Consider the following 70,760-nt stretch of genomic DNA (forward strand, 5'->3'; position numbering starts at 1 on the left):
AGGTGACACAGGAATATATCCAGGTGGGTTTGGAATGCCCACCCTCCCTGGGCAGCTGTTCCAGGGCTCTGCCACCTCCATGGGAAGAAGTTCTTCCTCATGTTGAGGTGGAACTTCTTGTGTTTTAGTTTATGTTCATTAGTCCTTGTCACTGAAAAGAGTCTGGCACCATCCTTGGAGATATTTGTGTGGATTGATGGGATCTCCTCTCACTCTTTTCTTCTCCAGACTAACCAGGCCCAGCTCCTGCAGTCTCTCCTCATCATAGAGATGCTCCAGATCCCTCACCACCTTTGTGGCCTCCACTGGGCCTTCTCTAGTAGCTCCTTCTAATTTATCCCTCGACAATGACATATCTTGCTTGGGTTTTGGCAGCCTAGAAACGGGGTGGTAGGAGGAGCTGCCCCAAAGCACAGCCTTTCTCTGCACCAGGGCATGGCTATGTGGGACATTCCTGCCTGGAGCACCTCATTACTCATTTCCATTAGAAACCAGGGCCAGGTGTGTTTGTCCTCCAGCAGCGTGGCAGGAGGGCAGGGATACACTCTGGAGGATGAGCCTCCTCTTGTCCTCCTTGATTTTGTCCCCTAGTCAAGACATCAGACCCCAGCTAAGGGCCAAGAGCTGTTTCTGCTTCCAACTCCACTTTGGACTTGCCAGGGAGTGTCACCAGGTCCCTCTGCCGTGCCTGGGGCTGCTGGGATGTGGAACAGGAGCTCAGCCAACAGGCTGGGAGGTGGAATAAATTGTGTCCTTAAACCAAGGCCAAGGGGAGGTGTGAACCTGCTCTGCCCCGAGCTCTTGGAGCTGGTGTCAGAGCCAGGTCAGGCTGTCCCAGTCCGTGCTTGCTCCCCATGGGGAGGGGGGCTGGACTGGCAATGCTGGGCTTCCCAGAGCAGCCCAACAACCCCCCCCACACAGAGAACAGAACAACAAATATGCTGGTGCTTCAGCACGTTTCCAGTTGTGGATTTTTGCAAGGTGTGACCTGGCAAAAGGGACCCAGAGGACATGCAAGGATCAGCACCCAGTGTGCAGGCACGACTTGGATGGTTGAAAATCTTCTTGACTGTCAGGGAAGATCCTTTGCCTCTTCTCTAGTACTGTTACCTGATGATGGTTCATAAAGGCAGGTCATAATTTCACTTCAAAAAATCTGTTTATCCCTGTTCAGTCTGAAGGGGAACATGTGAATACTTGTCCATCTTGAAAACCCAGTTCAGGATGGACTGGTCCTGGAGAGCAGGCACGAGTGAAACAGAGAACCCCTGCATGACATGTGCTGATTAGCCTCAAATAGCATCTCTAATCACTAGTGTTAGATTTCACTGTTAAAATAAAACATATCCTTCAGAAATGATGTTAGTAGGATGACCTGCATAAATCTATTGAGTGGTTCATAGCAGTCTTTATTTAGCAGGTTTCTTAGTTTATTTAGGAGATAGAACGAGCTTCGAGGTTATCTTGGCATCAAAGTCCCTCCCTGCACCCCTAAGTAGATGCCAAGTGAGTAAATAACATCCTGTGAGAATCACCTCTACCCCACGCTTGACAACCATGTGTCCTCTTCATCCCCTCTCTTGGTGTCTGCCCCTGGCACCACAGGATCTCTGGGCCTTTGGAATGGGGTGACATGGAGGATGAGTCCCACAGGTCAGATCTGCTCCCAGCAAGTGTCCCCAGTGTGGTGCAGAATGACAGTCCATGGCACCCCGGGGCCCTTCCTGATGGAAGTCTGGAGCCACTCACTTGGTCTTGGGAGTAACTTGGGAGTCTGTCTGTGTTTTCTTCTCAATCATCTTCTCCTCCCTGTCCAGGGCCCCTCAAGGATTGCAGGTGGGACACCACAGCCCTGAGTGTAGGTGGAGGAGGGTCTCCCTCATCATGACTCAGTGCATCTCACTCCAGGGCAGAATCAGGTGCTGTACAGGCATCAGAGCCTTCCCAAATGCAGGACAGCAAGGAGGGTGGAGAGGAAAAGTCCCCCAGCAGCTGCTTTTCCAAAGGGATGAGTATGGCCTCAGTGTGACTTTTCAAGCCCACAGCTCCCAGTGGGCACCGGTGCCCCATGGGGTTAACGGTGGAGGACACTGGGCTCGGGGTCAGTGCAACCTTTTCATCTGGAGAGGACTCACCTACACTGGCAGTTGCAGACAAATCCTCCTGGAATTAGAGCAGGCAAGAGGCCAGGCCTGGAGGACAGGTAGTGAGATGGCATCACCAGTAATTCCAGTGCTCGGGCTGGGGATCAGTGCTCTCATCCTCCCCACGAGAGGACAACCATGCCAATGGCAAACAGTGTCTTTGTGCTTAAGCTGAGATCAAACTGACAGGATTCCCTGTGTGGGGAGAAATAAAACCCTCTCATAGAATCACAGAATCCCAGGATATGCTGAATTTGAAGGGACTCACAAGGATCATTGAGTCCAGCTCCTGGCCCTGCACAAGACCATCCCCAAAAATCACACCCCGTGCCCCAGAGGATCATCCAAACCCTCCTGGAGCTCTGGCAGCCTTGGTGCTGTGACCATTGCCCTGGGGAGTCTGTTCAGTGCTCAAACACCCTCTGGGGGAAGAACCTTTTCCTGAGATCCAACCTGACCCTGCCCTGACACAACTCCAGGCCATTCTCTGGAGTCCTGTCCCTGGTCCCCCCAGAGCAGAGCTCAGTCCCTGCCCCTCCTCTGCCCCTCCTGAGGAAGTTGTACCTGCACTGAGGTCTCCCCTCAGTCTCCTCCAGCTGAACACACCAAGTGCCCTCAGTGTCCTCACACGGCTTCAAATCAAGGCCCCACACCATCTTCGCTGCCTCCTTTGGACACTCTCTAATGGCTTTAGATCTTCCTTATCTTGCAGTGCCCCAAACTGCCCCAATGTTGCAGGTGAGGCTGCCCCAGGTCAGAGCAGAGCGTGACAATCCCTCCAATGCCTGGCTGGTGATGCTGGGCCTGATGCCCCCCGGGACAGGGTTGTCCCTCTCCCAAAGCCCTGCACTGGAACAACGCTCTGCAGGGGAGGGAAGAGTCAGCACTGATGCCAGGAGTGCCTGCACCTCCCTGCAGAGCACGTGGTGCTGCCAAGGTGTGGTGTGGGCACGTGGGCACACACAACCTGGTGTCTGACATGACAGGGGGCCTGGGCCACGGTCACAGCCCGTGTTCCCCATCTGGCCCAGGGGACTGTGGTGTGATCACCTCCCCCTCCCTGCTCCCCTCACCAGGGGCTGCTGTGACAAGTTGGGTCACGCTGGAACATGTTGCTAAATCATTACATAAGTTGGTCTGTGAGGTTTCCTCCCCCACCAGCCATGCAGGGATTTCACAACACCGTGGAATCGAGGGCGTCCTCGCACCATTTACACACTTACTCCCTTCCTAAACTTTGTCCTATCACCTCTGCACCTTTCACAGAGGGAACAAACTCTCCCTTCACTAAAGTATTTGTGATCTGGTCCAGGTTGTGACAGCCTCAGGGAGGCCAAGACTTCAGGTGCCATCCTGGTACACTTCCCCTGGGTCCCCACCTGTGGGAGACCATTCACACCTCTTTGGTTCCAAACACCTATCTGGATTCTGTCTTGACCTGCAGTGGCCATGGGCACAAGTCCTTTCCTTGACTTTTTGTGCCATGCACTGATAACGCTCCTGGGCCTGGCAGCATCACCTCTGGGGATGGTGCCCCACAGCCCTGCCCTCCCTCCAACCCCTCCTGGAAGCAGCAGATGCCCCTGGCAGGACCTGACTTGACTGCATTTGCAGGGCACCACCCAAGAAATGCTCATGCACCCCACAGGGGCCTTCAGAGCACACTTAGCTTATCTAAGGGTTTTTCATGGGAGTGTGGGCTCTTCTTCCCTGTCTGAGAGTGGTTATTCCAACCACAGCCATCCTCAGGGAGATGAAATGAGAGAGAAAATGGAGGTCTGTCAGGTCTTCCAGGCACAGTCAAGCAGGATTCACTGTCACTTGGAGCCTGTCATGAGAACACAACCTTGCTGAGGGGCTGGTTCATCCTCACAGGCAGCCAGGAGACCCCAGAGGGGGACTCAGCACAGGGCTGGACATGGTGGGCAGCACCACGACCTGGACACAGCCCAGGCCCCCTGCTGACCTCACCAGCACTGCCCACTTTCAAGGGAAGCCTCTTGCAGCATCACCACGTAATTGGTCCCTGAGAACAGGCTGCATCACCAAAGTTAAGTGCCATGAGCACAAGGAGTTCCTCATTGCACCCATCCCCTCCCACGTGTCCCCTCCTGAGGATGTCACAACCTGCCACTGAGGTGCACCAGCACCAGGGAAGTCCCTGGGACAGGGCCAGCCCCAGAGATCCTGAGCTGGGATCTTCTGCAGCCTCCTGGGACTACAGAGGGGTTTGTTCCCAGATTCACTCAAACACCATCACAAACTTTGCCCTTGGGCTGCTGGGCCAGGTCTGTAGCAAGGAGGGGCTTGGCCAGCAGGGTCCCCATGGTGAGTCTGGGTGTGCATCCCCCTCACAGAGTGGGGTGAAGAGACAGCTGCAGGCTGAGCTCACCCTGTCCTGGGCATTGCCCTGGCAGAGAGTCCTGGGGAGAGATGGGAGGAGAACAGCAGCTCCTCCATCCATTCAAGATCCTCAAGTGAAACAGGGAAACAAGGAGATGAAAACTGGGTGGATTGGCCAACTGGATGGCCTTCTTCTGGAGGGGAAGCAGAGATCCTTCCTTCTCCATCACCATCCTCCCCTCCCAGGGCACCTCCCTGGTGCCTGCCCTACCCTGGCAGCTGCATGACCACTCCTGGGGCCTGTTTCCAGAGTGACCTGCTGACCACGTCCCTTTTTCTCTGCTGACAACCCTGTTCAGCCCTGGGAGCTGTCAGCAGTTCAGAGCTGTGATGTTGTTGCTCATCAGAGGTGGGACCCGGGATGTGACTGTTTGGCAGGGGATGTCCAAGCACAGGGAGGGGCAGCAGGGACGATCTCAGCCTTGATAGTGCTGAGTCTGGGCCTGCTGTCAGGCACCTGCAGGCTCCTGCCCAGAGCTGTAAGGGGGGTCTCCAGCCCACAGCCCACCCTGTCCTGCTCCGTGCCCCCTTGAGTGGGTTACATGTGCCACCTACCACAAATGGGCAGTAAAGGCAGGGAATGAGGAGTGTGACCCTGTGGAGGTCCAGTGGACAAGGACAAGGGCTTGGCTTCCCCTTCAGCCCCAAGATGGTCAGGAGGGGAGCACAGGACTCACAAGAAAAGGCTGGGAGACCTGGATTTGTTCAGATTGAAGAAGGGAAGGTTTGGAGGGATCTCACAGCTCTCTGGAGCTGATGAACAAGAGCAGGTAGAGAGGATGGAGCGAGTTCAGAGGAGGCCACGGAGATGCTCTGAGGGCTGGAGCCCCTCTGCTCTGGAGCCAGGCTGGGAGAGCTGGGGGGTTCAACTGGAGAAGAGAAGGGTCCAGGGAGACCTTGGAGCCCCTTCCAGTGCTAAAGGGGCTCCAGGAGAGCCAGAGAGGGACTTGGGACAAGGGCCTGGAGGGACAGACAAGTCAGAATGGCTTTCCACTGCCAGAGGGCAGGGCTAGATGGGATATTGGGAAGAAATTTCTCCCTGGGAGGGTGGTGAAGGGCTGGGATGGATTTCTCAGAGAAGCTGTGGCTGCCCCATCCCTGGAAATGTCCAATGCCAGGTTGGACAGGGCTTGGAGCAACATGTGATAGTGGAAGGTGCCCCTGCCCATGGCAGGGGAATAGAACGAGGTGAGCTTTGAGGCCCCTTCCAACCCAATCAATCCATTTTGTGATTCAATGGAGATGGAGTCACACCTTCTGGGGTGCATGGGGAGAGCAGAAGAGGCAACTGGAACAAGCTGGGACAGGGGAAATTCCTCTTAGATACATGGAAAAAAATTCACCATGAGGATAGTCAAATATTGGGAGAGAGGCCTGAGAGGCTTTGGGATCTCCACTGGACAAGGTCTGGAACAATTGTGTCCTGACCCAGTTCAACAAAGCTGACCCTGCTTTGAGCAGAGGGGCGGCTGCTTCCTATCCCAATCAATTCCATGTTTCTGTTAGGGAGCACCTCAATGATGTTCCCAGGTGCTTTATCTCCATGACACAAGGCTGCATGGAGCCTCTTGGCTGCTCTGCACAACTTCTCCATTTCATGGAGAAATCAGGGATTTCCTTACTTTCCCCCCTTAAGCTCCCATGCCCACTGGAAGATCTCTGGGCCTTGGTGAAGTTCCTGCTTTGCCAAGGGCCAGCCCATGACCTCCCTGGTGCTGTCATCTTCTCACCCTCCCACAGCACCACCCCAAAAACATCTCAGTGCCACACGTGTGCAAGGAGTGGAGGGAAGGTTTTTGCTCAAGAACAACCTGCCCACATGTCCCAACAGGCTCCTGAGTGGCTTTCCTCAACGTGGCAGCTCCACGTTGTCTTTCAGCTGGATCCTGGTTGCCCTGTTGGATCTGAGCTCTCCATCTCTCCTGTTCCTGTGGTGCTTTCTGGCCCCACAGAAGAAAGAGAGAAATTCAAGGCAGGCAGAGCAAAACTAAGGTTTGCAAATCCAGGTTTCCTCCTGGAGAAACCTTGCCAGGCTCTGCAAAGTCTCAGATGTGCCAGGGTGAGGCTGAGTCACTTGTCAGAAAATGGCATTATCCCGGGAAATACAAGAAATTCCCAGCACCTTTACCTCTGCCCCTCCTGCGACCACCAGCCCTGAGGAAGAATCAACCCTCGGTGCTAAAACAACCCCCAGATCTGGACTCCCTGACACCACTTTTAGGGGGCAATTCTCCTCCTCCACAGACACTTCCAGCTCAGGAGCACCCGACAAGTTGGAACAGCGAACCCGCAGCGCTCCGGGAGCAGAGTTGGGCCAGCGAGCCCTTTGATTGGGATCAGCCAGCTGGCAGGAATCCCAGGAACTCGCGCAAAAATGCTTTGAAGAGGCCAGATGCACAAGGCGTGTCCCGGTGTGGGGTGCGGCGCCGTGAGTCACGGCATAGCCATGGGATGCTCGGGGTGTTGCACACGCGGCCCCGGGACCGCCGCGAATCCCCCTCGCCCTCAGATTACCGCCCGCTCGGGCATTTCAACTGGATTTTCAAACCCTCCGATCCTTTTGCCTATCGCGCTCCGAATTCTGTGCGGGTTTGGTTTCCCTTTCAGCCTTCCCCGCTTTGCCCGTGAGCTCCAGACAGACTGGCAGACAGGGAATTTGCTCCGGGCGCTGGTGGATCCAGGCTTTGCTGCTGCGCCGGGGCTGCGCTGGGCTCGCTGGGGATGACACTCCCCGTGCCCTGCTCGGGGACCATCTCCAGCCCCGACACCCAGCAGAACAGCAGTTTGCATAAAGCTGCAATAAACTCCTTTGTTTAAACACCCTTTGCTCTTCCAGATCCAGGTCTGGAGTCTGTTGCAGAAACCTGGGAGATTCCCTCCCTTGGGCTAGACCGCGCAAACTCGCCCCAAGAAACCATTGTTTCTTGAAAGCCTCTCTTAAGCTCCCTGTCCGCAGCTCCGCAGCCCAGCTCAGCATTTCGGGCGAGTTATGAAACAGGGCAGATGCCAGAGCCAAATGACGGGCTGTGATAAACACTCGGCTCTCCCGCACGGGGACAGGGTGAGGGCTGTTCCTTGCCCGGGGGGAAATGACATTACAGGTTTGTTAGAGCTGGGCACTTTGTTGTGCAGGAGCCATCTGACGCTGACAGCCTGTCATTGATTTGCGAAAACATCGCTTGGCATCGATAACAAGCTTTCAGGAGAAACAAGTAGGACAGAGGAAAACAACACCCAGGTATTGCTTTGCTGTTCCCTACCTGGACTGGAAGTGCATGGACTTATCCCCAGTCTGTGAAACGCTCAGGAGCAGCAGAAAAGGAGGGCATCCACTCCACCCACTCTGTCTCACTGGGCATCAGCCACCAGGTCTTGGGCAGCACTCAGCTCTCCTCCTGGCAGGACTTGCTTGGGCATGGTTTAAAAGTCTGGGCAGGTTGGGTGATGGCCCAGAGTGAAGCCTCTGCATCCCTTGGATGAGGTGTCAGGAAACGAGGGGAGAAGAGACCAAAGGCAAATACCCTCCAGTTGCTCTAGTCCTGTGTCTCATCGACCAAACCTGGCTTTCTGCTCTTGGGTTTCATGGGAGGAGCATTGTGGAGCATCAGAAGAGGACACTGCACAACACTCATCTTCCTGGGGAGCCTGCCCTCTGCTTTCTGAGACTGCTCTTGTTGGTACAAAATGTGGTGGACACAAACCACCAGGGGAAACATGAAACCTGATGGATGGGAATGAAATAAAGCATCTGTGAGCTAAAAGCACCAGATCTGCAGACAGCCAAGCCCTGGGTGCCGATGATTCTCACTGGAGAGAAACCACACAAGTCCTTTCTACTACCCTTCTGCCTTTCTAGCACCCTCCATCTGGCAGCACAGAGGGCTCTGCTCCTCCCAACCCTTCTCCAGTCTGTGTGCTGGCACAAACACCCAGGACCTGGTCCTGGGGGACCCAAGAATCCTCTGCCCTGGGCACCCTCCCCTCGGCCTCCCTCCTGATGAGGTTTCTGCCTCTTCTCCCATATCAGCCTCTTGTGGCTTGGCAGGAGCTTTGTCAGCGCTTGCTGTGACCTGAAACTGGTCACACCAGCACCAAGGGGTTCAGTTCTCTGCAAACGAGTTGCTGCAGTGTGGCTTGGCAGAGAGAAAATTCTCTGCTCACATTCATAACCTGGCATGTCATTTCTTGCACAGCCATTTTATCTTCTACTCTGCTTGCTAAATGTCCTGGTTTTCTCCCTGCTACTCCGAACTGCTTGCAAAGATTGCCCCAACTCTGCCTGGCAGGTTTGTCCATAGGCCTGTCCCTGCAGCAACTGGGACACCCTCTGGGGAGAGGTCTCACCCCCATGGGCAGCACCGTGACTCTCCTGAGGACCTCAGGACCCTCCCTGACCCCTGTGCTGGGTGTTCTGCAGGGATTCTGCATTCCTGGGTTTAGAGGCACGGATTTGCAACCTGTGCAGGCAGAGGAAGGTTTCTGCAGATTGGGAGCTGCACACATTGAGCCAGGAGCACCTTGGCAGGCCGGAGGTTGGACCCCAGGCAGAAATGGGCACTGTGGGCAGCACTGCCCCTCTGACCCAAGGCCTGTGCAATGCTGCCTCCCACTAGTAGGGGCGTCCCCAGACTTTTGGCACTGAGAAACCATTTTGATCCAGTTTAGACTGAGGGAAATACCAGAACTCAAGACGTGCAGGCTGCGTGGGAGATTCTCCAGCCCTCCGGCTGCCCGAGAGCACCGTTTCCTCCCCAGACCCACAAAGCCTCACCCAGGAGCCCTTGGCGGCGACAGGCACGGCCACGTCCATCCCCAGCCCTCGCACCTCCCAGCCTTGCCCCCTCCCCGTTGGCACCCACACGTCCCCCTCGCCCCGCTGTGCTCTGGCAGGGTCTGGGGGAGGCGGTTGTGGGGTGAGGGCCGCGGGGAGCCGCGTGCCCTGCAGCGAGGGGGCCGTGAGGAGCCGCGGCGGGAGCGCGTGGGTGTGTGCGAGCAGGGCTGTATATCCAGTCTGGCAGAGGGTGTGCCTGCTCACACGCCGGGGAGCCGAGCTGGGAGCAGGAGCCCTGAGACACTCTCGGCCAGGGGACGTATGGCAAGGAGGGGCTCGGCAGATTAACCCCAGTCCGAGCCCGTTCGCCGTCGCCCCGTGTCGTGCACGCTCAGGTGAAGTGCAGCCCCCTGTCCCCCCGAGCCCCACGGTCTGATCGCAGCCATGCTTCACTCTCCACTGAAAACAGCTCTGGCATATGAATGCTTCCAAGACCAGGCCAGTTCCACGCTGGCTCTGCCCTCAGACCACAAGCTGAAGACCAAGGGCACAGGAAAGCAGCGGGTCCAGGAGCAGGTGATGATGACGGTGAAGCGGCAGAAGCAGAAGTCGTCCGTGTCATCGAGCGTGGGCCACTCAAACAGAGGTAAAACCCTGGACAGTGAGGGGGTCCCCTCTGGGGACAGGGCTGATGCTTTGGGGAGCTGTTGTGGGGTTTTGTTTGTGGGGGACAGACTGGTTTGTGTCTCTCATGGTCACCCCAAGCAGGGGATGCCGAGGTCTCTTGCACTGGATGGAAGAGTTAGGACAAGACTTGGAGCTGGATACCTCGACTGTCTCCCCGGTGGAGCTGATCCCCCGGGAGTGCTGCACTGCTCCACATCCCTGAGGCTCTTGGACATTTTGGTGTGGTGCTATTAACCAATTTTCCCCTGGGTCTAAAGCTGGAGTAGCTTCCTAATTTTGCAAATCCTTCCTCTGCAAGTGCTTCCGTGGTTGGAATTCTCCACCATCCCCTCCCGTGGATGGGCAAAGCTAACAGAGCTGCTCCTGCACGGTGCCATGGGGCTGGAACTGGCCACACTGCGGGGCTCACTGCCTCCTGAGCGTTGGGCAGGTGAAGAGCAGGCAGCTGTGCCCACTCACAGGGCACAAACCTCGACTTGGATTCGCCTCTGGAGCTCCCAACACGTCTGCCATTTGCAGGCTCAGAAGTGTGGGAGTCTCTGGGTCACCCTGGTGTGAGTGGCAGGAAGGAGCTGAATTCAGAGAAGTGTCCCTGGCCTTGGTTTGGTGGGGGTGTTTCAAAGCCCCCTCCATTGTGCAGAGGAGTAAAAAGGGGTGTTGGGGTCTGGGTGGCCGTTCCAGTTCCATGCACTGAGACTGTGCCACAGAAAACAAGCAGTCAGCTGAGTCCTGGAGCCAGGTTTCCTGCTGGAATACCTTCCTCTGTCACTCAAGGCTTGGCAAATCGTTTTCTTTGCCATCCTTGTGCCTGGAGAAAGCTGGTGTGGAGGTAAAGCTGGAAGCTGCAAACTCAGAGCGTTGAGACAGCTCAGTGCAAAATATCATGAACTTGGAGGTGCTTTGGCAGCAAGAGAGAGCTCTGGCCTGTCTGAGTCCTCCAGGGAGAGGAAAGCTTGAGGCTTTGGGGGTGGACAGGTGTGCTGAGGCTAAGACTGAATGTTCAGCTGTGTTTGGAATGAGCAGAGTGTAGAGGGAGTTTGCTGGAAAGCTGGGAGAGCTGTGCCAGGCTCTGGTACTTTTCTGGGGGAACTATGCCTTGCCTGGCAGCTTTTCCAAGCTAGATTGTGAGGCCAAATCCAGCACTGGTGAGGTGTTGTGCTCCAGACACACGTTTTGGGCTGGTTTGCCATGAGAAGCCGGATGGCACAAGGCTGCTGGGTGAAGTGTGGAGGTGGTGCTCCTATGGGAGCCATCCCGGCTCTAGGCATTGGAATTGCTGGGATGGGGGCAACAGAGCAGGCTCATGGTGGAGGGCATGTGTGCCATGTTGTGTGGTGGTAGGAATGTGCCCCATGTTGGGGCACTCCAAAGGGGTGAGGGGGGAGCTGGGGCAGGGAGAGCTTTCTTCTGCCACCAAAGTGGGAGATGCAAATCTCCTTCCACCTCCAGAGGGCTTATTACTTTTGTCAGGTGCCAGACCTGACAAAATAAAATACAAGCCAGGATGAGATGAGGGGCTCTGGATGAGCATCAGGGCACTGCCAGCCTCCCTTTCCAGTGGAGGGGCATTTCAAGGGGAAGTGGGCAGAGGAATATCTCCCACTGCTGCCCATAGGCAGGATGGAAGGGAGGCAGCATGGGATTATTCTGTTTGGAGAGGAGCCCAAGTGAAACCTATGGGACAGGGTAAAAAGAAAAACAGCACATTCCCAAGCTGCCCGTCTCTGCTTGACAAGCTAAACCCCTCCTCCAGCCACTTTTGGGAATGCCTGGGAATGGGAATTGCATGGAGATGTGCAGCTCTGGTTTCTGTGTCCCAGGGAAGCTGAGTCTCATCCCGCTCCCAGGAGCTGCCTCCACACACAAGGGCAAGGCTGTCCCACTCCCACCACGGGGGGATGGCCAGCATGAAGGTCCTGGTGGCTGATTCACTCCAGCAGTTGCTCTGTCAGTGAATTTCTGGATGGAATCCCAGAAGGGTGAGAAGTTGCCATTTATTCTCAGGTTTTTCTCCTGATTGGTGCCTGAGCTGGTCAAACTAAATTTTCAGGTATTGGCTTTTACTGCTGTTGGCCAAAGATTAGCTGGGCAGGCCCGAGAAGGAAAATTAATACTTCCTGCAAACAGGCTACATGGGTCTGCCAGACATGGATCCTGCCTGCCCAAATGCTCCTCCAACACCAGCTACCTGGGATTTCTCAGAGATGCTCCTCAAAGGCAGCCCAAGCCAAGGTATTCCCAAAGCCCCTTGCTTAATGTCCACATGCTTTGTTCCCCCTGCACCCAGACAGTTCCCTGTGTGTGTCTGGGCAGGTGTTGGTCCAGGTCCAGGTGTCTGTTGCTGCATTTTGATCTGTGTTTTGAGCCAGAGCTGAAGCACAGCCCAGAGCTTCCCCCAGCTTCAGGAACCAAGCATGGACATGGAACCCTCCTGCATGTAGCAGGGATGAGTGGTGGTGTATCCCATAACTAGAGCTCCTTAGGAAGGTCAGTACACCCTCCCTCAATATCCTACTGATTGATGGATACAATAAAATGAGTTGGTTATTTGGAGTCCAGCAGGTCACAGCGTTGTGGGTTCTCTCTGAAGATCTGGTGTCACCTGGTAGGTGGCACAAGTCACAGAAGGGCAAGGTGATCAATCTGGGCTCAAAATGGTGTGCACTGGGGTAGGACAGTGAGCAGAAACCAGTTGCCTGCCCCCACAATGGGTCTTGTCTCAGCACAGCAGCTACAGGTGTTCCAAAGGATGACTGCATAGTCTGGGGTTTGGGGGGGTCTCTTGGTTCTTTGGGGTCTGCCCTCCTTGGGTTTTGGATCAGTGGGGTGTGTTCTCCTCAGGTTTTGGGTCTGTGGTATCTGCCCTGGGGTGTATCTGTCCTTCTCCCCATGGGAATACCTGACTGGATGGCTCCCACTGAATTTGTGAGTAATGCAAATCTCCAGGGAAAATGAATTTCACTGGCACAGCAGCAGAAAAGGCCAGGCCAAGCTGAGCCAGTTCCTCGTAGCCAACAGTGCTGGTCTGCAGAGTCCTCTGGCTAAAGAAAAGTTCTGCCTGTGACTTGTCACAAGGAGTGTCATATCCAACTGCCTCATGGCTGAGCTGGGATTGAGAGGATTCCTGTGCTGGCTGTGGCTGAGAGGGGAGAAATCCCACTGAGCTCTGATGGGATCCCACCTAGTTTCAATGGGGGTCATCACACTGATGTGAAGGGAGGAGGAAATTTTGGGAGTAGCAAGTCTTTTGAAGACTTCTGTACCCTTCCCCCAGCATGATTCAGCGAAAGCCTCCCACTCTTCCACAAACCTCAGATTGTTGGGTCAGAAAAAAGTACCAAATCTCTTTATCTCATAGGCCAGAAGCATAAACGAAGTTTGGTCATTCCTGCAAGAATCTCAGCGTCTGGGATTTCACTACCACCTCTCTCCTAGAAGGCACCCAGGCTTTGCTTTGTGCCTCCCACAGACTCTCTTCTCTTACTGTGTTTTTCCTATGTTTAATCATCCTTATTGTTTGAAAGCCGTGCATAGTTTATGATTTAACTCGTCTAGCCTGCACTGCGAGTGCCAGGTTCTTGTCTTGCCTTTCCCTGCCACAGATTAATATTTATTAACATGCATCCTTTTCCACAATGCTCCACGTTGGCTTTGTGTGTCCAGTTGAAGCCTTTGCTGGCACTTTGAACCCAATTCTTCCCCTTGCCATCAGCTCTCAGCTTTGAGAGGAAAGCTGCCTTTGAAGAAAGCAAAGAACTCATCAAGAATAGGCATATTGGGTTAGGCAGAAGTCTCAGTTTGCTCTGCAATGATCCATAATAGGGACACAGAGGAGGATAAGGGCAAGGGGAGAATGTAGTGGGGGCCCACAGGGGTGCAAAGTGCAAGATATTGCAATTCTTACCCATTTTAATTAGATTTTACCCTCATGGATTCTCCCAGTGAAGGTCAATGAGATTTTAAATTGACCAGGTTTTGAAGGAAATGTCTTGGGGGAATGATAACCTGGGAGGGGGAGAGCCTGAGCAGCCCTCAGGGGGATTTCCTGTCCACAGTGTGGTCACTGGGAGGCTGAGCTTCATCTGAGGGATTTGAACCATGTCTTTTCTGCCTCTGTTCCATCTGTTGAGTGGTCCTTTGTTATGAGGAGCAGCTGAGGGAGCTGGGGGGGCTCAGCCTGGAGAAAAGGAGGCTCAGGGGGGACCTTCTGGCTCTCTCCAACTCCTTCACAGGAGGGTGGAGCCCGGTGGGCATCGGGCTCTGCTCCCAGGGAACAAGGGACAGGACAAGAGGGAACAGCCACAAGTTGTGCCAGGGGAGGTTTAGCTTGGATATTTGGGAGGAATTTCTTCCTGGAAAGGCTGGTCAGGCACTGGTCCAGGCTGCCCAGGGCAGTGGTGGAGTCACCATCCCTGGAAGTGCTCAAAAGGCCCGTGGATGTGGCACTTGGGGACACGGGTTAGTGGTGACCACAGCAGTGCTGGGTTAATGGTGGGACTCAGTGACCTTAGAGGGCTTTTCCAACCTGAGTGATTCTCTGATTCTCTGTTATCTACTACGAATATGGTGGTTTTAATTGGCTCTCTGTTTGTTCAAGTGCACGTGGGCACTTCAGAGACCCAACCAGCTGGGCTGGATGACAACAAATGGGACACAGATATATGGACATAGCTAGAAAAAAGCACCAGGGAGTCACCTCCCCCAAAGAGCATTTCCACACCCTGCAAAAGTGTGGGGTTTTTTGAGATTGTCTGGTTTGATCCCAGACTCTGAGGACCTGTGACCAGCTTGTATGGTCTTTACCCTTGAGGTGGTTGAAAAGAGGAATGTCCTTCCTCTCCCTGAGGGCTGATGACACCTCCAAGCTGGTTCTCAAGATGAACCTGGCAAAGAAGTGTCTAAACTTTCAGAAACAAACAAAGATGATGTTTTCTTTAGCCGCCTCCATCAGAAAATTCCCAGGTCCTTCCTGCCCTTCAGACTGAGCTCTCCAAGCAATAAAATCACAGTTGTGTGGTGGCAAGAGAAGCATCTTCTCCAACCAGCAAGGTGACTTCAAAATGCCTTGAACATTTGAGGTTCTATATAATTATGTATTTATAAGCTCTTATATACGAGTTCTTCGAGGTGAAGGCAACTCTTCCACAACTGAAGGACATAAACTTGCATGAACTGCCCAGTCTCCTGAATTCAGCCACGTAGCGGTGAATTTATCCAAGAAAATCAGAGATGTGCCTAAACTGGCTTATTTTTTGGTGTCTCCTTGCTCAAATCCAAAGTCCTTGAGTCTTGAGTGCAGTGCATGGCAAGAATGGATCCTGAAAGGAAAAGCTGGTCCCCAGGGAGGGCTGGTCAGATGGACCTGCGGAGTCATGCCCAAAAACCCTTTCTTGCACCTGCTCCCTCACTGTGTCAGCAAAATGCTCCCTGGTCCTCCCTCCTGCAGTTACATGGTGTTTACAGAGAACAAGAGGTCGATTCAAAGGAGGAATTCCCAGGAAATTCTCATGGGATGGCTTTATCTTTGTGCTCAGAATTATGGCTATTAGGTAACTCTGGCCCAAACTTCCCATTTCCATCCCTGCCTTTCTGCTGCTGAGGCCCAGCACTAATTCCTGCTCTGGGAATCCCTGAGCAGTGAGGGAGCACAAGGTGAAGGACATGGCTGAATGTCCCATTGCATGTCCATGGCCACGTCCATGATTTATCAGCAAGTTCTGTGCAGCTTTATATACCTAAAACAATCAGGGCTGGAGAGATGTCCATAAGGAGCAATGCCCACCAAGGCTCTGGCCTATGGAAAATGAGGTCCTGTGGTTTCCTGCACAGGTGAAAACACCTCACTGTTGCCTAATCTGCACTGGGTGATGTTCTCCAGGTGCTCCCATCCCTACAGACTCACTCCTCTCTTGTTGACAACAGAAAGCAAATCTCATTATTATCCACAGGAATCATCTTCCTGAGAAAATGCAAGAATTTTTAGCCACAAACCAAATCACCATAACAGGTTCTGGGAGCCTCAGGCAAGGCAATAAATCAGGTTTATTCCAAGGATCAGTGGCTGTAGAAGACTGGAGTGGCTCCGGGGCCTTTGTGGTTGAGCTCATCCAGTTTATCTAAGGGATGAGTCTTATCAAACAATCACAAAGATTAGGATATTTCTGACATTACCCCCCAGTTTAGGTGCATAAGCTGAGACAGGTATGTCCTGATTTTGTACTTTGTTAGACATTCAGAGCTTCCCCTGGAAGTTAATTGGAGTGTAGGGTTTGCATTTCCTCATAACGGGACCTGGGATGCCACAATTCTTGAGCACTTTTGAAAATGAAACTTAAATGACCTTAAACTCTTTTGGACCACCTGAAGGGGGTTAAGAAAATTTCACTGTGGAAAGAAAATGACTTGCTTCATTTTTCCCTGTAGTGATGAACGTGGAGTAGAATATTTTTGGGACGGATCCAAGGTTTGCATTGCCAAAGGCTACTGGGGAGAGACAGCTTTTGAAAGGGCTGGGATAGGTAAATCCAAACACCCTGGTTATAGCACTGAGGAACAGTAGAAGTGGCCGATGGGTTCCTCCTGATCCAAGATGTTTAAAAAGCATATCTGAGATCTAGACTCATTTATCTCGCCATCATCCCAAAAATAATGATGGAGCTTGATACATGTTCAGGAAAAGAAAGGGCAAACACCCCAAGTGATCTTTTAGAGATGACATTAAAATTTAAGGCAGTGAAATTAGGCTTTTTAGTGTTTGACTATTTTAGATCCCCATGTGTTAAACAGATTTGATCATCCTTTACCCATTGTGTTTGTTATTGGCTATTTATTGATTTTAGCAAGCCTTGCTCAGGCTGCTTGTGTTGATGTGGTTGTTGGGACTCAGACACAGAAAGGCAGACCAGGGAAAGGGTCAGGAATGGGTTTTTCCTCCAGAGAGGGAATTTGAATTTATCTCCAGGTCAGAACAAGGGAAGAGTGTTCCAGGGTCAGACCTTCCAGGCTGTGCAGCACAAAATATCATCAAGTTCCTCTCATATAGCAAAGAGGAGGCCACCAAGCTGATCAGAGGGATGGAGCAGCTCTGCTGTGAGGAAAGGCTGAGGGAATTGGGATTGTTCAGCCTGGAGAAGAGAAGCTTCAGGGTGACCTAATTGTGACCTTCCAGTACCTGAGGGGAGCCCACAAGAAACATGGAGAGAGACTGTTTACAAGGGCCTGGAGTGACAGGACAAGGTGGAATGGCTTCACACTGACAGAGAGTAGGTTTATATTATCTATTAGAAAAAAATTCTCTGCCATGATGGTGGTGAGGCCCTGGCACAGGTTGCCCAGAGAAGCTGTGGCTGCCCCATCCCTGGAAGTGTCCAAGGCCAGGTTGGACAGGGCTTGGAGCAAACCTGGGCTAGTGGAAGGTGTCCCTGCCCGTGGCAGGGGATGGAATGAGATGGGCTTTAAGGTCCCTTCCAACCCAAACCATTCCATGATTCTGTGATTGTGTGACCTAAGACACTGGCCTGGTCTCTGACCCCTTCTGCTTGTCTGCTGTAGATTTTATGGCACTGGGTCTTTTGTGCTGAAAACCTTAGGGTGTCACCTGTGGTCTGAGAGCTGGAGTTTCCAAGAGCTCTTCTGGAATAAACATCTGCTATGAGTTGCCTGCAATGGCAAGGGTTCAACTTACAGCCTGTATTTTCTATGTTCCTGTTGAGATTTATAACTGTTACTACTCTGTAACTAAACTTGCTGGAAAAAAAGAGCCCTGTGCTCTGAAAGGTGTCCAGTGGGCATACTTTCTCCTGCTGAAGACATTTTTTTTCCCTTTACAGGTTCCATGTATGATGGTTTAGCTGATGGTTATGGCTACGGGACATCCCGAGGCAGCTACTACACCAAAACCCAGACAGGGAACAGCAGCTGGGGATACCCGGTAAGATACTCTTTGATCTGGGAACTGTGGCTTGCTCTGAGGTGCTGTACAGAAAGAACCCTCTCACAGTCTTGTAGGAAGGCCACAGTGCTTCAGAAACTTGCCCAAGAGAGATTATGCACCACTGTGTTCTCTTAGAAAGTGATTCAGTGCAACGGAGGAGGATGATTGAGGACCCTCCATCTATGTCTTATGTGCTTGGGGACTTCAGTGTGGACAAGATTTAGTTTGGTTTTGTGGATTAATATCGACATGAAAGGGTTTTGAAGCTGTCTGAAGGATCAGTGTTGGGTTCAGACTCTTAAAGCTCAGTTCAAGTTTGGAGCACATCCATTGCTCACCTGGAGCAGTTTCCACTTTTGTTTCTGTGCACCAAAATGTCCCTTTGAATAACATTAATGTGGTTGAGGGGTGATGACCAGGGGATCTGCATTAAAACTGTGTTGCTATTCCCAATCTCATGCTGGTGCAGACCCTTGCTAGATATTCTCTGTTCTTAGAAGAAAAAACATTGTCCAGTTCTCCTGCAGTGACTTCCAAAAAAATTGTTACAGATCGCCAGAAAAAGCAGAGGTGAGATAGTCCTTGTCTTTGTGCAGGACATCCCACAGAGTCCTGGTCCTGTCCTTGGTGACAGACTCTTGGTACACAAGGAATCACTCCAAACCACTCCACAGTCCACTGGCACAACTTGTGCTCATGTTCCACCTCAGACCTGTGTTCTGTTTTTTCCTTGCTTTTCATCAGCTCTGAAGTAGAAAGGAACAATTCAGCTCTGGGATTTGAATATGAGAAAAGGAAAGGGCTTCTTTCAACAACTCTGGGACTGCAAAGCAGCTCTGAGTCAACTATCAAAGGCTTGAACCAGGAAAGGTGCTTTTGTTGGCTTCAAGCACACAGACAGAGGGTTGCAGCTTTTCCTGGTAGTTGCTGGATCCTCTGCCTGTTCACAGCATCAGCATTCCTCAGCTTCAGAAGGATTCCTGTGTCATTCCCAATGGCCTTGGTGTAGCACACTTGCTTCAAGGCAGTGATGTCTCTTGCTGGGTTTGCATCATTAGGTTTGCTGCATGTTCATCAGGAAAACTGGGAGCACTGGAGTCTCTTTGAAATTTTTATTTGCACCTTGTCTGTTGTCTTGTTTCAGTGCCTTTTGCTGCACTGCTTAAATCCCAGACAGAGGGGTTTCTGCCACCAAAAGGGTGACTATAGTGACTGTGACTGGAAAAGCAAGTCCAGAGGAGGCCACCAAGTTGACTAATGGGATGGAGCAGCTCTGCTGTGAGGAAAGGCTGAGACAATTGGAACTCTTCATCCTGGAGAAGAGAAGGCCTTGGGGTGACCTAATTGTGGCCTTCCAGGACCTTAAGGGAGCCCACAGGAAACACGAAGAGAAACTATTTACAAGTGACTGGAGTGACAAGGGGGGATGGCTTCAAACCGCCAGAGGGCAGGGGCAGAGGGGATATTGGGGAGGAATTCTTCCCTGGGAGGGTGGGGAGGCCCTGGCACAGGTTGCCCAGAGAAGCTGTGGCTGCCCCATCCCTGGAAGTGTCCAAAGCCAGGTTGGACAGGGCCTGGAGCAATCTGGGACAGTGGAAGGTGTCCCTGCACATGGCAGGGGGTGGAACAAGATGAGCTTTACGGTCCCTTCCAACCCAAACCAGTCTGGGGTTCTGTGACGGGTCAGAGCAAAGGTCCATCCATTTAACTGTCCTCTCTCCATCCCTAAGACCCAGCAGAAGGGTCTGGGCATGGTAAACTGGCAGGGGTTTTGTGGCCACCAGAAATTTGCAGCTGAGGCACCTCCTGAGGCAGAAGTGGAGTCTCCGAGCCTCATAAGTGAAATGGTTGTGAGGTTTTGTTTCAATGATATATTTCTGTTGTCTATTGTGATTCCTGAATGGAGTTTGTTATGCTTTGTGTAAGCAGAAATGCTCTGTCTCAGCCATTTCAATAGTTTCTGGATGAATTTCTTGTTAGAGAGAAGAAGCTCAGCCCAGCTCTGCAACAGCCCTTTGAGCTCATGCTCATGTTCATGCTGGGAACATGGTACTGCAGTCAGTGTTGCTGGTGTAAGGATTATTGTTTAATTTTGTTCTTCCCAAATATTGTGACATCTGGACAAATCCTAGATAGGTAGGAATGCCACTGGCTGCTGGGGATTTCAGCCAGCAATGGTGGTGTTCTGGTGAAGATCTGTTCTGAAGATCAGGGCCTTCATTAGACACCAGAGTCCTGTGGACACAGAATTTCAGTCACTTGTGGTTCACCATGGACTCTGTCTGTTTTCTGGCTGTTTTCTGACTCTTCTGCTGTTATTGATGAGAGAAGGTCTGTCTCCAAATTTAAGTGTCTTACAAGCCTTTTGTTTCAGAAAATTTTGGTAAAGGTCTTCAGGACCTGGGCTACTGTTCAGGACTGGGACTTGTGAAGGATTCACAGTAAAATCTGTCTTACCTAACTGTGTCTATCTGAAAATCAGCCATTTAGTCCTAACAAGTCGTCTGGCCTCCTCCCCTGGCCAACAAAGAGAGAAGTATGAGGAGGTGATTCATCTCCTATATCTTGGAGATCTGTCAGGTCAGGATGAATCAGCCCCTCTGGATTCCTATCTCCTGCCACTGGGAGCTGGATGGGAGCAGTCACATAACAGGCTGCAGTTCGGGGCGATGAGTCTCAAGTGCCATTGGCACATTGGAAAATATAACCTCAAGCCTAAATCTGCTTAACAAGCTTAACAGACATCATACTCCCCAACCACACTGAGGAACCTTCTCCATTTTGCTTCTTTCCAGAAAGTATTAAAGGTTTACACACCTCCATCAGCAGCCTCCAGCCTGGGCTAACTTGAGCTTTGGTCTACAGACCTGTTTGAAGTCTGTGTAGGTTCTAGGCTTTCTAAAAAATGTTTCCTGTTTGCAATCCCCAGGTTGTAAGGCATGAAAACAAAGATAAAGTGAATCTATTTTTGAAGAATGAAATCGCTGGACTTCTTTCCAGCTGGACCTGGAGCTGAGAATGTGCCTCAGAAGTAGCAGAGTCTTTGAGGTGCAGAGGCAAATTCAGATACTTCGGGGAAATGACCTAGTTTTGTATTGAGGAAAATTGCTTACTCTTAATGCCCCTGGAGCTAAAAAGGTGTAGCAGGCAATCCATGTCCACGTTGCTGCTCCACAGCACCTGCAACTGAGACACTGCCCTTAAATTGCCTTAATCCAAGACATTGCCTTAGATGGTGATGTTAAACGACAGGAGGTTTCCTGTCTCACCCACAGCTTTTAAAAGCTGTTATCCCTGGCTTCCTCCTTTTGTCTTGACTTGTGTCTTCCTGAAAATGCGTCTTCCTTTTTGCTTCTGTGTTTTCTTCCCAACCTTATGATACTGATGTTAAAATATTAGAGCAAAAGAAATGATAGATCTGGAGGAGGAGAGCTCTCTCTGGATCAGTCAACTTGGCACAGGCTGCTCAGGGCAGTGGCAGAGCAAAAAATGTGTGGATATGGCACTTGGGGATATGGTTCAGTGGTGACTGTGGCAGTGCTGGGGGAATGGTTCCACTTGATGAGCTTAGAGGGCTTTTCCAATTCTGTGGAAAAACCATAGACTTAATATTTCTATTCTAACACTGCTGACTGAAACCTTTGATTTACCCTTTATTAAAGATTACTTTCTCTTTATTCCTCTTGTGCAGTGCCTTGCTTGCAGCATTATTGTACCTGGCACTGCAGTGAGTGCCAGCTCCCAGTGCTCAAGTAGGTACTCACTGTAGTACAAATAGTAGTAGTAGTAGTAGTAGTAGAAGTAGTAGTAGTAGTAGTAGTAGTAGTAGTAGTAGTAGTAGTAGTAGTAGTAGTAGTAGGCAACACTGGAATCAGTGCCACTGCAGAAACAGGCACTTGGACAGCAGAGGTTTGCACTTGTCTGCAGCATTTCCTTGGCTCATGTGCCAGGGGTTGGCTCAGCCTTCAGGGATGTTCAGTCTTCAGGGATGTCTGACCTTCAAGAAGGTTCCTTTGCAGAGAGACCATCCTGGGGTGCACTAATGGGTTAGGTGATGTTTCAATCCAGGTGCTGTCGAGCCTTGAAGACCCCTAGAGACATTTGTCACCCTACTGACAATGTGAGTTCTGAGTGGCCACCAGTTTCCAAAGCCACCCAGCAGGAGCTGTGTGTGCTGTGTCCTGATGTAGGGCCTGAGCAATGCCACAGGGCCCACAGGAGGTTCAGTGGTCACCACCACGATTTACACAGACAAACCTGAGGGAGGTTTAAGGAGGCTGAACTAGGGCACCCAGAGTGGTGCAATCACGGCAGAAGTCCCAGCATGAGCTGCCCCCTTGACTCTGACACCTCAATACCACCCCTTCAATAGGGTCTGTTCAAGGAGTGGGCTCAAAGCCAAGGGCACAGCCTGGTGGTCCCTGAGTTGCAGCATGTGTGGTGCAAAACCCCAAACACCACAGAAGGCAGAGTGTGGAGTGCCATCAGCAAAGACCCTCTGAGTTCAACTGCCACCCTGCACTTGCCTGGGTCTGCTGGATTGGCAAGTCCATCCCTGAAAGAGAGTCAGGGGCACTCCCAAGTCCCATGTCTGTCCTGGCACGATCAAGATGAGGTAGTACCAGGACAAGGTGCAGAAACCCACACGGGCTCCCTGTGCTGCTGCTTCCACGAGAAGGACACACACTGGTCTGGTGTGGGTATAAGCCCCCCCAGGACTGCCCCAAACAAGGGGCAAATGAGCCCCTGGTGTGCTGGGTTGGAAATCTTGGATGTTGGGATGCTCTGCCTTCAACAGGGTGAGCAGACCCTCATCCCCACAGAGCTGACCTCAGCCTGGAGCTCTCACAGAATCACAGAACTGTTAAGGCTGGAAAAGACCTGCAAGATCACCGAGTCCAGCCTGTGCCCAATCCTGCCTTGCCACACAGCCCAGAGCATTGAGTGCCATGTCTAGTCCTTCCTTGGACACCTCTAGGGATGGGGACTCCACCACTTCCCTTCCAATGCCTGACCACCCTTTCCAGGAAGATATCCCTCCTGATGTCCAACCTGAGCCTCCCCTGGCACAACTTGAGGCCGTTCCCTCTCCTCCTGTCCCTTGTTCCCCGGGAGCAGAGCCCGACCCCCCTCGCCTCCCCCCTCCTGTCAGGGAGTTGCAGAGCCAGAAGGTCCCCCCTGAGCCTCCTTTTCTCCAGGTTGAGCCCCCCCAGCTCCCTCAGCTGCTCCTGCTGCTCCAGACCCTTCCCCAGCTCCGTTCCATTCTGTGGACACACTCCAGCCCCTCAATGTCTTTCTTGTCATGAGGGGCTCAGATGTTACTTCAGTGAGGAATGTCTCTGAGAGCAGCCCTGCTCCCAGACCAAGGAATATTTGTCAGGCCTAATGGTGCTCCAATTAAAGCAGTTAACTCAGCTGGATCTTGGCACAGAACAGGTGGGGACCAGTGGCTATTGGTCCACCTGTGCTCACCACTGCTTCCCTCAGGCCCCACTGCTAGAGCCTCAGGCTCTGTCCTGCCCTGCCCCCCCCAGCTGGGTCCCTGTAGCAATTATGTCAGTTATGGCACTAATGAAAAACACACACTTTGGTGATCCCTCTGCTCTAGAGACTATAAAAATTCTTAACCAAATGGCCTCTGTGGGAGAAGGTTGCACAGCTTTCTCTCCCAAGTGCTTTATCTGCATGTGCGTTGTCACTGTGGGGCAGAATCGCTTCCTGCTATCCCTGCCTGGCTTTGCTTCCATGGACAAACATCTCCCATTGTCAGTGGGAGCTTTGTTCCACTGGGATTTCAGGTCCAAATGTGTCATTTCCTGTGATGACGCATTCAAGTTTAAAAGAACCCCAAAATAGAGTGGTTTGAGCAATCTTGTCAAAGAAAACCAAGATTTAGAGTCATTGCACTTGGTTGCTTGGTCAGATCCTGGTGTCCCTGTGAGGTTTTGCAAGAGGCTTCACACTTTGGAGTAGCAAGTTGGACATTGCCTTCCCTGGACAGAACAAACTGAACAACCGAGACCTAAATCTCAGCTGCATTACAAAAAAAAACCCCAACAAATGAAAAATCACAGCAAAAGGCAGCACCCAGGAGAGGTGGGAAAGAGCATTTCAGAAACAGATAAACAATGTATTTGCTGGTTTTGCAATTTTTCTCCCTGCGATGGAGAGTGCAGGAGGCAGCAGCTGGAGCGTTTCGCAAGCAGCACCAGGAGTTTTCCCCACCCATCACTCAGGGTGGGACCTGTCATGTTGCACCGCCTGTGCTTTGCCCTCCAGCCTGGGAGAAACCTGCTCCTGACGTGTTTATACGGAGCCCTTCACTTCTCCCTGTCTGCTGCTCTAGAAACAAACAAATTGCAAGGGGGAAAAGAAATGAGAGCCAGGTAATGAACTGATCGCGTCCTCAGATGCAGGAGGCAGAAACACCCAGGGAAAGGCAGAGCTGGCACCAGAGCAGCACCTTGCTCTGTGCCTCTGCTTCTCTGAAAAGCAGCAGGAGGGGAGGGACTTTTCCTGACAAGCAAAGGAGTTTATGGAAGAATAAGAGAGAAAAGGACTCACGACCAATGATTGGGACAGTGGCATTTTGACTTTCTCTTTAGAACCAGTTGTATTCCAGCTGAAATAAAAGGCTGAAGATGTTTATTCACCTGTTTTGTGAGACTGTTGGATATTCCAACTGCTGTTCCTGAAACATATTGCAGGCTGAGAACTGGTGATCCACAAATGCTTATTAATTTACAGGCAGGCCTGTGCTGCTGCCAGTGCAGGGAGGCACTTACTGCCTGGGCCTGGCAGGAGCACCAGTGCTCCCAGTGCTGCCTTTCCTCCTGTCCCTCCCTTCCTTGTTTTAATATGAATGAACATTTGCCAAGGCCTGGCCTCAAACAGTTCACAGTAGGGAGGAGAAGTTCAGGCTAAAATTCAGGATGTTGGGTTGCCTGGCTGCACATGAGCGTCCTCCTGAATCCTACAGGACACTGGAATGGATGGAATCACAGAATCATGGGATGGTTTGGGTAGTGGGGACTGTAAAGCTCATCTCATCCCAGCCCCTGCCATGGGCAGGGACACCTTCCACCAGCCCAGGTTGCTCCAAGCCCCGTCCAGCCTGGCCTTGGACACTTCGAGGGATGGGGCAGCCACAGCTCCTCTGGGCAACCTGTGCCAGGGCCTCCCCACCCTCACAGGGAAGAATTTCTTCGTAATATCTAATCTAAACCTACTCTACATCAGTGTGAATCCATTCCCCCTTGTCCTGTCACTCCAATTCCTGATGAACAGTCCCTCTCCAGCTTCCCTGTAGGCCCCTTCAGATCCTGGAAGGTGCTGTGAGGTCTCCACACGATCTCCTCCTCTCCAGGCTGAACAGCCCCAGCTCTCCCAGCCTGTCTCCATAGGGGAGGTGCTCCGGTCCCTTTATCATCTTTGTGGCCTCCTCTGAACTTGCTCCAACAGTTCCAAGTCCTTATGTTGGGGACACCAGCACTGTAGGCAGTACTCCAGGTGGGGTCTCACCTTAGCAGAGTAGAGGGGGATGATCACCTCACTCACCTCCTGCCCATGCTGTGGGATGAGCCCAGGACATCATTGGCTTTCTGGGCTGCAAACTCACATTACCACAGGAATTGTGTGCTGGAAGGAGAGACCTACCAAACTGCCCTGACTTATCACTTCCCAAGGGGAGAAGTCTTGGTGACAGCCTTCCAAGCCCTCCAAAACTGTTTCCAGATCTTTCAGTGCAGAGGGAATCACTGCTTTCTGTCCCCACCCCACTCTGAGGGACTTCCTCACCTTTTCCAGCATTTGTCCCCACTCCTGAAGGGCGGAGGTGTGGACCTGGCACACCAGGCAAACACCCACAAGCAGTGGGCAGATGCAATTCAGGCTATTAGGAAACCTCGGCAGCTTATGAGGTTTGAAGGCCAGAGATTGATTATTTCCTTTCACTAATGCTGCTCTTCACAGGGAAAGCTCCCCCTACATGCAGAATGGCATCAGCAAAAGCTGTGAGACGGTTGTCAGGTGGCTCCTTAAACCACAGACTGTGTAACAGGATCACCTTCACCTTCAGAGATGTCATCTTTCCAGACAGGCACTGCCTCGCTCCTTCTTTGCCGTGCTTCCTATCTCAGGGATCACTGCAGCCAGGGAAGAGATCACAGCTCTGGGAATTCCATTGCCTTTCCCACCATTGCTCCAGGGACAGTCTCTGACTTAGCTGGGTCAGCATCCAAAATGGGGAGAGAGGTTTTAGTCTGAGAAAGCTGCTCTGAAGGCACAGACACGGCCCTTTGCTGAGATCAAGAAGGGTTCAGTCTCTGCAAGGGTTCATAGGGACTCTTTGGCAAACAGGTCTGAAATCCACTGAAGCTGGCAGGACACCCCTCATCGATTTGGAGGCCTTGGATCAGGCTCCTGCTGCAAAGAGGAATTCTAAGATACCAATTAGGTCCATGCCACTTGAAAGAGATTAAAATGGGCTCAGCCAAGCATCTGGTAGAATCAGCAATAAAAGTCATGCACTGACTTTGGTAATGAGCTTCACATCACACGGCAGCTATTTTCCCATGAGTTTGCAAAAGGCTTCCCCGCCCTTCCAGGACCTGCACTGACTTGCCACTCAGGGCTCCCTGTGTTGCAGAAAGGTGTCTTTCCAAACAGGCAGTGGCTTTGCTTCACCCATCCCAGGGCTGGCAAGGAAGAGAACAATTCAATCGGCCACTGAAAAACCCAGTAGGAAATCTAGAATTGATAATTCTGTACCAATAAACAGAAACACACTCACACCTTCCCTCACCCGCCCTGCCACAGTGTGAGAGCTCTGCAGAGCAAACAAAAGCCTTAGATAAACAGGTTACTCTTCCAGGGTTGGCTGAATCAGGTTCAGCAGATGCCCAGGGGCTCCACAGCTCTGCCAAGCTTCTGACAGCCCTACAAAATAAACCCAGCTTAAACTGACTCATAAAGAAAACCAACAGGGCTCACGTCTAATGAGCTGGTGTCTGTCCTGTGGCAGCTGCCAGTGGCGAGCCCTGGGAGTGGGTTCCCTGCTCCATGGGCAGTAAAGTCCACCCTGCACCTTCCCACTGCAGCCCTGTCCCATCCCTCACTGTCCTAAGGGTTTATAAACATGGGAAAATGAATTAAAAATGAGGATGATGTCACTTTAGAAGGGCACACACAGTACATCATGACTTCATGAAAGGTCACTCTGCTGTTGTTGCATGTGCTGCATCCCAAGCAAAACTGGGATGGAGAGAACCTGTGTGCATGTCCATCCTGGACATTTCACAGAATCACAGAAAAATGCTGAGTTGGAAGGGATCCACAAGGATCGAGTCCAACTCCTGGCCCTGCACAGAACCATCCCTAAGAGTCACATCATGTGTCTGTCAAGCATCCAAATGCTCCTGGAGCTCTGGCAGCCTTGGGGCTGTGCCCACTGCCCTGGGGAGCCTGGTCAGTGCCCAGCCATCCTCTGGGGGAAGAACCTTTTCCTGAGACCCAGCCTAAACCTCCCCTGACACAGCTCCAGGCCACTACCTGGGGTCCTGTACCTGGTCCCACACAGCAGAGCTCAGTCCTGCCCCTCCTCTGCCCCTCCCAAGGAAGTTGTAACTGCAATGAGGTCTCCCCTGTCTTCTCCAGCTGAACACACCAAGTGCCCTCAGCTGTCCTCATAGATTCCAGAGGACTTGCTCCACTGCCAGGGAGCCCCTGAGACCCATCACATGTGCCTCATCCTTGCTCTTCTTATCACATCCATATTGTTCTCCCAAACCCGTGGCACCAAACCCGGACCCACAGTGCTGCAGCACCAGCAGGTTTGTTTCTGTGTCCTCTGCAGTAAAGGCAAAGAGAATTTGCTCCCCTTTCCTCCCCTTCCAACAATTCAGCTCTTTAGATGCCCCCAGAAACAGCTGCCCAGCACATCACCAGCTGTTTGGGGATTGCCTGCAGAGAATTCCCATTTCTCTGTCATGTGGTGTTTCTAGGTTAGGAAATATGAATTTTTTTGCAGTGACATGAACTATTACAGCAGGCACAGGCTTTTCATGTCTCCATGGAAATAGTGAGGTGCCAGTGCTGACTTTTGTCTCCCAGCCAAAGAGACCCTTGGGTGGCCTTAGCAGAAAGAGGCACTTGAAGTACCACTGCTTAGAGCCAGATGGGAAAAAACCACTTTGACCCAACAAGGGACCACAGATGAGCTTTCCCCAGACAAACCAAAGGGGGATGGGACAGGCAGTTTTATTTTTTAGTTCTTTTTATCCCTGTTTGCTGCATGTCTTGGAGAGCTGCTTCCCAGAGTGTGGAGGGGGAGAGCAGGGCACAAACTCAGTATCATGGGGCAAACAGCAATAAAATAGCTGTATTTATTTTCCTTTGTGGAGTACACAGCTTAGTGACTTGTCTCTCGTTTGGATACAACCCTGTAAGCTTCTGGATGCCAGCACTGACATCCAGAAAGTTTAATATTGCAAAAGAATATTGAATTCATCTTTGGTGTGGCAAACGATGCAAATCTGAAGGAATTCTGGTGAAGTGGTACAGTGATTTTGAACTGACAGCTGAACAGCTAAAGCCATTTTTTGTTTTGTTAATTGCAGATGATTTATTTTACCATCTTTTATCTTTTCTTTTTTATTTCCTGGCTTAGTCACCTCACTTTTTATTGCACATCCTGCATTGTTCCCAGAGCATCCCATTATGTGAGCTGATGCTACACACCTTGTAACTCATAAGCAGATATTCATTGTCTCCACTTGTTTCTTGGCACAGTTTGATTCAAGAATCACTTCTTACTCATTTTTCTCTCCCTTTACTCCCTTCCTAAGGAACAACTAGATGGGAGGGGAAGACAATAGCATTAGGAAATTAAAAATAAATGCAGGCACTGTTGGAAGGGGAGAAGGTGGCATCAATTGTGAGCTGTGAGCTCCTTAGACCCTGTGTGTCTTGGCAATAAGGCATTTTCTCTGTTGTCAGGGTCATATTTGAGCTTTCAGTTCTGCTTTAAAGCTCCTGGATGCCACATCCTGATCAGTAAGTGTTCCAAATCAGGTTAGTGTCCCAAATTTAAGTTATCTATTAGAAAGAGGTTCTTCTCTCAGAGGGTGGTTGGGCACTGAACAGGCTCCCCAGGGCAGCGGGTACAGCACCAAATAGGCTGCCAGAGCTCAAGATGATCCTCTCAGGAACATGGTGTGACTCTTGGGGATGGGCCTGTGCAGGGCTGAGGGTTGGACTCGTTGATCCTTGTGGGTCCCTTCCAACTCAGCATGTCCTGGGATCCTGTGAAATATCAAGGCAGGGTTTGATACCTTTGTAAGGGCTGCAGGTGGGACAACCTCCCACAAATTTGGGGCCACAAAAGCACCTCAGAGCCCCAGGGGGTTGGCAGCCGTCACGCCCGCACAGGAGCGGGCTCGGCCACACGGGTCTGCAGCTCCCTCCTAACAGCTCTGTGCCCTGTTTTGTCGTTGTCCAGCTGTACAACGGGACCCTGAAGCGGGACGTGGAGAACAGGCGCTACAGCTCCTACAGCCAGATGGAGGGCTGGGGCAGCAAACACTACGGCAAGGCCGTGTGCGGCCCCCGCGCCGGCAGCGACTACTGCTTCGTGCAGAACATCAAGAGCAGCCGCAGCGAGCCCGACCTGTACTGCGAACCCCCCCGGGGCACCCTCAGGAAGAGCCAGGCCGGGGGCCGGGCAGAGCACAAGACCACCCTGAACCGCCAGAGCATCTACAGCAGCTGCAGCACCCAGCAGGGAACTACCAGGACAAGTAAAAAAATGCCAGCACGGGCCCTCTCTTGCCCCTCCAGCAACAAGCCCGACGTGGTCTATGCCCAGCCTATGATGAGCTGCAAGCAGGACGCGGTTTATGGGCAGGCTCAGTCCAGCTCCAAGTAAGTTTGCTGTGATCTGGGTGAGCGTGGATGTGCTGGGGAGGCCCGCCCATCAGAGCCGGTCACCTGAGCTGCTCCACAGCCACTGGAGATCTCTTCCCAGGGCACCCCGTGCTGGATCCCGTCCCGCAGCAAAGTGGGTCAGATGAGTCACGCTCTTGAAGGGTTTATTTCTCTTCCTGGGCTGTGGAGGGAAACCAATATGACTGAGAAACCAATGTGACTGGCTCGGTGTAGATATCTCTGCTGTAGCCGTGTGGTGTTGGGCAAGATGATGCCTCAGTCTCTGTGGGGGCATTAACTGACAGCACCTTTGCAGGATGAGGGTGGGGAGGAGAAGAGCAGAGAGCCTGGTGTGCGGTCTGGGTGCCTCTCCTGGCTGTCAGGCTGCTTCAGTTTGGCAGAAAACATACCTAAAAAAAAACACAACTGTCTTTGAAGGAGTTGGTTCCTGAGGGTCTGACTCAGAGCAGAGCTGACAACCTGCTGAGTGGTGGCATTTACCTCTTTTCTTTCCACCTTTCCTGTGCTTCATCTGCCCAAAAGGTCTGATTTGGGTTCCAGAAAAAAATTGAGTCCAAAATTGAAATAAATACCCTAATTGGAATAATTTGTCTAGTCAGGAAAGAGGAATCAGTGGAAGCTGTTAATTCCTTGCTGTCCAGAGCATCCAGTCCCATTTGGGTTAGGAAATATGTAAGGGTGGAGGATGGTCCACCATATGTCAGCATCAGATACCTTCTTGTCAAAGCTGCCTACAGCAACAGGGCAGACAAATCCCCCCAGGGAGCTCAGACACTCCCAAGAACGTAACTGGGCAATGCAGCAGAGTTCCCACTAAAACTCAGCCTTGTTTGGGTGGTGTTACTGGGGTGTTGGTTGAAAGCTGCCCCAATAGGCCGAGCTGCCTCCAGCTCTGCAGCAGCAACCATGTTCTGCTGCAGCCTTGGAATAGACTTGGTCTGCACAAGTCATGGTCTTGGAAGGCTTGGAAGTCTTGGAAGACGGTGGTTTCCATGTTTTGAGCTGCAAAACACTGATCTAATGGGCTAGAGGAGGGTCTGCAGCTTCCACAAGCGTTTTCCAGGGGCTACTGCACTACTTCTGCTGCACCACCATCATACACGGCTTGCTCTGCACCCACCCAGAAGTTCTCACAACTCCCAGACAGATGTGACAGCTTGTCACACAAACCCTAGAAGCTCCCAAGCTCATTCCTGGTGTTCCCTGGTCCCAAAGAGAATTTGCACACTGCAGCACAAGAGTGACACTATTGAAATGGGCTCATAGACTTTGTCATAACTCCCACCAAAGGCCAGAAACTGTTGAGCCATTGCCCCAAGGAATGATGTAGATATTGAGAAAACCCCCTCACAGTCAGCAGTTTGGGAGCCAAATCAGGCCCCTTTTCACATCTGAATGTTCCAGATTTCTCTGGCTAAGCCTCCCTGGTTTTGTATTGAGTAGGAGTGTGTCCCAGGGCATGTATGCCAAGAAACATCACTCACCCATTAGCATGTTATCATGAAACCTTGGCTACCCATGTGCTCAGTTACTTCTTGTTTAACACGTGCAAAATTAGCCCTGGCCAACCCAGACCACTGGTGGCAATGCCTTGCTGCTGTCAGCAGCTTTGTAAATCCTCTGGAAGAGGAAACAGATGTTGCCTTAGCTGGGAATAACTTGTTCTAGGGGATTTCTGACTAAAGAGCATAAAAGTGTAGTGAAAGGGATGGCAGAACGACTAAACATGTGGCTGCAGCTGCCTTCTTCTGGGGAGAACACTGCTTTTGAGAAGTTAGTCCCAGGCAGGCTCTGACCAAGCCAAGCCCTGCTCTGCACAGTGCTCGTGGTTATGGGCTTGGTCATTGCTTTGAAAAGGTCACTTGAAGAATGATGGCATTTTCTGAGGAGGAGAAATGCTGTTGTGAGAGGAACCTTCTCCAGTGCTGGGTGCCCCTTGGTTAGGGAGTGGTTCCATTTATACACTTCTCCTGGCTTGGGGCATGGCCCATCTGGCAGAACTGGTTCTGATGTGGAAATGTCGGCTCCGAGTCGTAGGCTCAGCTGGGGCTGTGTCCCCTGAGTAAATCTGATCTGGCTGGGGCACACCCCCTGCTCCACCTGAGACTGCAGAGCTGGACTGCTGCTGAGGGCAGCTCGTGCAAGGAATTCTGCTCAGAGGAGATGAGGTTGGCAGCAGTTGTCCTTAAAGCTCTGGAAGCACAGGAAGGAGTTTTCCTCTTTGGAAAAATTACTTGTTTGGAAGACTATTGGCCCCTAGAAAGTATCTGGCAGTCACTGTTAGCCTTGTTCTGCAGTGTGCTTTGGGTGGGTTAGGACCATGTCTGGGCTCTCCTTGCTGTGTAGGATTGTTGTGTTTGGAGGATTCTCCACTTGGAGATCTCAGTATTCATTTGGGTCACCTGATCTTTGAGCAGGGAGAGGTTTGCTTGTAGGTATGCCATTATCAACCTGTGCATGCAGGACAGGGCTCAGCTGGGTCACAGCTGCTGCAGTGCCCAGTTTGGGGCTCTGTCCTTCTCTTCCAGTCGTTCTCCAGGTGGAGTTTGTGCCTTTGTAACAGGGATAATTTTGTGTTGGGTTTTTGTGCTGTGAATCTCCTGTGTGGGTGGATGTCTTGTCTGCAATTTTGCAAACCACCTGCATGAGCCAGGGAAGGGCTGGATGCTTTCCATGCTTTCCAAGGTGATCCATGTAGTGATTTCCATTGCTGTGAGAGTGATTGCAGTGGGACCTGTGATCCACTGGGTCTGTTTGTCACACAAAATTCCTCTACAATTCAATGGCTGTGGACAGTGTCATTGCTGGTTCAAAAGTGGTGCTTCTAAGATGTCCTCTGCTATGGATCTGATCTCCTTGGATAGTGTGAGATGAAAAATGGGTGACTGGGTGTTCTCAGGTAGTGAGAATGGTGTGGAGATATCAAAATACTGAGTGTGCAACAAGTATTTGACTGAGTGTCAAATACTGTACTGAACAGTCCCTCTGCATTTGGTCACAAAGTTATTTCATTTCTGGAACTATTCTTGATTGTGTGATTGCTGCTTTTTATTGAGCTGGCTTTGGCTGTGTGAGACATGGAAGAGCTGTTTCTTTGATAACTATCTCTCAGAGAGTCCTTCCTCTTACAACAGCAACTCTGATGAAGGCACCTTTCCTCAAGCTCACTGATGAGTAGTTTAACACCTAAATGTTTTTCAGGAAAAGCCATTCTCTGATTCTCTGATAAACTAAACCATGACATAGTCTTTTACTCACCCCATAGCATTGGTTCTGGTGATGAAATCTGAATTTTGCACTGTTTGCCAGATCAGGAGGTTGAGCAGTAGTGACTTGCTTGGAGAAAACTCCTCTTGAAGTCTATTCTCTTCCACTGGCCCTGTTGTTATGATCCCGCCTCAGTGAGCAGGATGCTCCTTCTGATGCCCCTTCCTTTCTTTCATGAAGAATTTCTTCATGGAAAGGTTTGTTAAACACTGGAAGGGGCTGCCCAGGGAGGTGATGGAGTCCCCATCCCTGGAGGTGTCCAAGGAAGGACTGAACGTGGCACTCAGTGCTCTGGGCTGGGTGACAAGGTGGGCATCGGGCACAGGGGGGACTCGATGATCTTGGAGGTCTTTTCCACTCTGAATGATTCTGTGATTCCAGGCATACTTCTCTAAAACCACTCAGGGACATAAGCCTTTGGAAGCACTATGTCATATCTGGATCTACATTTCCAAGCTCAGTACATCTGTCCTGGGCTCAGATGTCCACGGGTTACTCTGGTGGCAGTTTTCAATGAACAGCACTCAGATGTTGCCAAAATACAGCCCTCTGGAGTGAGTCCAGGTGCCTGATGGAGCTGGAGACAGTCTTCTTGGTGTCCAGGGCTCCCTCATCCCCCCAGAACCCTTCTCCTTTCTTGTGACATCCCTCAGATCTGGAAACTCTCAGCAACAGCAGCTGGTGAAGATCACCCATATTTGCTCACTTTAAATCACTTCCTCTGATGGGTGGTACTTGCAACATGCTCCAAGTGACAGGGTGTCACCCTGAGCTCGGCAGCTTTTACCTAAATAACACCTTGCAATATTATTTATGTCATTTATGCCCAGTCAGGAAAAATGTTTCCACATCTTGCTTGGCCATTAGGTACTGATAACGAGCAGAGGAATAAAGGAGGTGATGTTTAACGCCTCCTAGAAACTTCTGAGCCTTTGTCCTGCTTCAGCTGAAACCTGAGGTACAAAAAAACCCCTGTGTCTACCACCAGCTGACATTATGTTGGTTCTGTTTGTGGCCGTGTTGCACTCTGTGCTTCAGGTGCCTCATGGGACTGACCAGCCCTGGGCCGGTCGGTCATCTGGTTCCAGCACTTTAGGACGTGCCTGTATCTGAGCTGAGGGGCCCTGGTGCCCTTGCAGAGATTCAGGCAGTGACCAGGGAAGCTGAATTTGGAGCTCAGTCACTGAGTTACCCCCCTAACACACTCAGTGCCCTTGTTGACTCCAGAGGAACCCCAGGTGTCTGAGCTGGAGACGTTACTGAGGGAGCAGATTAACCCCAGCCCTGGTGAAGGATTCAGGGTGTTCTCGTTCAGGGAGATGAAGAGGTGAGCTGGGGTGTCTGCAGACACTCCCCAGGTTAAGGGTTGCTGATACAGATCAGGAGCCATTAATGGACACCTACAATCCCACAGGCACCTTTGGCCTCCTTTTAAGATGTGGATGCATTTCCCTTTGGAGTTCTGTGTATGAGAGAGACTAAAACACCTCATTAGAGATCATGTGAAAGCAAGTGACTCTCAAGGCACCTGGAAATACGTAACATCTTGTTGCTGCTCTGTTAAAGGTCTTGGATACCTTGGCTGCTGGACAAGACAGTAAAGGCTGAGGCAACCCTTTGGGTTTTCTTTGGGTTCATATTTGTCTATGGTGACACCAATTTGGCCCCAGCTGAGCTGCATCAGCCTCTCTGCTCTGTGAGTGAAGTTCAGAGATAGTGACTGAGTTTCCCATAACCATTCACTCCTTGGCTGAGCTCAGCCTCCCTGGAAATTCTGTAGACAGTGAAAACATACTGAGGTTCTTTTCTTGTCAGAAAAGGTACTGAGGGTGTTTTCTGATCTATCTCCAGTCTTTTGGGATAAATAAAGGTGATCAATATCAAAACATTAATTCTCCAGGGCTGTGCCACTTCATGAAAGCAGAACCGTGTACAACGAAAGGCACCTTCATTTTGGTTTGTTCTTATTTGGGACAAATTACCTCTAAAAATGACCATTTCACAGTCTGGCCCCTTGTGATGTGAACTTGGCTGAGCTGAGTGTTTGCATCCAGCGCAGGTGCTGAGGAGCTGTTTGTGATTCTGTCCTGGCAGGGCTCCCACCACTGCTCGTGGGGAGGATCCCCTGTCAGCCCAGTGTCACTCTGTGCCCGTCTCCCCTGGGGTCTCCCCATGGAGCAAAGCCTGAGGGGAAGCTCCAGCTGAGCTTTCAGCTGTGTCAAAACCTCAGTGCCATGTCCCAAAGATAGATGTGGCTGCTTGGCTTGGGGCCTGGCTGTCGGGTCTGCTCCAGTGCAGCTTTATTGTGAAAGGCTTGGACGTGCTGAATACCCTGTTTTGAGCGTTTTCAGTCTGATGTTATTAATGAACAATGGAATTTGCTAAGAGTTTTCTGGCTTCCTCCTGTCCTGGGATTTGTAGCCCCAACAACCAGGATAGAGACTTAGATTTGATTAACACAACGTAAGGGAATTTGCCTTTCTGTGATACTGATCCTCTTCAGTATTTGTGTCCCTTCCATCCCCGAGTGTGATCATCTTTTTTGTCTCCATTGAATAACTTCCATTTGCCTCCATTAAATCACTTCCTATTTTGATTGCTTCTTTCTTGTGGAAGAGGAACAACCTTTGGAGCTCTTCCTACCAGGCACACTGGCCCAGGCTGGAAATGGCCACTTTTCAAGAGTTTGTCTCAGAGCAGGATGTTTTTCCCATAGTGTAGATCTGGTCAGGCATATCCCTGACTGGCTGATGAACAATCTCCTTTTAGCTGGGTTTTGCCAGGGTCATTACATTCCCAGCAAGGAGAAATCTCTGAGCCTGGCTGCTTACCCACTGGAGCTTCTCCTGCTGATGAGCCAGGAGGGAAAAAGGAACCTTCTCCATCTTTTCTCACACCTGAATCCCAAGTTTTTCCCTGCTGAAGAAGGGTTTGGCCCTCTTATGGAGTGGGCGGGAAGAAAATTGCCTTCCTGGAGTAGCTGGATCAGGTGGAGATCCTTGTTTCTCAGAAAAAGTGCATTTGATCTAAAAATTATAAAGGAAAAAAAAATCACCATGATTTACATGGTCACTGACCTGATATTTTTACTAATCTGCCTCCCTCCCCACACTGCCAGCCCAGGTCCCAGTTCTCAAAGAAGTTCCTCTGGTGCAGGATCCATCAGTGTCTCAGCTCTGTCGTGTCTCAGGAGCATGAAAAAAACTGAAGTGAAAATCCCAACACCCTGGGTCAAACCAAAGATTTCTGGGGCTCCTTAATTTCTGGTTTAAACTTTGTCTCTCCACTTTTGTGTTTCCTTGTTGCAAGTTTGAGGGAAGTTTCTTGGTGCCAAGTTTTCATGAAGATTCAAACTGATGAAAAGTCATATAATGAAGTGATGTTTTATTGTCAGTGTAGAAACAGAAGTGGAATGAGGTTCATCCAGCCTTAGACATTGAATGCTTAAGGTCCAATCTGAGGCTGTTGTCTATCATTCCTTCATTCCAAGAGAGGAAAAGATATCTCCAGAGGACAGGCCTTCCTGTCTTAGGAAAAATGGGTTTTGGAAGCACCTATTTCTCTCCATTGGCTCCACAGGTGCTTAAAAGAGCAACATAAACTGTGTGCAACTTAATGCCAGTGAAGGCAGTGGAGAGGAGTCCTTCATGCTGCCTTCCCATGTCACAGCCTCATTGCTGGCTTTTGATATTTGGTATGAAATTTGCCATTCAGCTGTGGGTATTATTCACTGCTCTGTACTGTGAGGAAGGGAACCTTTGGATCTTTAAGAAATCAATATTTTATCTCACTGTAAGCTGCTGGGGGCAGTGACCACGCCAGGGTGTCCTTTCTAGACCTTTATTCCTAACATTTCTTTGGCACACTCAAAATGACCCTACATCCCATGCCTGGGAGTGCTACTCTCTTGTAGTGATATTTAATACTTCAAATGCAATAGGCTCATCTGAAGAACTTATTCAGAATCACTATGTTTTGTTAGTCTACTGGATTGTCTGAAGAGGATCAGCCACGTGTAGCATCATCCCCCTACACAGTCACTCACAGGTTTGACATGGAGTAAAAATATATATAAATAAATGCAGCTCAAACAGGAACTGGTTTCCTGATTTCCAGGTAAAACTAACTCACCATCAGTCCCAGCTGGGTCCCACACAGGGAATAACATCAGTCAGGCCCAGTTGGCCTAGCAAAGCCCTCACACTTTTGGATTTTGTCCACTGTTAATGAAGCATTTCCCATTTGTTCCCTGTCACTGCTGGCAGTAACAACCAGACAGGAGGTTGGGGTTTCACTCTTCTCAGTCCTGAACTTTCCAGGGCTGTTGTTGTGATGAAAATGAACTCAGACACTGCTGCAATGAGCACAGATCCTGCTGCAGCTGAGAGGAGAGGGCAACTTTTAATTAGATTAATTCCTATAACTGGAAACATAGACAAGCTTTGCAGTTCAGACCCTCTTCATCAGTCTGAAAGTTTGGACCCTTTTCCAATTTTGTGTGGTTAAAACATCAGAGATGATGCTAAATAAGTACAAGCCAAAAAGAGCAGGACCTTCATATTTCTAAACAAGTGGACAAACATTCCAGTGTTTATATTTCTCCCAAGGTTCCAGTCCTGCCCCAAGCCAGTGGTATCATATCCTTCCTCTGGAGTCTCTAGGCACATTCTTTACCTAATAGGGAATGGGGACAGTGGTCAACTTTTATGGAGAGCATGGAGATCACCAAAGTGAACATACCTTGGGAGCAGGATGTCTCAGTGCTGTTATTAGTATTTAATAAACTCAATATTTGTCCACCCCATCACTCCAGACGTGCCTGTTGCCTTTTCCTAAGGGATCTGCTCAGGCCTCCTGAGACCATCAGCTGCTCTCACATTTTTGCTTCCACCACATCTCACATCAAAGGATCACACACTGTGGGAAAATCATCTGCCTACGTTGCATTGTCCTAATAACCTGGAGGATGGTTTCACTCTTGTCCACTCACTCTTTTATTGAGGAACAGTGAAGACTGGTTCTCTGTTCATTAAACCTTCCACTTGAGACATGATTAGACATCTAGCACTGCAAGTGAGCTTTCATTTTCTGTCTCCTTTGCTTCTGGATAGACTGGATCTGTAATTTATTAGCCTCAGTGCCCTCCACTGTTTATTTTCCACTTTTTACCATTTCTTTTTTTGAGACAGAAAAATTCTCTAGGGGAGCACTGTGTGTGCTTTATGTGGGAATGTGATAATAGTTTACATTTTATCATTGATTCCTTCCCAATAATTTAAAGTACTGCTGTAGCTCTTCTAGCTGAGCACTCAACCAGTGCCATGTTTCTCTTTAACACAGAATCTGTGGTGATGAGATAGATGCCGGGACAATGACCATCCAGAAAGCCATACAGCTCCTGTGCTCCTCTGATGACAAATACCAGGCCATGGGTGCTTACTACCTCCAGCACACCTGCTTCCAGGATGAGTCTGCCAAGCAAGAGGTGAGCAAACCCCTTCTGAGCTCTGCTGGCATGCGGGGTATGACAGCACAACAGATGGATGGAGCTGGTTTTTCCCAGTACCAAGGATCCTTAATTTTCATGAATTACAGAATCTGAGCTGGAAGGGACCCATGGGGACCCTTATACCTCACTAGTCATGCTCAGGAATTAATTAGGTGGTTTTTTTTCAACTTTTCAACTATTAGTGGCCACTTTCTGACAAGAGCAGTTAGTCAGGATTTTAACAGAGGACAGTGTTCACCTTATCACCATAAGCTGCTGTGGCACAGGTTGATGGGGTCTGGCAAGATGGAAGCAGCCATCCAGTGTCCTCTTCTGGGTGCAATTGCTCCCAGTTCCACATAGATCTTTCACTGTCTCAGAGCTGCAGTGTCAGGGTCAGACAAAGTTGCCCCAAGGCCCACTGTGATGTTCAGTGGGCATTCCCAGTGACTCTGCAGCCATTTCCCAGCCTTTTTCAGCCACCTGAGCCAATGGATTAATCAGTGATTGTGTACAAAGATTCTGCACATCCAGAGTGGTGGCTGCCCCATCCCTGGAAGTGTCTAAGGCCAGGTTGGATGGGGCTTGGAGCAACATGGGATAGTGGAAGGTGTCCCTGCCCATGGCAGGGAGTGAAATAAGATGAGCTTTAAGGTCCCTTTCAACCCAAACCATTCCATCATTCTATGCTGTTTGATCAAACAGATGCCCTTCTTACAGCACAGGTTATTTTTCTTATGCTCTTGCTCTTCAATTACTTTGCCAAAATCCATTAAGGGAGGCAGCCTGAAGGATGGATCTGCTGCAGCAAGACCGCTACCAAAATTTATCCCCACCTCTGTGTGTTTGCAGTCATGCAAACATGGGGTGATCAAAATGCCCAACAGTGGAGCTGGCTGTGCTGGCACATGTGGGGCTGTGCTGGCACATGTGGGGCTGTGCTGGAATATGTGGGGCTGTGCTCCTGTGCCTTTGCTGTGTCTGAATCAAGCACAGGTCCCCCAGCCCACCTTAACAGGGCTAATTGTGGGGGTGGCCACACCCTTCATTTACCATTGAAAACACTTTCTGAGCACTGGCCTGTCTGGTGGCTTCCCAGAAAAGATGTGTTAGAGTAGGTCTGTGAGTTGCCTGAGCACACACTTGTTTTCTGAAAGGTGCTCATTCATTGTCTATTGTCAGTGGGGTTGGTTTGTGCCAGGAGGGGCTCCAGGCAGGATCATGTCCTGGTACAGAGGACATCCTACAGCAGGAATACCCATCATTTTGGAGAGCTCAGCTGGAAGAATTTGCCTCCAAACCTCTCTGTCACATGTGTGGTGTCCTGCAGGTCTGGGCTCACAGCCCTTCCTGGTGCTGGAGCAGCTGGAGAGGCTGAGCTCGAGGGTGGTGACACTGTGCCATGACCATCCCTCTAAGCTCAGCCCGTGATTCCAGGATGCAGACAAATTACCACAGCATGTCATTACATGGCTATAGATGGCCTCTTCAGAGGGGTAGAGCAACATTCTCATCTGATGCAAGCTGGAGGTTGGTGAAAGTTTGGGAGAGCACATTTACATCAGCAAAGGACTCGGTCCATGGCCTTTACTCAGAGACATCTACTTACAGAGCTTTAAGCTCCAACCTCCAGGCCATCAGCTTTGTGGTCATGACCTGTGGCCTGAACCGTGTCCTGGGGGGCATCAGGCCCAGCATCACCAGCCAGGCGAGGGAGGGGATTGTCCCGCTCTGCTCTGACCTGGCACAGCCTCACCTGCAACATTGGGGCAGTTTGGGGCACTGCAAGATAAGGAAGATCTAAAGCCATTAGAGAGTGTCCAAAGGAGGCAGCGAAGATGGTGTGGGGCCTTGATTTGAAGCCGTGTGAGGACACTGAGGGCACTTGGTGTGTTCAGCTGGAGCAGAGGAGACTGAGGGGAGACCTCAGTGCAGGTACAACTGCCTGGGCAGGGGCAGAGGAGGGGCAGGGACTGAGCTCTGCTCTGGGGAGACCAGGGACAGGACCCCAGGGAAGGGCCTGGAGTTGTGTCAGGGGAGGTTTAGGCTGATCTCAGGAAAAGGTTCTTCCCCCAGAGGCTGGCTGGGCACTGACCAGGCTCCCCAGGGCAATGGGCACAGCACCAAAGCTGACAGAGCTGAAGGATGATCCTCTGGGGCACGGGGTGTGATTCTTGGGGATGGACCTGTGCAGGGCCAGGATTAGGACTTGATGATCCTTGTGGGTCCCTTCCAACTCAGCATACTCTGGGATTCTGTGAGTGTAATTTTGTGAGTATGTGATTCTGTGACATGCCATTTCTGGCCACCCTTCCCGGCCAAATCTGCCTCTCCAGCTCCCCTGAGCACGAGGAGTGCCAGAAGTGCCCTGTGACTCCCAGCATCGCCGTGGCAGTGCCGGGTGTCCCTGCCCCAGCCCCCTGAGCTGATGGCAGCCTGTCTCTCCTGTGCAGGTCTATCGGCTGGGGGGCATCGCCAAGCTCGTGGAGCTGCTCCGCAGCACGAACCAGAACGTCCAGCGGGCAGCAGCCGGGGCCCTCCGGAACCTGGTCTTCAAGAATCCAACCAACAAGATTGAAACCCGGCGGCAGAACGGGATCCGGGAGTGCGTGAGCCTCCTCCGGAGGACGGGGAACACCGAAATCCAGAAACAGCTGACAGGTACAATGGCCCAGCCCTCGGCAGGACCGTGCTCCCCGCAGCCTGTGGCCCGGGATGCTCCAGCACACAAAGGCCCCGTAGCCAGGGGGCTGCCATACTACAAAAGGGGTGTTTTATGTTCCTGTTGCACCAAATGGTGACCTAAATCAGAAAGGCAAAGGAGGGCCTGGCCCTTCGATGTCCCATAAGGGTTCCTCACTTCAAAAGTGCCCCTTGGGGAAGCACCTGCCCCAGGTTTTCCCCACAGTTGTGGTCACCCTGCCACCCTCATGCCTTCCTGCACCCCAGGCCACTGTGATGTTCCCAGGAGGACTAAAGGGTGCTGGAAACCCCAGTATGGTTGGGCAGGTTCTCTAACTTGTGTCTCACCTTTCCTTGAGGGGTTGATGTGAGGTTTTTTGGTGTGGATCACACTCAGCTGTGTCTGAGGTCTGAAGTGCCAGCCTTTATGAGATCCTTAGAGAGATGCCTTCCCCCTGCAACCTAATGGCAATAAACACCAATTTTGGGGGGAGGGAGGGTGCTTGGATGCCCATCTCCACATGGGGCCTATCCTGTCTGTCTCCCACAGGGATGCAGAGACTGAGTTTAAGGCAGCCTCTGCACCCTTAGCTCAAAGAGGGGTGAAGTGAGGAAGGCTTTTGGTGCTGGAATTCACTCTGACTGAAAGACAGTTCCTAATGGCTGGTGACCCTCCGCTTGAGCTTGTCTCCCACCTCCATCCTAGGATTGCTCTGGAACCTCTCCTCCACTGATGAATTAAAAGAAGAATTGATACAGGAGGCCCTGCCTGTCCTGACAGACTGTGTTATCATCCCTTTTTCTGGCTGGTCTGACAGCAGCTGCAATAGGACAAGAGAAATTATTGACCCAGAGGTGTTCTTCAATGCCACAGGGTGTTTGAGGTGAGTCACCAAGCAGGGACTTACTGCAGCTTATGTCTGTTGGCAAAAGCTGAAGCCATCTAAATCCTCTAACAATGAGCTGAAGACAAGCCCGCTGCAATTGCATTAATTAGAAATTCTCCTTGAGAAAGTTTTCCTCAGAGGAGGAGGAAAAAAAAAATTACATGTAAAATACTTTTGGAGTAGCATTCTTTATTTAATTTATTTTTTTTTTTAAAAAGAGTTTTGTTCTTGATAAGACTTTTCTCAGAAAAATGCAAGTTGCTTTGTGCAATACTGAAACCCGTCAGCGTTCAGCTCAGACCAGGAAACTGGGCACATTTTGCCTTTAGATTTTTGGGGCTTCCAGAGAAAATTTTACTCGCTAGAAAACAAACCGGTTTGGGCGTTAAGTGACAGAAAGACAGAATCTTCTGTGTGGGGAAAACAAGCGTTTTCCCACTTATTTTAATAACTGTTTTAGCACAGATCAGTCCCAACACCCTGGACTTTTCCTGTCTCTTTTCATCAGGCAGCTCAGCTACAAAACACGAGGCACAGGCTGAGCCCAGAGTAGTTTATTTTTTTCACGGGAAAGCCAGAGCCTGTTTGTAGAGGATCTTTGCCCTGACTTGCTGTTTCTCCTACCACCCTCCTCCACTTGGATGGGAGCTCCTTGTCTCAATGGGAACAAGTGGGGAAAAAGAACCGTCCCTGCATAATTAGGTACTTTCATCAAGGGAAGCTCTCCCCGAGGGAGCGGGTGCTGGCCGCGCCCTTCCCAGACATGCAGCTTGCAGGAGCTGTATTTGCTTGTGAAACGAACTGGGTGAATGCAGCAGGGGCCTCTGGAGACGTGATACCATCGTCTTCTGTGGCTGAGAACCGTGTCTGACAGACAGTGGGTGCTGGTCCCTGACAGGCAGTGGGTGCTGGTCCCTTCCCTGTCGTGGAGGGCACCATCCCCATGCAGCTGCACGTGGGGACGTGTGGTGTGCGTTGTGTGTGAGGTGCTCGACTTTAAGACCATCTCAAGTCACCAATGCCACAAAATATTCCATTAAAATGAGGGAAGGAGTGTGGTGACAGCTTGTAAAAGGAGCTTTCTGTGGAGTTCAACTCAAGGCAGACTCTGCCTGCAGAGATTTACCAGAGCCTGTGGCAGCAGTGTCCAACCCCTCGATGAAGACTGGCAGATACAGGTCAGAGAGGGAGTTCAAAAGGCCAAAGGCAGCAGGACTGGGGAGCAAGGAGAGTGAGGAAAGCTGGGCACTTGAGTCTGGAGCCCCTGCTCTGAGGGGTGAGCCAGGATTGCTGTGACTCACTGCCCTGCCACATCATAAAACAGAGATGAGAACAGCCTTGGGTTTGCCCTGGGCTCGAGCCATTGCTGCTCAAGCATTTCTGGATTGCAGATGAATTCATGTTAATGAGGAGGCTGCAAATCACAGTGAACTCAAATCCAGTTCTGGAATGCCTAGAGTGAATATCTCACAACGACTGCCAGCCTCTCTTTGTTTTTCGTTTGCAAGCTACAAGGCAATAAAACAGGGAAGGAAAAAAAACACAACAAAACAACAAAAAACATTTCCTGTTACTGGAAAAACTCCCTTCTCCAGGCAGCCCAGGAATCCATTACAACTTCACAAACTAGTCAGTCCCTCTGGTCAGAGCTATTGCTGCTCTCCAGCACCTCTGCCCTGTGTCAGAATCAGACACTGCTGTTGGCCCTGGTAGCTCTGAGCTTACAACCATTTGCACCTTCCTGGTGATCACAATAATCCCAGATGGTCTTTAGCCAGTCTTCCCTTTGGCAGGAGGCAATGAGGTGTGATGGCACAGGCACAGCCTCTAAGGTAACATCCTGCTGGCTACTCTCACTAGGAGAGTGTCTTCTCCTTAACAGGACATTTCCCCAGGTTAAATCAGTCCTAAAGAGCAACAAGAGAGCTGTGCACCAGCACAGTCCTACAGAAGGCCTTCAAAATGAGAGCAGTAGATCAACTCTGCTGAATCCACAAAAAAATTCCTGAATTCAGCAACAGCCACAGCCAGAACAGAGCCCAACTAACCCTCTCTCCTTCTCTCCTGACATGCTCCTCGATGGCTTTCCTTCAGAAACCTGAGTTCTGCAGACATGGGGCGCCAGACCATGAGGAATTACCCTGGTTTGATTGATTCTGTCATGACTTATGCCCAGAACTGTGTGGCTTCCAACCGACCTGATGATAAGGTACCAGATGCTCCCCCCAGGCTGTTTGCTGGAGTTCAGCCCCGTGGTTAATAATTGCAACCTTGGGAATATCTCAAAATCCCTTTCAAACAAACACCAGAGGGGACTGGACTCTCTGTGGCTGCTTTTGTCCTTCTGAGCCCCAGTGGGATCTGTTGTAGGATTGCAAGTCCTCTGGGATCTGGGACTGAAGTAGAGCTAGGTTTTACAATATTCCGTTCCCAAACACAACGACAAACCAAAATACTGAGCCCCCAATATGCTTTACTCCCTTCCCACCTTGGGATCCTTCCAGCATCCTAATCTCCATCTCTTGCTCTTCCCATCACGGCATCTCTTCATCCAGCAGGACTCAAGTGGATAATCCCTAGATTATCATCATGTTCAGCAAGAAGTCAGGAACTGGCATCTTTCTGCCAGACCCTGATAAAATGGTGTTTATAGCCACATTTTCAGGAGTTCAACACCCTGAAGTCCTCAGTGTCTAGGAAAGTGCCAAAATTACTTTGAATTATGTCAGGATCGAGCAAATCCTCTTTTAGGGATCCTCTTTCATCAGCACATACAGGACACAGCCCTTTGGAAATGGAACCACATGTTTTGGTGTTGGTTACGGGTATCCAGCCAAAATTCTATTTCCATTGGCCCCTCTGACATCAGGTGAAGGAGGCTTAAAAGTGTGTTCTTGGTAAAAAGTGTCACCTGATCTGTAGCTGTGACTGGGATAAAGTAATTGAAAGCTGACTATGGCAAGAGGGGGACTTGGAAGATTTGGCATTTCATAGTTTGGTGTAACCACCCTCACACTCTCCTTTCCTGTTGCCAACTTGCCTGTGGCAGTGAGACATACCAAGGTTCACTGAGTCAGTCACCTCACTGAGATCCACACTGCAGCATCTGGGCTATGTGCTCTTCCTTCATGTCCACTCCACCTCCTTCTTCCTTTCCATCCACCACTTCCCAAAGCAGGATCAGGAGTGTATCTGGTGCAACAGCTAAAAAAGCTGATTATGGCATGGGACATGTCCTCTCTGGAGCTGTAGCAGGTGCTGCTCCATATTTTTCTACCTAATGTGATGTTTGCATTTTTTATTCTGGGGGTGATTCAGTCTGTGGAGAACTGCATCTGCATCCTGCACAACCTCTCCTACCGCCTGGATGCCGAGGTTCCCAACAAATACACCCAGCTCAACCACATGGCCCGCAGCGTTTACATGGACAAAACTCTCACAGGCTGTTTCAACAGCAGGAGTGGGAAAATGGAGGTAAGATGTGCCACAGAGGGATTGGGAATGTGATGTTCAGCCCCAGGCAGGGGCTGCAAGTGAAGAGCAGGATCTGAGCTTCCAGTTTCTCATCTCTCTGTAGAATGATGAGTATGGTGTCCCCCTTCCCGAGGAGGATTTTAAACCCAAAGGACCCAGCTGGCTCTACCACTCCGATGCCATCCGCACCTACCTGTCCCTGATGGATCAGAGCAAGAAGGATGCGACCCTGGAAGCTTGTGCTGGAGCTCTGCAGAACCTCACTGCGAGCAGAGGGCTGGTGAGCACTTCTGTCCTCTGCACGTGTGCAGGCAAATGTGTCAGCACGGAGTCAGAGAGTAGTAAGGTTGGAAAAGACCTCTAAGATCACTTACATCATCATCACTTTACAGCCACCAAAAAGGAAAATGCCCTCCTCAAACCTCAGGGCACCATGGCCAGGGAATGCTCCAGTGGGATGTTTATTAATTCCGAAAGCGGAGTCTTGTGGGCAGCTATAATCAGTACCCCAAGAGTCTATCCCAGGTCCATACACTTGTTTTCCAGGTTTCCCCAGTCTGTTGGTCATTCTACCAGCATCTGCTGGTGTTGACACCCTCCCCCCAGGGCGCCAAGTGAGGATGTGCCCAGATGTGCACATGTGGACAGATGCCACTGAAGGAGTGAGAAGGGCTGTGTGTGTGCCACTGCCAGCGAGTGTTCTCCAAGTGGGAGGTGGCTCTAATTAAAGGGTGGGTTGTTCTGTGGATTGTGGCTTGTCCTCACATCAGAGCTGCTTGTAAAGTAGCTCTGACAGATGTCCTAACCCGTGGGCATGGCAGCGTGGAGGTGACACGGGCTGTTTGATGCCAGGGCTGTTGCAGGAGCGAGGGGTGCGTCACGACAGCAGCTCTGCCGTGCCCAGTGTCGCTGCCATGGGCATGACCTCGCAGGCTGCCTTCACGTGGGCAAATCCTGACTTGTCTGTTTGTGCCGAACTTCATCAATTCCAATTTAAATAAGATGGATGGGGAGATAAGGAGATAATGATTTCATACATAGGAGAGGTGTGTCACGTGTGTGAAGTGTTCCACCCAGAAACACGGGGTGACTCACGGGAGGAGCCTTCACTGCTGGGACAGCCGTGACCTGCCAGCTCCAGTCTCCTGGGAGCTTTTGTTACAAGCAGTTCTATGTGTAATACCTTGGGAACTTTGATTTTTTTGCAGTTTAACTCAGCAGTGCCACTAACCAGAAGGTGGGGAGAGGCTGTCCCAGATTGGGTAGAGCTGATCAGGGAAGTGGAGCTGGAGTTCTGTGCTCCATGGAAATGAAAAGCCTTTCAACAACTGACACCATTGCACAAGGATATCTCTTGGGCATGGGGGAAGAAAACAAACAAACAAACAAAACCCTGCTCTGACAGTGCTGAAGCAACTTAATTCAGCCTTCTGGAATGGAATGGCTGAAATTTGTCTGGATATGACAAACTGGCTCCTCCCTTTAAGGGAGCTCAGAGCTGGAGTTGGGGTGAATTGCTGGGTTTGCTGTTTCTTGATGGAAAGGGAAGCTGGGGATAAGCTTGCAAAGCTTGCTGTGATCCTTTAGCTTATTGAGGATGGCTCTGAATCTGTTTCAACTCTGCTTTACACATCCCAGTCCTGCTGTTGTGTAACTGTAGGAGGGCACAAGTGCCTCCTGAAGCATGGGAAGAAAACTGGATCTCAGCCCGCTGGAAGAGGGTTGTTTTCCAGCCTATTCTCTCCATTCTCATGTTACTGTTGATGGACATGTGTCACTGCTGGTGCAACACTCTCTAGCAGCCTTTCTGATGGGGGAATGGCTGAGAAGTTCAGTTTAAACCCTGTCAGTAGGAGGGTAATTTACTCAGGGTATGTGCTTCAACTCATCTGCATTGGCTACATCCTGAGGTCTTCTAGGTTTACATAAGCAAGCACAAGATCAGGATCTAAGATGAGTATTTTTGTTCATCAGGCTCCTTTTTAAGGGTAACCATTAGTTGTTACTTGAGACATGGCAGGGAGCTGCAGGAGTCTTGTGAAGGACATGAAGGTAAAACTTCTCCAGCTTTTGGGAGTATCAGCTGGGCGATCAACTGTTCCCACTTGGGGTCCAGAAAGAGTACCAGTTGTATCACAGAAGATGAGGCTGACTTTTCAAATGTCATGGAGTCGTGGAATCATTAAAATTGGAAAAGCCCTCTGAGAATAAGTGTGAACCCAGCACTGCCCCGTTCACCACTAACCCATTGTCCCCAAGTGCCACATCTACAGGTTTTTCGAACGCTTCCAGGCGTGGTGACACCACCACTGCCCTAGGCAGCCTTTGCCAGGGCCTAACAACTGCTTTGGTAAAGAAATTTTCCCTAATATCCACTTGAAACCTACCCTGGCGCAACTTGAGGCTGTTTCTTTTTGTCCTGTCCCTTGTTCCCTGGGAGCAGAGCCTGAAACCCCCCCCAGCTCCACCCTCCTGTCAGGGAGTTGTAGAGAGTGAGAAGGTCCCCCCGAGCCTCCTTTTCTCCAGGCTTACATAACTGTGGAGAAGAGAGGCAAATGACAAAGAAAGTGGGATTATGGCAGCAGGAGAAAGGTGCCTATTTTATAGCACAGTCGTGTTTCTCCAGCCCTGCACATCACTCCAGTTGTGTCCTCCTGGCATGGGCAGTCCTGCGACATCTCTGTTTTCTCTCCCAGATGTCCAACGCCATGAGCCAGTTGATTGGCCTGAAGGAGAAGGGGTTGCCTCGCATCGCGCGGCTCCTCCAGTCCAACAGCTCCGAAGTTGTCCGGTCTGGGGCCTCTTTGCTGAGCAACATGTCCCGGCATCCTGTTCTCCACAAAACCATGGGTAAGTCACTTCCACCACGGAGGGTTCCAGGACAATGCCCAGTTTCTGGCTGTGTGATATCTACCCATCTCACTTAGTGAACCCCATGAGATGACTGAGACAAGCTCCCAAATTGGCTGAAGGGGCGTCATTTCTCCTGGCCCAAAGGACCAGAAGAAGGATCAGTGGTATCTGCAGGCTGAATTAAGGGAATGTGCCATCTCAGATTCTCTGGAAGCACGGGGTGTATTTCATAGGCGGTGATAAATCTGCAGGATCATGAGGGTGACCCTGTTTTAGGAACTGAGTTGGACTTGACTGCCCATGACCACCAACACTGCCCTTCCAAAGGCTCCCCCCATATTGTCTTGGAAAAATCAAGTGATGGATATTATGCCATTGCTGTCCAACCCCATCAGTGCCTCCTCCCAGAGGCAGCAGGGCATTCTCGTGTTGAACAGTGTTAACACAAATAGTATTGTTCACTCGTGTGAGGTTTGATGTAATTGTTGATTGGAACATTCCTCCCTCCACCTCTTTAGCTCACCAGGTGCTCCCAGATGTATCACGTCTCCTGTCGTTCCAGTCTGGAAACACCAGCAGCTATGGAGAGATCATGACATCAGCTTGTTACACTCTGAGGAACCTCATCATGTCCAACCCCCACCTGGGAAAGTCTTACTTGTCAAGCAACATGCTCAATAATGTAGTGAGCCTGTGCCGAAATGGGTGAGTTTGGGGCAGGAGGCATGGAAAAGAGCAGGTGCAGATGCTTTTAGCCCCCCACACTCTGTGCAAAGCCAGCTTAACCCCAGAGCCTTCCCAACACCCTTTGGAGCCGTAGTAGAGCATCATTCTTTCCCTGGGCTTGTAAAATGAGACTAAAATATACCCCGCATTTTGGTAGACAGGAATCCTCAGCACTGGGTTCTTGGAACCAGGCAGGAGCCATCCAGGGAGGGATTTGTGAAGGGGAGCCTCAGGAAATTTTCTGGTTGAATTTTAGGAAATTCTAAAAAGAGCTGAAGCACCAACATTTTAAAAGCTTCTTTAAAAAGTACTTATAAAGCTGATAAAAAAGAGGGAAAGTGACTTTTTACATGAGCTGACAGTGACAGGACAAGGGGGAATGGTTTCAGACTGACAGAGGAGAGAGTTATGCTGCATATTAGGAAGAAATTCCTCCCTGTGAGGGTGGGGAGGCCCTGGCACAGGTTGCCCAGAGAAGCTGTGGCCGCCCCATCCCTGGAAGTGTCCAAGGCCAGGCTGGACAAGGCTTGGAGCAACCTGGGCTAGTGGAAGGTGTCCCTGCCCATGGCAGGGGGTGGAACAAGGTGAGCTTTAAGGTCCTTTCCAACCCAAACCATTCTGTACTTTTCTGATCTATGAAAAATCCCAGTCCTCAGAACAGGGGATGGCAGTGATTTCCTGGCTCCTGGGCTTCCTGCAGACCTTACCATGAAGGTCAGGTCTGATGTTCAACACTGCAGGAATACAAGGGTTGTGCTTAACTTTTACGTTCAGATCTGTTCGTCTTTCTGCTGAAACATCTTCCTCAAGCTGTACCTGGGAGGGTGGGTGTATATGGATTGCTATAAGCACTTCCCCTGGTCTACTCAAATATTTTACAACAACTGAGCCATCACAACGTATTTTGCTACTTTCTATTTTAGGACTTGGTTTGGGTTTTGGTGGTGGCAATTCTGTCCTGTTTGTTATCCACATTCCCTACAGCACAGCCCTGTCAAGCCTTGCCAAGCTCCATGTTCATTTCTGGCCAAACTGGTGTTAGCCTTGCATTAGCTTTGACCATGTATTCTCCTTCCTGGACTTTCATCTCTCCTACCATCTATCTGCCTTTGTTTTAAAATACCTTATAGGAGAACCTTTTGTTTTCTGCTGTGAAAAGGCATTTGCATGCCTTCATCATCCTTTGATAAACCACTTCCAATCTACCCCTCGTTTCATGGCAGCAGGGAGGCTCTCAGTCATTAGACGTGGCCTCCTTGTTTAGTTTGGGCCTGGGCCAAGGAGCACTGGTCTATTTGCTGCTTTTATGGGCTTCCACTCTACAACAAGCCCAATTAACATGAAACCCAGCCCTCTTCTAAGTCTTCCTTGTTTTGAATGGTATTTACTCGTGCCTAAAGTCCCGCTTTGGAGGCCTCAGAGCAGTTGTCAGCTAATTTACTAATTCAGCTCCACGTTGCCCAACTTGTGCTCACCTTAATTGTCTTCACTGCTTGGTGTGATGAGCTTTGTTTGCAGTGACTCACTAAACTGTGAGGAGTTACTAAACTCTTGAGGTATCTTCAGCATGTCCCTCCTGTCTGTATCACAAATTCCTCCTGAGAAACTCCCCAGTTCTTAAAATATCCAAACCCCAAGTTGTTCCTTTTCCTCCATTATTCGGGTTTCTTTTTTGGCCCCAAATATTTTTATGCTGTTCAATTCTTAAAAAAAAAAAAAAAATTACACCCAGGACTAATCTTACTTATTCAAGCCATATTATTTGAGATTGTTCCCACAGAGCAGACGTGAAAGAGCCCTTGGACACTTGCTAGTTCACAAAAATATATATTCTATATTTTCCCACTGTCTTGTGTAGCCTGCGAAGATCAACAAGAAAAATTTGGTTCGGATTCGTCCATTCCTAAACAAATAAGTTACAGATCTTTGCCTTTCCCATGTTCTCTTCCCAAGTTTCTTTCTCTTCGTGTTTCTTGTAGCTGGTTTCTGAGTGAAAGGCATAAATGGTTCAGCAGTTTATCTGATAGATGTGGTTTCTTCTCCTTCCTGAGCATCCCAATTAAATAATTGTCTCTGTCTTCTGCAGTTACTCTCATTTATGACTTGGGGTTCATGGTCATGATGGTGCTCATTCACTCTTCGTTATTTTTAAACCAAGTTGCCAAAATATTGAATATTTTCTACTTGTTGTTTTTTCTAAAAATCAAGCTACTGTACCTGATTTATTGTGATGTCTGGTTTCCTTTCCACCTTTCCTCTCCAACTGTCTGAAAAGCATTTTTCTGCTCATTATTAAGCAACTTTTTTTCACTAATAAATTTACAATTTTTCTCAATAATTCTACTGGCTGCAGTCAAAGCTTTTCTCCAAAATCTCTCCCTGTACTTTAGAGCATCAGATTTGCAGATTTTTCACCTCACAGTCCCTTTATCACAGATTTATTTCTGTTTCTCTTTGTTCCTTCACTTTTCACCCCTTTTCTATTGCAAAATTTTTAGATTTTAATTCCACAGCATTTTACCCAAATTAATCTTTCAAGAAACTCAGGTCTTCCCTTGATTCTTTCCTGTGGAAAAGAGTTCTCATCCACTCATCTCCAATTTCCCACTTCTTCCAGAGATTTCACCTTGATATAAATTTTATACACTTATGACATCCTGGAGAAATCCTTCTTCTGGGGATTCCTTGGCATGTTCTGTGACATACGTGAGGTTCTTTATACTTTTCTCCTTTGAGGAAGAATTGTTTTCCCCCATTAGTTGACAAAATTCTTGTCTTTTTTTGCCCCCTTTATGTTTTCCCCCCAGTCCCCACCATCTCCTCCTGATCAGGTTCCTGTTTGTGCTTTGTTTTTTGGATGACTCCTGCCACTGCCACCAGTGAACATCTTCCCCGTTTTCTTTCCACATTTTTTGATGAATAATTCTCTTTTTAAAAAACCAGTCTGTCCTTAAAATCAACTTTGATTTTCAGGCAACTTGTTATCAATAATTTTTTCCCCCAAATCAGCTGTCCTTGATACTCTGCTCCATGTTTTCCACTGCTATAATCACACTATTCCCAGCACTTTTGTTTTGGAGATACCATTTATATACTGAAGTTGTCATTACAGCTCCAGCAGCTCATGCCTAATCTCTTTATACCTAAAGTGTAGAGCAGATGCTGTATGAAACAGTCAGCAGCAGTCCTTCAAATTAAGTGTTTAGAGATTCTTTTGTCTAAATTTTTAAATGGCTCAGGCACCAGATGTTGGTAATTTTGGTTTGAAAACTAAAAGACTTTTGAGGGCTACTCTGGAGACACAACGGCAAAAAGGATTTTATTTAGCACCATTAGAAGTAAATTATTTAAAAAATAAATGAAAATTACTCTGCCTTAGAAAGAAAGAAAGTACATGAAACAACATTTTCTTGAAAGAGAGTGTCCAGGACGTGCACTGACCATTTAATCACAGGAACCCTTGGGTTTTTTGGGCTTTAATGGCTTTTCGGCCACAAACAATATTTCAGCCAAAAAATGTTTTAAAACATAGTCATTCTGGTGACAGTGCATAGGATGGTTATAACCAGAGAACAGATTTTGCAATAAAACCTGGTTTTATTTGTCCCAGAGCACTGCTCAGGGATTTCTGGTTGTGCCCCAAGCCCACTACACATCACCACGAGCTACAGAACCCATCTGAAGTTTATGATCAAGTCACACTTAACCATCTCTTTGGTAACTGCTGCTGTGCATGTTAGAGAAAAGCCCCAAAATTTGCTGAATGTGGTTACATTGCTGTCCTCTCACCCTCCAAGTATGGTGCTGGAGGTCCCAGGTTCTTCACGAGCACGGTCCCATTTCTCATGGCCTGGTGAGGATGTTTAGGGGACAAACTGGTCTTGAGAAGCTGCATCATACAGGCAGGGGCCTGAGCCTGGACTTGTACCTCTCCATCCCCCTGGCTGAGACAGGCTGGGGCTGTTGCACTGAGCCCAGATCAGAGTCTCCCACAGTCCAGGAGATGAGGAGTGGTGATAGGAGCCAGCAAGGAGGTTTAGATCTGGGTGGTTGTATGAAATGCTCCAAAATTATAAAAGGCACTGCTATGACTCACGGTTTCGGAGCTGTTACATGAGCAAGTATCTATTAACTTGTGCTGAGTAAGGACTTATGGTTGCAGATGTTGTCATTACAAATGCTCCCATCTCCTCCGTCCTCCCCAGGAAGAGGAGCCCTCTCCTCTGCTGCCCTCCCAGCAGATCCACCCACGCTGTCCCTGCAGACTCCAGGGAAGGGCTGGCACCATTTCCCTTCTCTTTCACTCTCTCAAATTCCACACTCAGAAACACTCCCTCAGCTCAGTTTAGTGCTCATTTTCCCTCTCAGATCCTCCCCTCTTTTTCATTTGCCCTGTTCTGCTCCCAGAGGTTGTTGTCCCATAATATTGCTGAGAGAGCAGGAAGGGTTTTATTGACAGGCTTCAGCTGGAGATGGGCTGCTGGCAGAGGCTGTAGGTTGCTGTTCTGTGGCTTGCCATAAGTCACTGGGGTTGCTTTCATGTTCCCAGCTCCTGTCCGAAGGCGGCCGAAGCCGCTCGCCTCCTCCTGACAGATCTCTGGTCCAACAGGGAGCTCCAGAGTGTGCTCAAGCAGGTAAGGAGAACACTTGTGCTTTTGGGAGACAGGAACAACCCTGTCTTGACTCATTTGCTGAAGCTGGTGAGTTTGCAGAGGCCATGATTCAGCAGGGGCTGGGAGGAGCCCGGGGTGGTGGGAGGACCACGATGCTCCCAGCCCTTTGGCACCACCTGAGATCCAGGCAGTGAGTCACAGCTGATCTTAGGGGCTAAGCAGGCAGTGGTGTGCCTGTGTTGGGCACCTTCCTCCCTGGGGCTGATGCTGCTTTAGGTGGGCTCTGCCACCTCTCTCCTGGGGTTGGGGGTAGGGGGTGCACAGCGCTGCTCTGGGTTGGGATAACTCTGGACGTTTCACACTAGTTTAGGAGATTCCCTTCATTGCAGCCCATCGTGTAGGATCAGCATGTCCCAGCAGATCCCTGGCAAGGTTCCTTCCCTCTTTCCGCCCATTTTCTAGTGTGTCCATAGCCCTACCCTGTGGTTACATCACCCCACAGTCAGGGGAAGCTTTTAAACAAAGAGGAGGAGTATTTTAGGATTTGTTTTGCTCCCTGCAACAGAAGCTGTGAAAGTGCAGAGCCAGACGGGGGCTGAGTTCCCAGCTCCCAGTGGCTTGCTTTGAATGAGCTGGGGTTTTCCAACTCAAGAGCAGCAGCACCTGCAGAGAGTAAAGGGCCAAATTAAAGACAAGGATCAATATCTCCAAAGGGGGCTGCCTGGGGGCAGGAAGGGAGAGAGCATCCAAACATGGGTCTCATATTAACAGTTAGGGACTTTCTGCACAGCAGCTGGTGCAGCTTTGTGCCAACTCAGCAGCCTGTGCCAACTCATTGTGATGTGACTGAGCCACTCTGGTGTTCACACAGATGTTCACTGCGTGGGTAAACATGAGATGAGGAGGATGGGAATCTGCAAGGGGAACATGCATCATGCATCGACTTGTGCTGCTTTTCCAGGATGAGGAACAAACCTGAATAATACTCAAAGAATGATTAAATAAAGGTTTCCTTAAAAAAAAAAAAAAAAAACAACTGGAGAAATCCAGCTCTTGGTCAATGGGAAGCAATGCAAGGAAAAGCTACTTGGTCTAGTGGAAGGTGTCCCTGCCCATGGCAGGGGCTTGGAATGAGATGAGCTTTAAGGTGCCTTCCAACCCAAACCATTCCATGATTCAGTGATTCTGTGAAGTCCCTCCATAATGCTGACATGACAAAGGCACACAGAGGGCTGACAGTGGAGGTTGGTTGAGAAGGAAGCACACTTTGTAAGGGGAGGACAGGTGCTGAAGTTGGACAGGAAGGCAATAGATACCTGTCATATATAGATGTGTAGATATATAGATATATTTATAGGATTCTGGAAATTGATATGCACTCACTGCACTTCATATGCATTTGCTTTTTCAGCAAGGGTTTGATAAGAACATGATGGGATCTTTAGCTGGAACGACCTTCAGGACCCTCTCTTCCAGATTTTAGGAGCCTCTCCATGCACGTTCAGGCTGAAGGTGAGAACAGGGCCCTCACGGGTGGATTTGGGGCAGAGGAGTCCTGTGAGTTTTTGCTACTTTTAATCACCCCTAAAGTGTGTTTGGGGGATTTTCATCCCGAATCTTCTCAGCCCAGTTTGCAAAGCATTTGTGTCAGTGGAAGGGCAGGAGCTGTCCCTGGGATGAGGGCAGATGTTGCCCAGCTGTGCATTTCAGAGATGCTCCACACAGATGTCACAGGACAGACAAAGCTGCTGGATGTGGCTGTGCCTCTCACTGACTTTGCCAAGCAGTAACTGATTTATTGCATTTTTCCAAGTCTTCTCAGGAGAGGCTCTTCACAGGATTCTCCTTGTCAGTGCTCTCGTTCCCGAACTATGAACAGTGTTATCCAGATAATGTCAGTAATGTGCAATTAATTCCAGCCCCTGCTATGGCTTTAGGGCTTGTTTGAGCCCTTAATCCACCTGGAAGCCTCGTGTCAAAGTTGAGAACTACATGCTGTCAACTGAAAAACCCCAATAGAGGAACCAGGGTAGAGGAATCATGGGCCGAATTTTTAGGGCCTCATTGTGGCTTTATATTCAGTGTGAAATGAGGACTGAGTCCCTAAGGCACTTCTCACTCATAATTCCCACTGCAGAGAAAAGCTTTAAGCACTTTGCAAATACCCAATGTCTCTATGGTGGCAGATGAGATTATCCAAAAATTAATTATTTGCTCCCTTCCCCAACATGCTCCTTGTGAACAAGCTAAGCACAGTCCTGGTGTAAGAGAAAATGGTGCCAAAGCCCATTTCTTCCCTCTGCCCAGGTACAGATTTCCCTTCTTGCTCTGTTGGGATGTAGAGTTGCACTCTGATCCTTGTGGGTCCTTTCCAACTCATCACATTCTGTGATTCTGTGGGTTTGTTCCCACTGAGACTCTCAGGAGCATGAAAGTCCAGGGTCAAAAGCTGTGGGCAGCCAAGAAACTGGGTACAGGCTAAGAAAAAAGATTAAAAGTTGGAGTTTCATGTAATGAAAAGATTTCTTAATTATCTGGGTTTTCAGTTTTTCTTTGTATGTTTTTTTTCCATTTCAGAATTTGGAATTGGTTCATGTCCAAGAAGACAACCCTTCCACGATTACTTAGGAAGTTAAAGGTGTAGAATGTTTCTGAGTTTAACTCAACTGTAAAGCAAACTAAACATGTGGATTTCATGTGGATGATACTGATATTTTTAAGCATTTTCTTCTTTTTAGCGGGAGAAGGGACTTTTATATACTTTCTTGAGGTCAATAATTATTTTTTTTGCCAAGAGTGTGTCTGTGTAAGTCTGTGCTGTGCATGTGTGTGCAGGCAGCACACGGGCACGTGCCGTGAGTAGGATCTTCCTACAGGCTCAGTCCCCTGTCCTCCTCCCAAAATCGTGCAGTTTAACCCCCTTGCAGACTTTTATTCCGATTCCACCCAATCCATGCACCAAACACTGCCACACTACAAATCTGTCATGACCCATTTTTATCCACAAGTACAAAAAAATGTCAGTTTTAGGCCGAGTTCCCCCCGTTGCTCATGGCTGTTACCAACAGACACACACACATCCATGCTCTTCTTTCCAAGGCTGGTTATTCCAAACCTTTATGAACATGGGTTTCTTCTCCGCTTAGCATTTTTTTCTCTGATAGTTATTTAGCATTTTTCTTTCCTGTCACATGAACTCTTTGTCTCGAGAAGCAAATTGACTCCTGCAAATACTCTCCCGGGTCTCAGTAACCCTTCTCTGAAGCTGAATATGAGGGGACAGTTGCAACACATCTGCAGAGCAGGAGCATTCCTGGGTCCTGATCCACTCTGAGCACCAGAGCAACTCAATCTCGTGACTGAACCTGGACAAACGTGGCATTTGAGAAGCAGAGCAGGACAGGCAAAGTGGTTTTTCCCCCAGGATCACTGACTGCCACACAAGAATGAAAAATGAGGGATTTTTAATCACATTTTGGTTTTAATGATCAGTGTAAAGAAGTAGTATTAATATGCAAAGGAATGTAAAGCATTTGTGTGACGTCAGGTTTGGAAATGTTTTTATTTCTTGGGATCTTTAATTGCATGAATCTCCCTGTGATGCTGAGGCTGTGATAGGGGACTGCTGAGTTCATTTTAGGGCAACCCAGTTCTTATGACTGTTGTCCCTCCAGGAGAAAAACATCCTCTACGTGTCCCTGGAGGGAACACAGCTCAGATCCACAGGTAGAGGACCAGCTGAAGATGCATTTGCTGGCTGTCCCACACATGTGGTTATTGTGATGGTTATTCCTCAAACTGTGCAGGGGCTCAGGACCCCACTTTTCAAACATCAGGGGTTCAGGATGTGCTTTGGGATGGATGGATTATTAGCCTAGAAATGGAGAAATGGTCTCATTTTGTGCAGGTGTCAGACTCCTAAATCAGTGGGAATCAGCCTGTCCCTGTTCACACCCACGGGGTGATTTGTGCCAGCTGAAGAACCATCCATGAGGTTCGGGTTTGCTCTGGCACAGCTCCAGAGCTAAGAGACAGGGTGGCCTTGTTGGTCCCCCCTCTAGAGCACAGGGAGCTCATGTACACGGAGGGAGACTCTTTACCAGTTGGTTTTCCTCTTGGACTACAAAGGGTGGCTTAATTCTAGTGCACTTTAATGAGCAGCAGCTCTTTGCCTGCCTTCACCCACGTTCCGTCGAGAGCTTTCTGTGCTGAGCTCGCAGCCAAATGGGAAAGGGAAAAAAGCACCTTTGAAGTGGAGAGTTAGAACCAGGAGAATCTGGTAGGACAGTTTCAGGAGCGTTTAAATAGCAGCTGAGGAGCCCCAGCCCGTGGGCAGGCCCTTGCCAGCAGTTCCCTCACTGGATGTGTATTCCCAGATGCACAGTTCCAATGTTTTCGGCAGAACCCAAGACTCCAGGTGTCCAAAAGTTGTTGCAGCATCCCCAGGATTGTTTCAGTTTTGGTGTAAAAGTATGTTGGGTGCAATTTTGCATTCAGATTTGTTCCTGTAATTACATGTTCAACGGGAGTCCTGGGAGATAATGGTTTTCTCTGTAAAACTAATTGGGGGAACCTGACTACAAAATGGAATGATGGAATCTTGAGGAAATTCTTTCTAATTGGCTGTTGTTTAGGTTTTATTTTAAAACACTGCTGCTGCTTTCACTCGTGATGCAATTACTGAATCACTGTATAAGGCACAAGGAGCCATAGCTATATGATCATCAGCTCACAATTAAATTTACAAGTACTGGAGATTTCATTTGGAAGTCTTAGACTTCAAGAGACAGATACGTCATTGACATAAATTTTATTTAAGAAAAATTATTACAGTTGTTCTTATTACAGTTGTTTTTCCAAAGCTAATAAAATGATAGAAATAAAATCTGTCTCCATCCTCAGAGATCTTCAAAACGTGACTGGGCACAGCCCTGAGCAATCTCACCTGGCTTCAACGTTATCCCTGCCTTGAGCTGGGCAGACCAGAGAGGTTTCTTCCAATGGAATTACTTTTATGATGCTGTTTTTTACTGCTTTTATACCTCAAAACAGAGCTAACTCAAGAGAGCAGTTGGCTGCATGAACTGTAACTGCTCTGCCATCCCAGGGCTGCTTTGCAGCTATTTCTTCCCCAAAAAATTCTCTAGAAATGGATACTCAACTCTATTTTCTTCCCAGTCTCTCTGTTTAAAATCTGGACTACAGACTCCACCCAAGTCAGTGAAGAGAAAGGAAAATCAGACTTACTGGAAGTTCATAACCAGCACTTCTGGGAGCTCAGTGAGGTTCCTTCCACCATAAATTAATGCTGTTTTCACCTCTAAGATTTTTTTTTTTTTCATTCCAGGGAGGTATTCCTTCTTAAAGGCATATTTTTAACTGTGACATCCTCTTTGATGAGCTGGCTTGCTGTTTCTTGCTTCTTTAAGAGCCAAGGTGGGGCACACCCCCAGTGACAGGGACACCAGCAGTCTGAGGCTCTGGGATGTAGAGATGGAGAATTTCTGAGGAGGGAAGGACCACAACCAGCAGCACCATTAGCTCTGCCAGCAGCAGAAATAAGAGCAGTTGGGGCCTGATTTGTGCACAGGACACACAGCCATGTAAATAAATACCACACTTGTTTGTCCTGGGCGTAACAGAGCTTTTTTTGGTCTAATTTCTGATAAATGCTTTGTCTGTTTTGTGTCTGTACAATCCAACCCACCCCAGCATTTCAGAAGCCTCATGGACGAGTAGAAGGCAGTAGGCAGTTTTCTTCCTCTCTGAACACACACCAGTTTGAGACCAACTCAGCCTACAGGTCCATAGCTATACAGTGTATTCTGTAAGATAGAGGTATGTGAGAATAATATATCAGAGTTTTGTTTTGGCTGTACTGTATGTATTTGCTTCATTGGAAAAGCTAAAATCAATAAAAATTGCTGGAATTTCTTCAAGCTTCCCATTTTGGATGTTTTATTTTGGTTGTCTTGCCAATGTTAGGAAAGAATTAAGCATCTGGTTGAAAGGTCTGAAAAAACCTGTTATACTGCAGCAGTGAGTAGTCTGGACTGCTCTGCATTATCCAATATGAGTAAGGAAGCTGGAAATCCCATTTCCTCCAGCCTGACACTGGAACAGGCTCTGCAGGGCAATGGTCACAGCCCCAAGGCTGCCAGAGCTCAAGGAGCATTTGGACAACGCTCTCAGGACAGGGTGGGATTGTTCTCTGTGTCTGTGTGTCTGTGCAGGGCCAGGAGTTGGACTGGATGATCCTTGTGGGTCTATTCCAGGTCGGGATCTTCTGAGATTCTATGATTTCATCCTCACTGGGTTTCTCTCCCATGAACTTTTACAACCATCGCTTCAATCCCTGAAAAAAATTCATTATCTATAACATCATTTGTGTCCCTGCTGTAAGAATCCAAAGCTTGTTGCAGGGAAAAGCCCCCAGAGGGAGCACCTCTGCTGTGAGGAAGGGCTGAGGGAGTTAAGATTGTTCAGCCTGGAGAAGAGAAGCTTCGGGGTGACCCAATTGCAGCCTTCCAGTGCCTGAAGGGAGCTGACAAGATGGAGAGAGACTGTTTACAAGAGCCTGGAGTGACAGGACAAGGGGGAATGGCTTCACACTGACAGAGTGCAGATTAAGATTGGGTATTAGGAAAAAAGCTTTTACTTCGAGAGTGGTGAGGCCCTGGCACAGGTTGCTCAGAGAAGCTGTGGCTGCCCCATCCCTGGAAGGTCCAAGACCAGCTTGGAAGGGGACTGGAGCAACCTGGGCTGGTGGAAGGTGTCCCTGCCCATGGCAAAGATGATTTTTAAGGTCCCTTCCAACCCAGGCTGTTCTATGATTCTATGAATCTATGAATCTATTTAAAGCATGGGAAAATGAATACCAAGAAATCAGTATGTCTTTTTATTTTGAATGCATAAGAAAAGCCCATTTTTGGACAAGGTGGTCTGCAGACACACACAAAGACCACAGGACAGGTTGCAAGGAAAAGTCAACCAAGGTGCTCCTTGTGTGATTGAAATGTGAGGAAAAATGGATCACTTCTAGAGCCTGGGTCAGACAGTTGTGGATGCACCCACTTAGCTCAAATGGGATTGGTGTTGCAGCAGGATTCAGGGGAAGACAGTGGGTGTTGCAGGGTGCAGAATGTCCCCAGAGCCCTCCTTGTCCCAAATAGGGCAAGCACTAGGTCCTTGGAAAGCTTACAGGTCCTACAGCTCATGGGATCTCAAATAATGCACAGGACTCCACCAGCAAAGCCTTATCCTACCAGGCAAACAGTCCCAGCATGGCCCCTCTCCCATCCCACAGTACAACTTTGGAGTCCTTTATCACTGCCCATGATAAAGCAGATTTCAGAGCAGACCCCACTCTCCATTTCCATGCTCATGGGGTACCTTCACCCCAGATCCCAGCCATGCTCAGAAATTCCTGCCTTCCCTGGGCCACATCCCAGAGGGTCACCCCTTCTCAGCCAAGAGCAGTTCCCAGTTCCATGGCACAGGGATCACGTTGCACTGCTCAGGGCGTTCGTAGGAAACACCGATCCCAAACCACACACCACAACAGCCCCAACAACCCCACAGGACCAGCATCTCCCAGTGGGACACACAAAGGCCCTGCTGGGACATATTTCGCTCAGCCAAGTCCCTCTATCCTGAGATGGAGGGTTCCTGCTGAGATAGAGGGTTCCCACGTGCTGGGTGGGATCACCCCAAACAGAGGCACCACTGTGGCATCCCAGACAGCGTGGGAGTGCCACGATCCCACACGGGCACTGCTGGGAGACACGTGGCAGCCCAGACCAGACAGCCCTGCCCCAAACAGCAGGGCATGTGCACAAGAGCTCTGGCATTTAGAGAGTGTCCAAAGGAGGCCAACGAAGATGGTGCAGGGCCTTGACGGGCTGAGGGCACTTGGTGTGTTCAGCTGGAGAAGAGGAGACAGGGGAGACCTCACTGCAGGTACAGCTTCCTCGGGAGGGGCAGAGGAGGGGCAGGCCCTGAGCTCTGCTCTGGGGGGCCAGGGAAAGTACCCAAGGAATGGCCAGGGCAGGCTCAGGTTGGGTCTCAGGCAAAGGTTCTTCCCCCAGGGGCTGGTTGGGCACAGTGGGCACAGCCCCAAGGCTGCCAGAGCCCCAGGAGGGTTTGGATGATCCTCTGGGGCACAGAGGGTGACTCTTGGGGATGGGCCTGTGCAGGGCTGAGGGTTGGACTCGATGATCCTTGTGGGTCCCTTCCAACTCAGCATATCCTGGGATTCTGGGATTCTGTGATGTACATGGCACCCACAGCCCAGAGCTGCCCCAGCCCTCATGAACCCACACCCCAGGGCACCTCTGCCCCAGGGGCCTGGTCAGGATGAGTCCTGTGTGAGGCACAGTGACTCATTCCCTCGTTACCTGCCCTGGAATGTGCAGGGCTTTGTGCTCCTCTATCATACAACCCTCCTTTTTATCTTCCCCACAGTTACAATCCTTGCAGATTGAATCTCCCCGAGCAGGGAAGTTGTTACATATCCAGGCTTGGACTTGGCCCCTTTCTTGGTGCTTTCTAAGCTTGGCTTTGTCTCAGGAAAGCCTTTTGAGGGACACCCATAAGGCATCTCAAGAGCAGGACCATATCCCTTCCATCCAACACCAGGGGGTGTCCACTTTGCACTGCTGGGATGCAGGAAAACGTTGCAGCTCTACCTGAGCCTTGACAGCATCTTCTCCATTAGGATGAATGGAATAGTGACAACCAGAGCAACATTTCCCAGATAAAGTAAACTGTGTGCAGTTTGTCAGGATGTGGTACCCACTGCTGAGCCCCAGCTGAGCCCCACGAGTGCTTCTTTAGCTCCAGCTCCCATCACAGCTCTCTGCAACTTGATAAATTCATGCAGAAAAGGCTTTGACAAGAGGTTTTCATGTCATTCCCTCCCTGCTGCCCCCCTCCTGCACCACCCTCTGTGGTGGCAGGAATGAGATCCCTGCTGCAGAAATGAGATCCCTGGTGTTCCCAGCCTCCTCATCCCAGCTGATGACCAAGAAAGAGTTTCAGCACAAGGAAGAGCACTGCAGGAAACTTTGCAGGGTGCTAGGGAGTGTCACTGGGAGAGTGGGATTGCTGACAGTCATTTTTAGGTAGCAGATCTGGTCCCAGTTAACGCTTTGGTCAATATTTCAGGTCTTGGATGAGATCTCAGGTGTCCCAAAGCTGAGAGATGGCCAGATCTGAGCACTGCTTCTGCTTCTCCAGACCTCGACACTGCCATACATGGGTACAGAGCCTGCAGGAGACCTGCCTTGGCTGCACTTCTGCAAATGAGGAGAAAAACAGCCAAAATCCCCCCAGCCTGGGCAGCAGTGAATAACCCCCTCATTGCAGACACCTGTCTGGCTTCCCAAGGGAAAAAGAGCAGGTAGAAATTTTCGAAGCTCATAAATCTGTTGGAAATTCCTGGCACTGCAAAACCCAAATAGTTTCCCTGAGAACAACAAGAGTTCCTTCTGCCTTTCCCTGGCACTTCTCTGCACAAAAAGCCTTACAAGTGCACTGCAGGATCTTTCCCAACAGATCTGAGCTCAGGCAATAACTGTAACTGCTTTTGGGTCCCGAGGCCAAGTTTCAGCCTGGGAGATGCCCCAGACTGGTGCTGTACAATGAAGGGTACCAGAGATTTGCTTTGTGCATCTTATTGCTTTCTTCCTTATGTTTTCTGTTCTTTCCCCAGGAAGCTTCTTTATCTCACAGTACAGGTAACTCCTGCTTCAGTCAGCAAGGGTCTCTCCTGGCAGAACAGGAAAATCATCTCACGTCAGCAGGGCTGAAAGAATTGTTCAAAAAATGTAAAGGAAAAAATTGGAGATTATCTGAGTTCCGCCTTTGAGTTCCACCCTTAGCTTTTCTTTAGCATGTTTTACCCAGGATGCAAAACTGATTCTTGTTTCTTTTCGTGGGAGGAGACACATTCAGGAGGGGGGAAGACTTTGGAAAGGCTCGGGGCAGGGTCATTGGCAGGATTTCAGCCAGACTCTGGATTTCCCAGGCAGCAGCACATCTCCTAAATGGCTTCTCTCATTCTTGTCTGTGCAATGAGAAACTGGCTGTGCCTATCCCAAATACTTTTTATTTATTTTTTTTTCCCAAGGGTAGCCCAGAAGCAACATAGGAATTATTTCCTGCAGGATGCACCAAAGGAGAGAGGTTGAGGAGCTGGGAGAAAGGGGAGAAGGAGGAGATGGCTCCAGGAGTGTTTATGCCGTTGGAAGTGATGACTCCCTTGGTACACGGAGCAAATTCCACACCCATGGCCTTCCTGCCCCTGGAGCCTTCCAGCCACAAGCTCCTGGGTGAAGCAGCAGCATCACTGCAGGGCTCAGCCAGCGTGGGAACAGCAGCGGAGCCGCGGCACGGCCCGCGCACGGCCAGACCCAGCTGCAGGTGAGTCAGAGCCCCACCTTGCTGGCAACAGGAGGAACCAGAGCCCGTGGAGAGGCATCCAGGAAAAGGTAGAACAGGAGAGGGTGGTTCCTACCCACAGGGCCCCCAGACCCATCCCCAGGCACTGCAGTTAAACCGGGGATGAGGCTGTGCCCCAAATTAGCCAACGGGGCAGATGGTGGGTGAGAAGGGTGGATGGAGGAGCTTTTCCTCCAACAATTGAGACAGGGACAGACTGACAGTGACTGTCAGGGCTCCAGCAGGCAGGAAAGGGATGGGATGAGCATGAGAATACTCATGGGCAGGGAGGTGACTGCTTGGCATTGCCCTGGGACGGGTCAAACAGAGCCCAGTGCTGAAAGAGCCAAGAGCATGGGATGTGGGAATGTATTCTCGATGCCAAGGATGGAATTATGAGTGTGATCTGGCAGCAGCAGAGCCACAGGCACCTTCCATAAACTATCCAAAGGGGAATGCAGCCTTCCTGGGAGTGATTCAAGGGCAGCACCTCCATGCCCTCCAGTGCAAAGCTGGACTGCTCACCACAGGAGCACCAGTGTGGCACAACCTGAAGCCAAACCTTGAGGAGGATCCAGGCCAAAATAGTTGGTGTCTTCAGGTTTCATTTGGGAAGATGCTGCAGGGATAATCCCCATGTGAGAGCACTGCAGCTATTTCTGTCCATGTTTATGGATGTGCCTCTGAGCTGCTCCTCCTTCCCAGGATGACCAGGAGCGTGAGGTTCCCTGTCCAGACTGTTGCCACCACCCTGTCACCCTCCTCTGGGACCACAGAAGGCAGAGAAGCAGGGTGCAAGAGAGATGCCAGTGTTGGCACCATGATGGTCTTTGTCTAAGGCTCCATCCTTCGTGGTCTCTCTACCTCCTCATCTTCTCCTTCAACATTTTAGCTCAGCAAGGAGTGAGTTTATCTCACTTACAGGTGCATGTTTTGGCCCTTCTGCTGGTTTTGAGAGCGTCCCGGGCCATTAGCATGGGATGCCTGCCTGGGTCCTGAGCAGCTCAAGCATCCCTGAGAGCTCATTGTCCTTCCCAAAAATCCTGGCAGAAAACTCCTCATGTAACTTCAGGTGCTCTGTGATACCCCCAGATACCTGCCTGGAGCAACCTGGTCTGCTGGAAGGTGTCCCTGCCCATGGCAGGGGGTTGGAACTGGTTGATCTTAAAAGTCCCTTCCAACCCAAGCCAGTCTATGATTCTATGTTTTTAAAGCTGTCTTGGAGGTCTCCAAGCATGATAAATCTGCCAGCAGTGGTAGCAGTGATGGTGCAGTGCAGGGCAGCTGTGTGGAGGGAAAGGATCTACCACCCCCTCCCCTCTGGGCACGGGCATTTGCACACAAGTACCTGCCTTCCCATCTGCAGGGCTTTGCAGGGCTGGCAGAACAACTTCCTCACTGCCAGTACCAGCTCTCCATAAACTGAGCTAAATAACCACATCTAAAAAGCTTTTCCTACCTCCCTGGCCTTCCCTGTTAGAAGGAATCTCTAAGAATGAACTGATTTTCACTTGGGCAGCTTAAAATTAGAGACTGAAGTCTAAGATGGTTGCTCTGGGTTCCCTGCCTGGCTAGTGGAAAGGAATAGTCTGCCCAGCACGAGGTTCACCCCATCGTCAAGCAAAGGTGGAAGGAGGGGAAAATTAATAGTTTTCTATTTCCACTGCTGATTAAGGAAGTGCAGATTAAGACAGGTGGTGCTCAGGTGTAGCTGGGTGGCCTGGGCCTCACCCTTCATCCTTTGGGAGAGCACAGACACAGCAACACCCATTCTAACAATCTCCTTCCCAGGATGTCAGAGCAGCTCTACCCTGGCAGAACGGGATAGCAAACAACACATCTCATGTCCTTCTGACATAGCATGAAACTGGTGTCAGACCAACAAAGAAGGTGAAACCACAGCAGCTTTGCAATGCTCCTGCAGCCTCTTGCTGTGCCTGAGGGGCACCCACCAGTACAGAGCTGCCAACCTCTGTCTTGACATCACCACTTCTCCGAAAAACCCTCTTCCTGGAGTCATTAAGCTACCCAGGACATTTGCTTTCTTTTATTTGCAGGCAAAAGCCTTCAGAGAAAAGCTTGACATGCTCAGCACCGCCCATGTGCTGGAGGGTAATGTATCTTTATGGTGAGGATTAAGAGGACTTCACTGTAAATAGCTGGGTGCTGTGACTCATGTTCTGAGTGTGGTTTATTGTGCTCATCTTTGGATGGAAACCCTTCTAACTGGATTTTCTTTGCAATTTGTGGCTGCTTTCACTGTCTCTGGTCAGACATACAGCAAGGCAAAGAAGGGTTGGGTGGCAAAGGAAGCTTCATCTGCTTGTGCAGCCTCACCTTTTTTGGTGGTGCTGTGACCCAGCAGTGAAATGAGAGCTGGAAATTGTATAAATGGTGCCAGTAGCCACAAAAGGCAATGAAAATGAGACATCTTATTCCCCAAACAAGGAATACCATGAATTCATTATGGTATCAAGGGATAATATGAATTCATCATTTGTGTCACGGAATCCCAGGACATGCTGAGTTGGAAGGGACCCACAAGGATCATCCAGTCCAACCCTCAGCCCTGCACAGGCCCAGCCCCAAGAGTCCCACCCTGTGCCCCAGAGGATCCTCCAAACACCCCTTAAGCCCTGGCAACCTATTTGGTGCCCAACCAGCCTCTGGGGGAAGAACCTTTGCCTGAGATCCAACCTGACCCTGCCCTGACACAGCTCCAGCCATTCCCTGGGTCCTGTCCCTGGTCCCCCAGAGCAGAGCTCAGTCCCTGCCCCTCTCGAGGAAGTTGTAACTGCAGTGAGGTCTCCCCTCAGTCTCCTCTTCTCCAGCAACACAAGGAAACACAACTCATAACACAGACTCTTGGAGAAGGTGAGCACTGGAAGTCTGGTTGGTTGGGGTGGGGAGATGTTATCAGGTGAAACCTGCAGTCTGGAAGTGAGCACCCAGCAGAAGCAGTTAGGTATTTAATTTACATTTGTGTCATGGAAGATCTTCTCTCCCCTCTGTGTGTGTGTGTGTTCAGGTACTTCCACGTGCCTGAAGGATGATGCTCATGGCTCAGCCCGGCCTTTTCCCACAGAATTAGTGCTTGTGGCTTTGCTGGAGCACGTTCAGGTCAAGCTGAGGCTCAAGCTGGAGGTCTGCAGGCTGACCAGGGCAGCCCACATGCCATCTTTCCCTAAGAAACAGGTGGATATTATGCTCAGGGGTGGTCTAGAATTCAACAAGAGGCTCAGTTTTGCATGGGAGGCAGTTGAAACTGGGTGAGAAGAGCTGAAGCCCCCGGTTGTGAGGACACATTTCCTTCCAGCAGCCCCACATCCCCCTGGCTTTGGAAGTGCCTGTGGTGAGATTTCCTGATGCACCATCAGTGACCAGCTATGCAGATGGAGCTGCTGGAGCTGCTGCACTCCACAGCTTCCCTTTGCAGACACAACAATAATACTGTTAATATTGCTTCTTCTCTTTGAATGTCAGCACACACACATGAGCTGCTTTGTGCAGACAGATGCTAATTCATCTCGTTTATAATTTTCTGAGCTGCTTAATTTTACTCCTCTGTAAAGATTTAACTTCTCAGACGCTGAACTTGACCCCAGATACCCTCTGCCATCAGCACATCAGGGTATAAATTATGAAAAACATCTACTAGCTTCATTCTCCCTTTTTGCATCCAAGTGAAAACAAGTAGGAAGAAGATTGAAATTAATCATCCAAATTCCACATTTTCAATAGTTCTGTCAGGGTAAGGCTAAATCCTAGAGTTGCTGCTGTGATGCTAAACCATCCTGTTCTGCCTGGCTGCTGTTGGGGAGCTTTAGTCTAAAGAGTCACTGAGCCTTGGCACAGAGCTGTGCTGAAATGAGGACAGAGCTGGGCATGTGGACAGTTGGGTTTTTAGTGCTGTGAAGCATCTTGGGCTGAGCCTGGACTTCACTGCTCTGTGACACACACACACACACACAAAAAAAGATTGCAGGTAATGAGCTAATAACATTTCACTTTCCCAGCCTGCTTTGCGTCTTCAAAGGGCTCCACAAGAACAAAGTAATTAACTGTCCAGAGCAGAAGCTCATGACTAAGAGCTGAGAAACCATGTGAGTCAATCTGCTTGCAACAGCTCTTTGCAAGTTTTCAGTAAAAACTCATTTTGGAGGAAGGTCTTGTTTACTGGCCCAACTGGTCGCCCCAATCCACGTTCCAGGGGGATGAGCAGCACGGATGGATGGACCCAGCCCAGGAGAAGCCCCACCAATTTCAAAAGAGCAACACCTTGACAGGAATGCCCCAAAACCAACTGTGTGGCTTCCTTCTTTTAATTTGCAGGCAAGATGAAACTGCTGAATTAACAGTCCCTGCACAGCTCCACGAGGCTCATCCCGCCCCACATGGGAAGGCTTTGTTTGCAAACAGCCTTTTCCCAAAACCATTAATTCAGAATGAAAACACTTTACCAGTGTCCTTTAGTGAAGGATTAACTTTCCTTTACCATAACCATGGGTGCTGTGAACCTGGCCTTGGAGCTGTGTCTGCAGCTTGAGGAGCTGTGTTGAAGTCCCAGCTCTCTTGTTCCTTGCTTTGGGCAAATTCTTGAGCTTCCACAAGAATGTTACTTCTCTTGCAGGTCCTTTCTTTTGGGGAATATAGGTCACATTTACTTGGGAAAAATAGAGATGGGAACACTGGGATTTTTTCTATGGGTAAATGAAGTCAGAGACCCAACCCTTCAGAAGAATTTAGAGATTTCAGGCCAATAATTTTGTCTGGAACACTCCTGCCTAACTGCGTGCATTTCCAGCAGGAAACATCTCTGGACTGCCTCTGAGGAAGAACCTCTAAATGACAGCCCATATTAAACCCAGTTTTCCCAGATCCTCAGCAAATTTCAGGTTGTGGGGGACTGCTGGGGAGGAAATGGGACTGCTGGGGAGGAAATGGGACTGCTGGGGAGGAAATGGGACTGCTGGGGAGGAAATGGGACTGCTGGGGGGGAAATGGGACTGCTGGGGAGGAAATGGGACTGCTGGGGAGGAAATGGGACTGCTGGGGGGAAATGGGACTGCTGGGGAGGAAATGGGACTGCTGGGGGGGAAATGGGACTGCTGGGGAGGAAATGCAACCATGGGGCTTCTTCGAGGGCAAGTGCCTCTCCAAGGGAGATGCCAAATTCCAGGACACCCTTCAGGGATGCCAGGCCCCATCTCACAACACCTCAGTCCCAGGGGGGCTGTATTTCAACACAGAACCTCGTGGCTGGAGCATGGGCATCCATCCCACCCAATGTGCAGGCTGCTGAGGACCCTGCCATGAAGCACTTGCTGCTCCTCTCTGGTGTCTACAGTGTTAGAAAGCCCAGTTCAAAGCTGCGACTTCCACTGAAGATTCAGGTGCCTCAGAGGATCTTTTCTGTAGCTGTAACCCTCATATCTCGAGGCAGATCTTCTGGGCCAAATGCTTTTCCATAGAGCACAGGGCCAGATTGCCAAAATATCCATCTCAGGACACTGGGGTCTGGAATCTGTGGAGGAGTTTTGTGCCTCTGAGGGCCTGATTCTTCATGAACCATCCGGGGATGGTATTTGTGTTGTGTCCCACCTGCATGGAGCCACCCACAGCTGGGACTTGGAGCAGACAATGATCCCTCCCAGTTGGTTCCTCACCTGGTTCATGGGCAGAAGCTCTGGGGACTTCTGCATCACTTTTCCTTCTTCCTAAAAGAGAAGTTCTTCCTTCCAAGTTGTTTGTCTGCAGGTTGTCCTGCCCGTAGCCCAAGGACCTTCCAACTGCAGTTGGGATCTTTCTGCAGCCACCAAGAAATGCCAACAATTTTCAGACTCCTTCAGTTGCTCATCCTTCCCAATGAAGGTGTTTGGATGGCTGCAGTTAATCACAGGGCTGAGGAACATACAGAGCTAATTGCCCCATCGGGCAAATAACCAGGGCTGGTTCTCATCCTACCTCGGTGTGCTCCTTCCAGCCAGGACCCCATCCTGGTTCTGCCCTGCCACACAACACTGAACCATGCTCTGGAGATATTTATCTCTACCCACTGCCAGGAGATACCTGGAATTGAAATCAGGCCGTCTGCTAAGAGTCACTGGGGGCTGGGATGAATCTGGACCTACTGTGCCTGATTTACTCCATGCTTCTGGAGAGGCAGCAGGTCTTGAGCTGAGGGCATCCAGGGATCCTGTGGGAAGATCTGGAGTAATGGTGAGGTCTCCATGCTGTGCCTTCTTCCCCGTGGAGACCTTGGTGCAGCCAACTCAACTTGTCAGCAATGGAGGATGAGCTCTAGGCAGCCAGGAGGTGATGGGGAGATCCCTGAGATGCTCAGCCCAAGGGAGGAGACCTGTCCTCCTCAAGGGCCTGTAAGCACCTCTTCCAGCACTCAGAAATGCTTCCTAGTCTTTTCCAGGATGCTGCTGATTGTAATCACATCA

The 70,760-nt window shown here is 49.9% G+C and overlaps 1 protein-coding gene across 1 annotated transcript; it reads left to right on the forward strand.

Moving 5' to 3' along the window:
* The first annotated feature begins 9,762 nt into the window (after positions 1 to 9,762).
* PKP1 (plakophilin 1) lies at positions 9,763 to 56,828 on the forward strand. The gene is made up of 14 exons (XM_008929704.2): positions 9,763 to 9,964; positions 17,835 to 17,935; positions 29,436 to 29,857; positions 38,489 to 38,633; positions 41,090 to 41,297; positions 42,025 to 42,202; positions 44,300 to 44,414; positions 45,524 to 45,679; positions 45,783 to 45,959; positions 48,376 to 48,529; positions 49,051 to 49,237; positions 53,808 to 53,892; positions 55,283 to 55,383; positions 56,449 to 56,828. The coding sequence occupies exons 1-13, from the start codon at positions 9,763 to 9,765 to the stop codon at positions 55,352 to 55,354; spliced, it is 2,202 nt and encodes a 733-aa protein (XP_008927952.1). The 3' UTR covers positions 55,355 to 55,383; positions 56,449 to 56,828.
* The last annotated feature ends 13,932 nt before the right edge of the window (positions 56,829 to 70,760 follow it).

This window comes from Manacus vitellinus, unplaced genomic scaffold (assembly GCF_001715985.3).
Source record: "Manacus vitellinus isolate BGI_N305 unplaced genomic scaffold, ASM171598v3 scaffold_47_pilon, whole genome shotgun sequence".
In the NCBI taxonomy this organism is placed as follows: Eukaryota; Metazoa; Chordata; class Aves; order Passeriformes; family Pipridae; genus Manacus; species Manacus vitellinus.

What these genes read in the sequence shown, in the direction of transcription:
- PKP1 (XM_008929704.2), top strand. Translation starts at nt 9,763, where the DNA reads ATGCTTCACTCTCCACTGAAAACAGCTCTGGCATATGAATGCTTCCAA. An exon ending in AATCCAGAAACAGCTGACAG is followed by an intron (nt 41,298 to 42,024) that starts GTACAATGGCCC and finishes CCTCCATCCTAG; the next exon opens with GATTGCTCTGGAACCTCTCC. An exon ending in GCAGGAGTGGGAAAATGGAG is followed by an intron (nt 45,680 to 45,782) that starts GTAAGATGTGCC and finishes ATCTCTCTGTAG; the next exon opens with AATGATGAGTATGGTGTCCC.